The sequence below is a fragment of the Battus philenor genome, unplaced genomic scaffold, assembly GCF_028537555.1.
Source record: "Battus philenor isolate CCGP_79_NKW_IND1 unplaced genomic scaffold, ilBatPhil1.0.hap1 SCAF_30, whole genome shotgun sequence".
Classification (NCBI taxonomy): Eukaryota; Metazoa; Arthropoda; class Insecta; order Lepidoptera; family Papilionidae; genus Battus; species Battus philenor.
In genome coordinates, this window is record NW_027181694.1 from 4,579,979 (window position 1) to 4,633,150 (window position 53,172).

Genomic DNA, 53,172 nt, shown 5'->3' on the forward strand with positions numbered 1-53,172 from the left:
TTTAAACGTTACCTGTTATCAGTAAACACTTCCACGCATATATTATTTTAAGAAAAAGATTGATTAATATAAATGTATTATATGATATTTTTAAACTGCGAATCTTTTGCGCTGCCAGTTACTGTCGTCAACGGATCTCCTCGTTTCTGAATGACTGCGAGCTTGCTAATAAAGACCGAGATAGCACTAGCAGCAACCAATGGTACATACCTAGTTTCGTACATAAAAAGTACATAAAATTGTACTTAAATGAAAAAAAAGTACTAAAAGGGCTTAGTGTAAGTGCTTAGTATAGTACTTACCAGTTTCAGTGTCCACGGTGTAGGAGAGACCAGCCCAAGGATCGTCCTGGGAATAAATAATTTTTTTATCGAACCGCAATAAACAATTGAAATTCTTAAACACTTAAAAATAAAGCCTACTAGTACCTTATGCTTATACACGTTTACAAAAGCCTTCAAAATGTCAGTTTACATGTTTTGAAAAAGCAATTCACGCACTCTTCTTTTTATTTTCAGGCGGTAGACGCCCACTACAGGCCTAGGCCTCCCCTTAAAGATAGTTTCAATGACCGGTCCTGCGCTGCTCGTATGCAGCAACTTCCCCTGACCTCTACTCTGTGTTTGGCACTAATCGGTGTAACATAACTCCTGAAGATGCCCCGTGGAGGGGTGAAACACGTGTTGAGTGATTTAACGGTGGCGGTTGTGTAATTCGCATTGTTTGCCGCATACGCATTTATCAGCGGGCTGGCGGGCGATGCACTTTGTTGCACGACTACCACTGCATGTGCGGAAGTGGCTAAATATTGGTCCTTTTCTTACTTAGGATGGACTTCCGCAAGGTAACGCCTGATTCCATCAAACACTTTACTATATAGTCGGTCTAACTGGAGCGGTTACCCACGTTACGTCTACCGGCTCATCTTGCACGAGCAATGTGCCCCGCTCATCGCTTCACACGAGCAATTCTTCGAGCTACGTCGGTGATATTGGTCCTTGAACGGAACGCCTCGTTTCTGATTCTCATAATGAATCTTATTGCTTTTTAAACTTATTCACGCACTCTTCTTATATGTCATAAAATCATTTGAAAATTTGTCAACTACACTGAGAAATATATTGATAAAGATACAGGCAGGTTTTGATGTAAATTAGAATCAGACTCAGCTCAATTGACAATGAATGTCTTTACTATTGTATTACAGATTTTATTATGAAAATAACCACAATAAAACATATCTGAGTTTGTAAAGAACACTTTTCGGATTTGGGCGCGTTTGGAACTTTAACTTTAAGTTGAAGGTTGCCTTACAAGGGAGATCAATCTGATTCTAATTACTATCAAATTGGGCGCTTCTGATATTCTTTCCATGATGTACACAAGTGCATTCTAAATTTTCTTTTGTGGATAATAAAATAAATAAATATGTACTTTAGATCGTACAATATGTTTCAAGATCCAAAGGTCGCCCTGTGCGATGGACGGACAAATTCTACCTCATGGAATCACTCTTAAATTATATTGTATAAAACTACATTACACTTTAAAATTATAATTACAGTTATAATAATGTAAGTATGCCAACGTGAGTGCTGTTGCTCCCCACACTAAGCAAGGCCTGTATCACAGGGGCAGTGGCAGTGACATATACGGTTGTGATTGCATGTCAACATACGAAATAACATACACGCAAGAAAACAGAAGAAAGAGACAATAAATATTTAATTCTGGCCGGAAAATTAGGAAACAAACCCAAATATTATTTTATCAGTTTAAAAATGTTTTCAGTCTCATCGTATGACAGAAATAATAACCATTTGACAATTTTAAATATGGCTTCACGCACAGAATAGTGTTAAATATCTTGACAGGAACTTATTACATACAAAATGCCTAGTAGAGAGAGTAATAGAGGGATACCGTTAATATTATATAAGTTTGATATGATCATACAAAAAGATGATAATATGATAGGAAAGATTAGACGTAAATAGAACCTTCTAGATGATTCTAAAACAGAGGTAGCACCATGAAGCTTGCGAGCTATATTCGAATTTGTCAAATGATTTCAATATTGGAAAGAAATGTTTATAATTTTTTTTGACTTTAAATTCCGTGAAATCTAAACACCTATTCGTATTAACTGATACAAAATAGGTTAAATGCTGTCACCAAATATTCACCAAAAAAAAAATTAATTATTTTACTAAATTTCGTATGTTATGTATTTCTATTTACAAAAAATAAATTAATATGTTTTAAATACATAATTAATTGCGATTCGAGAAAAATTATAATAATGAAAATAGCTCTCAAAGAACTCTACCTACCCTTGGTCTAAAACAGGAATTGGTAAAAAAATTATTCGTATATAATAAATAACTAAATGAAACTCACTTCTTTAGGCTCCGGATCAAAAAGCGAAGCTTTCACCTTCTCTATTTTCTCCGTCTCCTCTTTCTTCTTCTGGATCTTCTCCTCTGCAAGCTTCAACTCCTTGTCGATCTCGTCTCCCAGCTCTACCTTCGTCGCTTGAGGACCCTCCTGATTTTAGAACGAGTAAAATGAATTTACATTCCTTTCACGAGAAATTTATGTTTTATTGTAATTTTTCTCTAATTCTTTTTTCAAATATAGTCAACTCATTAGAAAAACTATGGAGACGGGATTATTGTAGAAGTTTTTGTATAATGTATTATTTTTGATAATTTCTAAGTTATTTTTAATAATGTATACTCAAATTTTTTTAATAATAACTATGAGATTACTAATACCTGAAGATCTTTTGCTGATTGCAATCAAATGTTTTAAATGTATTTTTTTTAAATTTTAAGATCCGAACATACTCACCGGCTGAACAGGATCCTCCAAGGAGAAACCCATATCCACATCTTGCTTCCACAGCACCTCGATGAGATCCATGTCCTGGTGAAAGAAAATAAAAATGTTAATATATATTTTGTAAATGTCGGGATACGCAAGGCATGAACACAGAACTTCCGTGCTCATTCGGGACAAACTTTTCTACATGCTGCTACCCTCAAAATGGACTAACGGCGTGATTATATTACACAAGAACTGCGGAAGACATCAATTATTACATCACCAATACTTTTATCATCAATTAGCTGTCCCGACAGACTGGTAGTACCAGATATTGTCTGCCGTATTCCAGTAGAACAAGTAAACTAACGTGACGTATTTTAATACTTAAAAAAATATGAAATAAATAAATAAATTTTGTGATCGTATAAACACTACGAGATGCAGTTGTTTAAAGGCAATATAAGTTTACAGCGCGTGAACTGTCTATCGCGCGAAATATATAGCGTATTGTTAAACGCGCGAAGTTCATAGCGAACTGTCAAAAACGCGAAGTTCATAACGGACTGTCAAATGTGCAATTTTTTCTTTTTGACTTCTCGCGCCTACAACTATGTCCTCGATCCACCTCGAAGTGGGCCTACCTACGCCGCGTCCACCGGCTCGTGGTCACCACCAAAACCTTTCGGCCCGTATGGTCAAAGAACCGATAGCCATGCGCTCTCGATGCGCCACGCCTACTGCCACTTTAGATGTGCAATACTTCGCGCTACATCGGTAACCTTAGTTCTTCTGCGAATCTCATTTCTGAAATTTATCGTCTTCTTCGCAATTTCAAATCTTTATTATTAATAACTATATGCTACGTATTGGGAAAACATATGATGATGAAAATAAACTCCATCATCTTAAAAAACATACACGCTTCATACAAAAATATCATGATTAATTCTTTAACCCTAGCTACAACACATCAATACTCGATCGAACATAATATCGATGCAGCTTTTTGCATTCGACACATTAACAAAAAAAAAAAAACAATGAAAAGATAAGCCGCAAATGGCGCGCTTTTGCGTCGACAAGATGGCGTCTATCCCAACATGGCGTCGTATCGGCATATCAATCGGTAAAACATCGAGATCGATCAACCCGATTGCATTCTCAAAGAATTCGATATAGCAACATTGGCTATAATTTCTAAATGTTTTTTATACTTAACTCTTTACATATACAGGTTGATAGGTTATAGGTGTACAAGGTTTAAATCGAAGAAAGTATAGTTCATTTTCTCTCTATTAATATATGGTACAATCACGTCCAAAAATTTAGTTTCGAAAATAATAACCATGAAAACTAGCAACTGAAAGCGTTTTAAATATTCAAATTACTATATATTAAAATTACCTAGTGTTTACTATCTGACCCGCCAGACTGTACTACTAGCAGATATAGGCTTGTCGCATTCTAAAAGAAAAAAAAAATTCTTTTGTAACATATATCAGAGCGTCACCTGTATCTACTTCACATATACAGGATGATTGAAAGCAGGTGTAGAATTTTTAAAGCTTTTTGTTGAAAAATATGATATACTTTTACCTCTTTAAAGTTTTTACACCTGTAGCCAATCAAGCAGTGTGTATTTTGAATAGATAGAAAAAAAAATATGCTTGAAATTTTCTGAAAAACTATGCCTACGTCTCAAATAGCTACAAGAAGTCACCTCTAACATTACCGCATAAGTGAAAAAACGTTTAAAAGTGTGACATATGTTAACTTAGTCTGGCCATAAATATTTTTAAAATAAAAAAAAACATTTCTATTTAAAATCTCTAATTAATATAATTAAATAAAGAAAATAAGGTTTATTGCTGGTTTAAAATGATTACAAGTAAATTACTCATCAAATTACCAAAATTATTATAATTATAACAAGCAAGATGTTATAAAAAGTAAAAATACCAACAACGGTATCTTATTTACTTACGAACTATTTTTATTATATATTTTATAAGTCCTGTGGTTATTGCCTCAAATCTCAATTGAAAGGATTTGGACTAAGAAGAATATTTATAATTATACATAAAAAATAAAATATACAGACAGAATGATAAACACAATACACGAATATTGTTGTGTCGTTTTTGCGCCTATCGGTGTTAAATGTTTTTGAGATATAGAAATAGTTTGAAATGAAAAGAAACGTATTGCAATACTCTGCAATTTGTAAAGTAAAAAAGACGCTGCTTTTAGTAATTTTCTCATAATTTATCAATTTTTTCACAAGAAACTTCGTCGTTTATTTACAGAAATATGACAGAAATATTTAAAATCATAAAGTCATTCTTTAGTTTTATGCTACCAAACTCGTTGGGAGATATAATAGATATATGTATTGTATATGTGCGTATAACATACAAATTTTAGCCTTTAAATATGATACAAAACTGTGACTAATCTGTTACATGTAATAACGCATACAAAGTTAACGATTCTGAGACTTTTGTAAAAATTAATTATTCCTTGCATTGCATTTGTAGCATGTTCCCTGTTGATGGCCTTTCGTCCCCCTCCCCTGCTTTGTATGGGGCGGGGATCTTACATTATCAGGATAAATTTTTTTTATAGTTTCGATGTCATTAACATACATTACATAAACTTGCCGAGAATCGAACCTCCTAAAAGTCTACTTCTGCGATCGAAATTCAAAGTCGGTTAGGCGTATCGTTATCACAATAATTTGAGCAATAAGACCACTATAGCTGCACACATCTCAACAAAGCCGTCTTCCAACGACATTACTTGAGGTAATCTCAGCCGGTCCCTGGTCTTAACTCCAAAACCTTAAGGCTTCTGCGGCTATTTGTTCTGCACTTGTAGGCTGCCAACTACGACTTCAACTTGCCAATCGAATGCCCATGTCATTTACATTCATTCGTATATGGATATCAATATTCCCGAAATCGAGCATAACCTTCTTCGTTGCCTTTCGTTTTAATGAGACCTAAATTGATAGAGCACAACTTGGTCGTAGACAGTAACTTAAGGCAGTAAGTGATATTGAACCTTCGCGCCCATGTTACGTAGTTTTCCGAACGTTATCTAGTATAAATAAAAAAAATTGATATTTTAATTTACAAATAAAAAATAAGGGTTGATCGTAAAGGGTGAAAATTTATGGTTGTATGTATTCTTGTATGCTGTATCATAAAAAATAAAAACAAAAAATTTCGTTAAAAAAATAAAAATTTTTTTTTAAGTGTGAACAACCTTTATCACTTAGGGGTATAGGAAATAGATAGTAGCCGATTCTCAGACCTACTGAATACGCATATTAAATTTGGTAAAAATCAGTCAAGCCGTTTCAGATGAGTTCAAGTTCGAACACCGTGACACGAGAATTTTAAATATTAGTTATAGTTGTGTTTCACGATTGACCTCTCTCTTTCTTGAAGATTGCCCTAATTTCTCTTTGCCCAGGTATAAAAGTCAACAATTCAGGAATTGAGACTACGAATTATATATACATATATCTAAATTATTCGAACCACAATAAATAATTAGTTTTAAAATCGATCCGCTATTCGGTCCAATTAAATCACGAATCCTAATCCAATCGAAAGCTTTTTTTTTTCTTCGATATTAATTTGGATCGCCCAACTGCGTACAAATGAACGTTTTGTAATGATTGGCGCCAAAATGTTACACCGTAATTATATTAAAACTCAACTCTATACCAACGTCATAAAGCTATAATTACTATAACACAAAAGGGATATACGACCTTTGGTTATTGCTAAAGGTTACTCGTAACTTTTCTATTTTGATAATAAAATGCAATTTAATTTATACTTTATGTGTGTGGAATAAGACATAATTTGGATCGTATTCAGAAATCTTGCTTAGTCGGTGGGAGTACAGATTAGCTATTAATTTTGAATAATGTCAATTAAACATGGCGGTGTGTATAGTGAAATATATATTTCTGTCTGTGTGAAGATTTTTCATAAATATATACGTCAGCATGTGTATAATATTCTTTGAAACTATGATGTATTGGAAGTGTTTTGTATAGTGACGTCATCAAAGCGCAGACACTTTTAAAAAATATTACTGAAGATATATAAAGAGTAATTAAAACCCCTTTGCCTAATTCAGTAGAGACTATTTCGTACAATTTGTAAATTTGTTTGTATTTTTAAATTTTTTCAATGCCGGAGCGGTAACAAATCAATCCGTTTTTCTCTAAAATATGTCGACAGAAACTACATTACTTTCCGTTCTCCCTAATATATATACCAAATATGTTAAGTGTTGTTTGGATGTATTATACTTGTTTTGGTGCTAAACTATTTGTCCTCCATTGGCACAACGGAAAGAATAAATGATGAAGATTTTTTTAATACATTTTTCTGTTGTTATTTCCTTTGTTACTTCAGTACCGTAGGAAGTAATTGTTATTTTAACATTTTTCTTGTTCTTACACAAAACCCATTTAAATAAAGTGTATGCTTGCTACCTATACTAAGATATAGGTGGCACTAGGCACACTGGTTTCCCTTACTTATAGGTATAAAAACTGTGCACAAGTGAATGTATGATATACCCTATCTAAAAAATCAATAGTTTCGGGTTAATCACCCTGTATTTGTGAATGGAAAAGAATTTAAAGTATAAATATTCTGATCGGCTTCGGATTCATGAATACAGAAATAAAAAAAAAGATTCCGCGTATACAAGTTTATTCAATTCAATTGTTTAAAATCCGATATATATACATATATAAAGAGAGAAAGAGATAGAGAGAGTGAGAGATTAATGAGATTTCCATTTTCGTTTCAACGAATTTCCACCCGCAAGGATTTTAAGAGGCATTGATTACAATGCATATTTTTAAACTATAGCTATAAATTTCATATACAAAAGTCAAACGCAATACGAGAAGCTATGACAGTCAAACCGTGTTTCCTTAAGGTGTCGGCAATTAATTTCCTATGTATGAGTGTATTTCTGATTGTAAACCAACAAGAAACAATGAAATAGGATCGGAAATCAATAAATAAACTACCACCAAGAGTATATCGGGTAAAGGAAAACTTAATATAAAAAATAATACTGTAGGTTGGTTCATTAGCAAACTACTGATGTCATTAGCAAGGGTATAAAGTATTGAATAAATAAATACATCAACGTGCCACACAATTCCAAGTTAGCTAAAGAGTAGCCGAGTAGCGACATCTTTCGTCAATTGAACGGCGCGTGTACTACACCATCTAGTGTAATTTAAAGGAACTAAATTCAATTTGAATGAGTTACGATAGATGGCGCTGTAGCAAATCATGCGTAAGCATGGCTCCCTACATCTAGATGGCGTCCACGCTCAGAAACTAAGTTGCTTACAATACTGAACTTTATTAAATAACACAAAATAAATTACTGAAACATATAATAGTACTTAAATGTCATTATTATGAACAAACAAAAACAAAAGTAAAGATAATAAGCGAAGATATAACAGATTTGAATTATATTTTAGAATACAGTTCATAGATGGCGCTGTGAAGGAACCAAATCGATTTTCTAGAACAAAGATTACGCGGAATATCTATCTTCGACCAAGGTCAGCCGCGGTCAAGGCCGCGCAAGGTCGACGCCGTGCACCCGAAAATTATTTTAAACTGTTTTATATCGATCACACACGCTAACATCGCGGGAGGCCGCATATTAACTATGCGTCGATTTTAAAAGTAACACTACTTTTTTTTTTCGACACGGTTTTCTCGTTAGCAAGATACTTTCAGAAACATTTTCTTTAAACCGCTAGTACGGAGCATTATTGAATTTAATTGCGCCATCTGAAAACCATTAAGTTCATTCACAGGGTATGAATGCCTCCATTATTCCTCTACCGGGTATCTAGAATTTTTAAGCCCTCGAGTGAAAAGCATAAATCCATACGAGGACAGGCTCACTGCTTTCTAAATAAACAGACCGTCGCAGCATAGGGGAATGTTTCTATTATTCTTTTCAAAAAAAAAAAAAAAAACTCTTGATAGCATCATTTTAACCACAGGACATGCAATGGACATTGACCTTGGCGTCTCCCGATGACCTTGACAAGATAGTCCGTTCACCTTATCAGCGAACGTCCTTTGCTGCGGTTGAAGGTTCGTAATCCCCACTCCAGAACCAAAACACTCCAGCGGCTATTCGTTTTTCACTATGCGGCCCCTGCCGACTGCCAATTCACCGGTCTTTAGACCCCCTCACTCCTGATTCGACCTCTTACAGAAATCCCCAGGACAGCTCTTTCCTAAGGGCGATTAAAATGTAAATTACTTTTATACTACCAATTGCCCTTATGTCGGACAAAACTCCCGTAGCAAGGCTTACTTTTTTTTTTGTTTCGGTGGGGGAAATCTTCCGATATTCAAGATGCCCTGCCTCTGGGGGGAGGACAGGGGTATGTGGGATTCCTACCCACGAACCCCCCCCCCCCCGGAGGTCTCTGCTCTGACTTACATCAACTTACATGTTGATGTAAGTCCAATGTAATATCCACGTCAAGCGGTCTGTACGACCTGTTGAGGTCGTACAGACCGCTTGACGTGGATATTTTTCACAACCTGACCATGTCATTCAGATAAACACTGCTTCTTATTACATGCGGGCAGTTTAACTATATTTTTTTATATATATATTTGTGTTTTTGTCTTTAATATTTTAATGTTCCATATTTAAATAGATAATTTTTAACTGGCGTTCACTGCTGCCCAAGTGGAATTTGCTAAAGCCTTCGGGTTTGGGCATTGAGAGCGCTTTGCCGTCGAGGGCTACCAGGGGAGACCTGTTTCTGACCTAGATACTAGTTTTAAGGTATCTAAAAAACTAACCCAAGTTTATGGATTACGTACTGTAGTGCCAATATGTACGTTTGTATTTGGCATATCCCGGTCGTGCCCTAACAAATGTATTTATAACATCCCACGTGTTATTTGTTTATCGCCACACGTGCCGTCGATCGACATATATTGGTGAACATACGCGGTGTGCCGGTGGCGGGAAGCGATTTTAGCGATCCACGTCATTACTGTGATAAACTATCTCATAATTATGTACAAATTTAACAACTTTTATTGTTTTTAGCTTTAATTTACACCTAATTTTATAAAAAAAGTGACTGATACATGATAAACTGAAGAAATAAAAATAAATTTGCAACGCCGAATTTATCGACCTTGAAAGATTTAACAAATCCTTCATGGGTCTACATGTAAACATATATAATAGTGTTTTACAAGACATCTCACGTCTCATTTCTTAGTTTTAAATCTTAAATTAATAGTATATTATCAAATTAATATTATTATTACAACAAGAGTTTCTGTTGATCGTAATGCGTGTTGTTGAATTAAACATTTTATTTAAAGAGATATACTAATAAGTTTCTGATCGGCTCCTAAATGTTAAAATAATTGATAATTTAAAAATGCTTGTAAATAAATGCCTATGAGAAATGAATAAGGTCCATAAATAGTTTTTTTTTTTAATTTAAGTGTAAAATTATGTTAAAGTAAAGAAATCATATTTTACCATTAATTTTTCCAAATTTTGTCCACTTTATTAACACGCTTGCTGCAAAACCAGCAAAGCTGTAACTTCTGTTGTTCTTGAGGTATAAGAGATAGTTGTATATATAAACTTTACAAATATGATGGTATAAAGACAGTAACAAAAATGTCATATATACTTAAAATTCCCGATTTTATTTGATTTATTATTGGAAAAAATGCACCAGGTCTTAACAGCCTGGTTCGCATTAGTGTAGTTTCTTCTACCGGGTCGAGCCAACCTGGATAGGAAATTGCGCAAAAATCAGTCTTGAAGCGACCGTGTTAATATTTAAAATGTAAGATGTATGATATGTAATCGTAGGAAAGCCATTAGTTTACTTGCCCATTCTTACAGAAAAATACGAGAATCTCACTTTTAATACGTCGCACTAACCCGTCAAGATTATCGATTTAACAAGTCAATGCACTACACATTTTGCACTGAAACGTCTGTCTGCCCCGAAAAAGTTCATTCACCTTTCTTTGTGTGTCCGGTGGTGCAGTCGTTGCACCATGCCAGGTGCCGAGAGCACAAACGATGACAAAGATAACAGATATCATCATCGTTTCAGCTATAGACACCCACTGCTAGGGATTGCACTATAGATTTCCAGGCTTTCCAGATCTTCTGTTCACCTAGTATCTCCTGCGCTACGATTGTCGATCCCTCGTCTCCTCACACCTTAGACCATGGATGCGCAGACCGCGGCCCGCCGGTCGAATACTGGTGGCCCGCCGACAACAAAAATAATACTCTCGTACATTCGAAAAATATTGAATTCTATTCCAGAATATAACCAAAAAAATTAATTACCTATACTTCTGGCGACCGGCCCGCCATCAGTTCATGATTTGCCCGAGTGGCCCCTAGTCTTAATAAGTCTGTGCAACCATGCCTTAGAGCCTGAACAGCCATCTGTTCTAAACGGTTTATAGCCTGTCCACTTGAACCAATCCACTGAATTGTCACTTACGATATCTAAGGATATCCTCATTCCTAATTCGATCTGGAAGAGTGAAGCCCAGGGTGAATGTCTATCAAACCATTACTTCAAATTTAACATTATATATTTATCTATTTAAGACTTTACAGAATAGTTTCGCGGAACAGAAGGCTCTGTGAACAATTCTAAATTTAAATTAAATACAATTTCAGATTCCACGATGACGCTGGTAAGGTGAGATGGAAACCTTACGTCTTCGTATCCGTGTATAAGGGAGTATATACAGGGATATACATTAGAAAATACACACAAATTCATATCAATAAGTATTCATTGAATCTCTAATTGGACAGAACGTAAGTAAAATACACTCTTTTTTTGGTCTAAAATTATACTGTTGCCCTTATTGGTACTAATCGATTGCGTGAATTTCAGGAAGCATATCGCTGAAGGCAGCTTACATAAATGTCTATTTATCCGAACAGGTAGTAGACTGAACTTGACATCAACAAAAGATGTATTCCATGGCATATTAAATAAAATATTTAAACTTTAATTTGAATAATTGTCTAACCTTACTCTTTCTATTACAATAATGTTTGTAATATTTAAAAATAAAGTTATTAATATAAAAATTCGTTCCTGTTACACCGAATCTATCGTGGTTTAAGCCCATAGACCTCCACTGCAAGGTACAAGCTTCTCCAAAGATATATTGGGGGATATGCCATGATCGCCGCAATTGGCGATTTCAGTGTGCTATTATGGTACGCAGGGGACGCTGCTGACCATCCTCTGGAGACTTGTTCGTGAGCAGTAGCAATCATATATAAATAATTAACAAAATGTGAATTACATAAGATTGTATTTCGAGAATCGAACCCGCGACCTATACACACAAGTCCCAGTCCTCCACCGCAGAGCTATAGTTCACACTACACAGAACCTATATAACTAAATGTAATTATATCCCACACGCCCGTAACTCGGAATATGGATTATTCATAAGGGCAAACGTCGCCGCCATTTTGAAGCAGGTTGAAAGTCAAAGCGACTAATTATCAATTGTAATTCGCTGGAATTGAAACGATTTTTCAAACCGGAAAACAAAAACCGTAACGGAAACTTTAAACTATTTTTTTTTAATTCTTTGTGACGTTTTTTAAATACTAAAAATGAAAATGAAATTATAGAAAACATCTCAAATTTAAGTCCATTAAACAAAAATTTGAAAACAATCTTATTAACGTGTGAAGGATTTTTATGTGATAATAAAACTTGGAAACTAACTGCTACACTACTCTTTCAAGGATATTTCCGAAAGGATTATAGCAATTATGTTATAAGGATGCCATTATAGAGAAGTTTAATTTGATTCCAGTTTCAGAAAAGGCTCTTCGGGCATTCATTTCATGCCGTAATCACTGTAATCATACACGGATAATAATATATATTAAAAGAAAAATCCAAAAGCGAATACAAAGTGTGAAACTTGATTCAGCGGGACCTCGTCCAATGGAGGATAGATCAGAATCATCATCATCATCCAATAGGATTGGAGGCAGCCTGCATTCAGGGTCCTAACGAAGTCTCCCCACCGGGTAGACGTGCTACACTGGACCGGTATATAATGTCTCCTTCCTTCAGAACCTGAAGGCTTCAACAGCCATCCGTTCTACCCATACATAGTGATATTATAGAAACACATTTAATATGTTATATTTAAATATAATAAATATAATAGTAATTATTATTATATTTAACAGAAATAAATCAACGAAGAAATCTAGTGAGATTTCCTTGTTAATTTATTTCTATTAAAGTTTATTACTGTTACAATCTAATATCTAAATTAATTAGTAAAAATAGTTTAAGCACTGAATAAATTGTGATAAAAAATGATAAGACCTATCACATTTCAGAAGGGATGTGAATGATGAAAGGTGATGAAACGAAGGAAACTAAAAATAGATGGGTATGTAAGATCATGTGAAGTATAATAGAAGACCGGATTAATGAAAGAGACTGAAAGGGGAGTAAAGAAATAAATAGAAGGATGTGAAATAATTAATTAAAAATTGTTCCCTGTCCCTAAACGAGATAAAAGATACGAGAAGCTCTCAATAACGAAAGCAATGTAAAAAAATATACATTATTACAGTTAGAGAAATACTAATAGATTTATTTCGTGTATAAATCATTAAAAACCTCCCTGTTGTTATGTTAACAATTATTCTCAGTACGAAAAATGGCGAAAGACGTTTTCAAAAATCTTATAAACGCAGATCAATTGATCAGAGCTGCTTATAACTCTACGATTGGTCTTTTAAATGAAATTTAACAATTTTTATGTTTACAATGAATCAACAAACCAATTTCCACACATTATGATCCAATTCTTGAATGCTCTAATAATATTTACTTAATAATGTACTTTTAATTTTAAATTTAGAAAGAATGTCTAAAATACATAGTGGAACTTTGTTATATACGCGTACACGCAGGCCCATGAAGGATTTGTTAACCTTTTGAAGACGAAATTAAGGCGTAACGATTTTTATTTCTTGTTTTTTTTTTCTTTTTGTTTATTTCTTGTATTTATCATCAGTCTCTCATTATTATTTTTATATGAATTTATTTTGAACTCCGTAGCTGGAAGACTATCTAGTATTTTCTTTGTACATAAATTCAAAATTAATTTTGAGAATTTTACAATGACCACTACAAAATTAAAAATGCTTTGGTACATTACCATGAAAATTTTAGTTTTAAAAATAAACAATCACTTTATAAAAAACAATCTGCACATAATAATTTCAAATTTAGATTCCTGGTTAGAAAAAAATCATTAGTAAAAATTCCTAAATAATAACAATAATTTTAATTTATTAGAAAATATAAGCGTAATAGTAAAGAAAAATTGCAATATTTACTCTACAGCCATAGTATAGAAACAGAAGAACAAGTAGCGGGTAGTAAATGTGAACATACAAACATACATACATATATGTAAACAGGAAACGCGAAAGTTTGAAACATTTTCAAGCTATCCAAAATCATTTTTAAACACATACTCAAAGATTTGTTTTAGGTTTTACTCATTTATCAGCAAAAGCTTTAAAAGTTTTACACTTATTTCCAATTATCTGTAAAAATTATCACTCTAGAATATGTTACATTTATTTACTTTTTTTTCTATTATAATGCGACAGGGCAATAACTTCTGGCAATAGTCTGTATAAACATAGTAAACAATAAATGCATATAAGTATGTATAGTAATTTTAAACACGTTTTTTTTTCTTGTATCATTACTTCTGTAAAGCCCTTGCACCTATAACCAATTACTCTGTGTATACATATATGTATGTTTTTTTGCTATAAATGGAGACCAGAACTTAACATTTACAAAAAGGTGGGAAGATTTAGAAAAGAGTCAGTACAAACATCTTACCTCCTGCGTCAGCTCATCCCCGCTGTGATGCCCCTCGTCCGGCTCCAACTTCACATCCAGCCCATCCTTAGACGACGAATCCATCTCGCTCACACCGCTCGAGCTAGCCGATGTAAAACTAGTGCTTGCTCTCTCCCTCTTCACGTTAAACACCGGCTCATCGTCCAGCATCGGAGCCAATTCGTAAACCTCTGCATCCAGGGGCGTGTTCTCCAGCAGATACTGCTCCAAATCCTCTTGCTGCTTTATATCCAGATCCAATTCACTTCTCAGCTCTTTTATATCTTCGAACATTTCGTAATCTCTTAAATCTGCTAAGTTCTGGTGGTATACGGAATGAGATTCATCTGCATCGAGCTTCTCAGACTTTGCGGTGAAGTACGGAACGAAGTCGTCGATAGCGTTATCGCTGTAGAGGTCATCGTCGCTCTCTTTCTTGACTCTTACCTCCTCCATGAGGTCGTCACTGTCATCGTCGGGTTCCTCTTTGATCTGCATCTCGGGACGTATCAGGAAGTCGTTGACGTCGAACGAGCGCGTCGCTATCTCGGCGAAGACGTCGGACTCTGTGCGGTTATGGAGGTCCGGGGAGAGTGTGACGACCGAGTCGAGCCGCGGGGCGGCCTCGGGCTCGTCGTCGTCGACCTTCACCTCGTGTGCGACGTTATCGTCCGCCGACACGGCGTCCTGCGTCTGCAGCGTCGGCGCGACTGTGTCCGTCGAGACGTCGTTCAGTAAATAAGTATGTAGAACGCTTCGCGCGCTCGTGTCCGTATAGTCAGCGTATCGGCCGAGCGAATGTAACTCCTCAAACAGCCTGCGCTCGTAGTTAATTAAGATGTTGTCGAGGGATTTCGGATGCACGAACCTGGGCCGGATCAGTGTCCGGGCTTCCGGCTCGAACGCCCAGTCGGATCCGTTGGATATGTTGAGTCCAGCGAGCAGCTGTTGACTCTCGTCCTGCAGGTACTCGTCCGGGCGAGCCTTGAGGAGGCTGAGGACGAGAGCGAGCCGCAGCAGCTCGTCGCCGTGCCACTTCTTCAGCGCGATCATTTTTAAATAATTACTTACTAATATTGAGCACTAAAATACTGTGAGATCAAAACTATATCTTACGCTAGAGTTTGCAAGTCCTGGTCGTTGTCTTATCGCCGTACACGCTCCTTTTGCGTTTGTCAGGAGACATTTTGTTTCTTTGTCACTTACTCACTCCATTTTGTCCGAATTTCATTATACACTTCCCGTATGGTGACATTGCCACTGAGTCACTCGTTTTTGGTGCTATGCCAAACTTTCCAGCAGTTCGGTTCCCAGCCTGTATTCGGAATATACCCTTGAATATAATAGCGAATAAATAAACAAATCTACACATGTCTAGAGAATACGTTTCCTAACCTAGACTACCGTCCTGTTTGCGAATTATTTACACCATAATAAGTTAACCATTTACAAAACCATATAAAATTTAATAAGGTTGTCAAGACCTATTGGATTTCCCTGGGGAAAGCCTATCACGTCAGCAGATAAATACCAGCTTGCTAAAGACCGCCACGATGACCGGTTTTACGTTGCCTGCTTCCATTGACTATCTGCGACATGCTATTATCTCCGTAAAAATCTCCAACGCACATTACGGGTCGGCACAAATCCCGCTACGAAACTACACACTAAAGATAATATTTTTATTGCGTTTTTCGAAAACACAACTTCCCTATTCCACTAGTGACCGATAGATGGCGCTACACGGGTAAACACGTGTCGTCTTTGAATAAAAACTAAGGCAAAATTATACCACTAAAGTACCATTCAGTTGAATTTTAAATTGTAAAGTTTTAATAGAACCGTAACAAAGGCACATTTGAATTATTTAACACAAGAAACTCCGTCACCGAGAAACGGAATATAATTACCATATATTTTTATATCAATAATTAAAACGAACTACTTTAATAATTTCAAACGTTTGTAAGTAAAAACTAATTTGCAATTAAAACAATTGATATAGTACAACTGTACTCTAACAAATGCATTGTTTCAATACAAAAAATAATACTACAGTACCCGGCGGTTAATATTCCACATCGACCTTTGGAAAGAGACAATCGGCTTATTTCGGCTTGGTAGAACACCATCTCTGTCCCACACTACCTATGTGACGTTTTGTCAGTCGTATTATGTGAGACAGAGATAACGCTCTACGAAGCCAAAATTACCCGATTGTCTCTTTCCAAAGATCGATGTGCAACATTTATCGCCCGCTACTGTACAAGTGATTCCACAGACAATAACGGTCATCAAAATACAAAGACTTTTGAACTTAAAATATAAACGCATAAAAGCCAATAGCGGAAAAGAAACGTTTATTTTTTTAATCGTACACCTCCAAAATTAAATTCACATTAGCCAAAGTCAAAACGTGTCCACAACTACAAATTTAAAACAATGTAACAAATATTTGTTCTATTGCAAAGCACCTTTGAAACGTAATAAGTTTTTATACAATGTTATTACTCCCAATTTTACTACTACTGCTATGTTCAGACTATTGTATCGAAAAGTACCAAGCAAGAAACTATTTTATTTCACGACAATTTTACTATTTTTTCATTTTTAAAATTCAAATTTTTAGCATAATTGCTTTCTAATATATTTAATGTGCTTTATTGATTAATATTTCCTTAACATAAGCTTTGAATTTTTCGTGGATTAATGTGAAATAACTTATACCCTATAATTAATAAATTATAAATCAAAATTTATTTACGTCAGCACGTTCAAAACAAGCCTTTACGTCGGTATATTATTTACATACACGTATTATTATTCACACACACTCTCAAACGCTCAATCGTACATTTCAGTATAATTTTATTTTTATACTTTTTTTCTTTAAAAATTTGTTTTCTAGTCATCGTTTCTGCTATAGACATAGGTCTTCCTTAAAGTTATCTATGAGAAGATACACCATAATAATTATGGTACGCAGAGGACTCTGCAACCCATCCTCTAGAAACTTCTTGGTGAACACATCCCATATAATTAATGCACAAAGTGAGAATTTTACAAGATTGTTTTCTGAGAATCGAATCAAGTGACCTATGATCGAAGTCTGAATCCTTCAACCGCTACACTAACAGTGCCCAAATCTCATCACATCATCTAATGAGATAAGTATTAATATCATTATGTAAGACGATAGACACCCATATTAATGTTTAGACTTCCACCCACCAAAACCAATTGATTTGTTACCGCTCCGGCATTGAAATTTTGTACACTAGATGGCAAAAGGTTGTTGATAACGAAGGCGCATATATTGTTGATTAGTAATAAAAACTTGTTCAAAATCTAGTCTTGTAAATTTAACTTAAGAAAGCGACATTACTTTCCGGTCCCCCTAATACAATTAAAACTAGATGTATTTGAAGGTTGTTCACTAATGTCAAATAAGAATTTACACATGGATTTGGAAAATTCAATGGATCTATTAGGAATCTCGGCTCAAACCACTGCATACTACTTTACTATCGGTTTGAAAGGCCGACGAGCTCTAAGATGACTTAGGTAGGCATTCTATGAAGTGACCTGGCACAATGGTACCTCAAAGTACCTTGGCTTGGGTTATCACCTAAAACCTGTGTAGCATTCTGACCCTGACAATCCGCGAATTGGATGGTTATTATCGGTTAGCTAATATCTCTTCAGGTAAATTTGAAAATCCTAATCTATTTGAAATCATTAATTCTAAACATTTCCTAAATTCGCGTATGTATTATTGTTTCGGATCGAATGCAACATCGAAAACTTTGTTATACGCACTTTGATAATATATGTAGATATACGTTATATTCTTTTGAGGTCGAACAGATAATTATTTTTAATTATATTTCCAGTAACAAGGTAATAAATAAACTCGTCAATGTATCAATAAAAATGTTGCAATAATTCAGATAATAATAATAATTGATATATTCAATTGATATACTCAAAGTCGGTGGAAGTCTATGAACCCGTCATCAGGCGAAGACCCTCGCAATGGGCGTCTACCGGCTGACATGATGATGAGATAATCGCGACGTAATATAAAACAATGTAACACGTTATCAATAATTATATTTTTTTATTTTCGTTTAAATAATACGAAATTCGTAACGTTCGTAATTTGAATTATTATAGCGTGCTTTATATGGACTACGGTATATATTTCTACACTAATATTCAAGTATCGATAATTTTATACGACGATTTAGTTAATTATAATAGATTTACAAAAAGTAAACATCGCTTATAAAGTTTTTTTTAGTCTACTATACCGACAGTGTGAAATGATGTTTTAAAGAATTTTTATTGATCACGGTTCACGTTTCTACGTTTAAATACACGTATAAGTAATGTACGAAGCTTTAGTTAGCAAACAATTATAATAAATATCCAAAAATTGTATTTTATATATATATAAGTTTTTTTTATTACTATTTTATACCGGCTGGGCGAAAATAATAATATATGTAGCAAGATATTTTCAATTTGAAATACACTTTGTTAATTCCGATACACTTTCTGCACAGAATAAAATTCCACAGACGTCAGACAATGGCTTTGTTTACGCAGCGCGGGAAAACGGAGCGTCCCCCGCGCACGTGCGTCCACCGTGACGGTTCGCGTGCGACTGACGCGCTGCGATGCGTCGGCCGTACGGTGCGTCACTTAGTATATTCTCCTCAACCTTGTCTCTTTTAGGACTAGCGAAAGTGGTGCAACAGTTTGATGGATTTATTTGCGCAAACAAAAATAACACATTTTGCGTGTAAATGTTCCGAAATGTAAGACAAAGAAGCTAATTTTTTCATAGCCTATTAGCACTATGACATTATTATTAACCGCAGGTTCAATCCTCGATAATTATCTACTCTATAAAACGTTAAATTCTTTAAAAAATGTAATTTTAAAAACAACGAAGAATGAAGCTAACGATCCTCTACATACAAGGTGAATGTTTATAAGTGAAAAAGCCATCAATGAATAAATGAATAGTTCATTTGTCAGCAATGAGCTTTAAAACGCCTATTTCTAAACACCCTTTATAAAATAATCACTCTGAAACTTGATATATCAATTTATTTTTTCTATTGGAACGCGACAGGTCAATAGCTTCTAGCAGTACAAAGTCTGCACGGACAGACAGTGAACAATGATTAATTTTAATATGCAGATGTCCAAATTAAAAAAAAAAACGCTTTTTGTTACTATGTTGTCATTGCGCTATTTATTATTTCTGGAACCATTCGCTTTTGCATTGGTTTTACCGTACATTAATTTGAAAATAAAACAGCAAATGAGCTATGCCTTCGCCCTTTTAAAACTTTTACACCTATGATATATGTTCCAAATTGGTACTATAGCCTATAAGTGGCAGTGTGACATGCCAAGTTGCGGGTTCGATTCTCAGAGCAGTCACTGTGTGTAATAAATTATGTAACTAACTGCGAAGATTCAAACCAAAAATCTGATATACATGCTCCCAATCGGTTTATTTATTTATTTTATTCTTTATTGTACACCATAGATAATAACTAAATAAAGAAACAGTTTACATAGAGGTACAAAAGAGGTACAAAAACCTTTTGCCATCTAGTTTACAAATTTCCAATGCCGGTGTGGTAAAAGTCAATTGGTTTTTCTGCAATATGTGTCGACAGAAACGACATTACTTTCCGGTCCCCTTAACTAATATACACACATACCAAAATTCTCAATATATATATATATATATATATATATATATATATATATATATATATATATATATATATATATATATATATATATATATATATATATATATATATATCTACGTGTAAAAGGAACTACAAAATATCCTAATTTAGAGCCCAAAAAAGTGTTATTTTTCCATTTTTTTTAAATGCTGAAGACGATTTTTGAAGGTTAAAAAACACACGACAGAGTTTTTCGTTATTTAAGTTGAAGCATTTCATAATAGCGAAGTTCAATTTGATTGTGATTTTTATAAAAATGAAATTTTCTCTCATTATATTTTCATGAAGTACACGAGTGATACATATTATAGTTAGGTCAGAGGTCACATAAAGTTGTCTGCAAGGGGTTTAATGTTCTTTAAAGACCTCGGACCAGCAAGAATAGCACAGGATGTCCAACCACAAGATGAACATACTACCTTATTAAGGTCTTCGGAAGAGGCTTCATGCGGGTAGTTTCTAAACTGTCCTATTGGAAATATATGGAGAAGGCTTACGTCTTTGGACATCGTACGGCTCGAATTAAACAGAGATACAAGTTCAGAAGTACTATCTGAGGGTAAAGACTTTGTTCAAGTATCACATGTGAGTTTGTTCAAGTATCACGTTTACAGTTGATTGTAAGGCTTTATATAACTGTCAAAGGTTTATGGATCATATAGCTAACAGATCCGAAATACGCGAATTAAAACTATAATCTAGAAATCTCGATACAAAATTAGACAACAAAACAGCGTAATGCATTTCAGAACAAAGGAATTCCGGTAAAGGTCGACTTATAGATCATTCGAACATTTCAGCGCGAGCCGAAAACAGCACGTGCTCTGACCGACCTTGGTCATAACGAACATCACTCACGTACAAATATTTCGATTTATAAGCAATAAATTTCACTGCCAAAAATCGTATATTTTATTATTATACTATACTACACCCTTAGTCTCATTGAGGGCGGAATTTGATGTTTCCAGACCTTTGAAGTCAGTCGTTGTCGGCTGCAAGGCCTAGACTTTTCTTAAATATATCTGTGCGGAGATATAACATATTAACCGCGCGTTGATTGACGATTAGTGCGGTATACTGAAAACTTGTTTGTAAACAGTGGCAATCATACATAATTAATGTTTGAATTATATAAGATAATATCCTGGGAATTGAATCCGCGACCTACGATCGCAATTCTCGGTCCTCCACCGGTAGGTTACCACTGCTCGAGTCGGTACATAGATACAAATATCATTTATATATTTTACTACCTGCCCCAACAATTACATTATTATTATTATTATTAATATAAAAAAATCACGGTATCTTTCACGATATCTTTAATATAGAAGTAGAGTTGTGTATTATTTTAAAGGTTTACTAGCAATATATATATATTAAATGGTTTTTCTCTTAGTTTCCATACGAACCGATTAAAAATTCTCTAAAAATTGAAACGCAGGGAACGTATTAAAGCAACAAGTGCAAAAAATATTTTTGAAATAAGAACACGGACCGTACCTTGAGATCTGTCCGCGTAAATTATCGAAGCATGGCCACCGACATCATAAGCTAAAAGCGCGCCAAAAATACAAATCGCATTGAACTTTCTCCGTGGCGTGTTTTTGTTTTTATTACTGTCATTGGGATGACATACAGGCCATTTGCCCACCGTGGCCCGCCGCCAAAACGAGCGGGCGGTTTTAAAAACGCTCTTAAAACCTCATAAGCGTTCTCGCTTAACATATTATGCAGAAGCATGTACTAACGGAATATGTTATTAAAATCTATGGGATGATCGGTTATAGGTGTGAAAAGGATGAATGTATAGCTGATTTTTGTCAATTAATGTATAGTGGGGTGTATCACACATTAATTCAAACCAAGAATTAATAGATTTCGACATGGTAAAATATTAAGAAAAAGCTTATTTAAAAATAGTATTACAACAGATTAAAATTAACTATTGTTTACTATCTGTTACTCAAAATGTGTGGTACTCAAAACATGCGCGTTAAAATTGTTAACAGCGACATCTAGTGGTTCTATTATTTCTAATAGCATTCGTCGGTGCTATACATCATTTTACCAATAGAATGTTCACTACTGCGTAGTTCCCCCACACATTTACAATAAGACCGGTTCGAAGTAGCCTGTATCTGATAGTACATTCTTTAAGGACATTAACAAGGTTTTATGTCCACTTTGTGTGTGACAGCCACGCCACAACTTTGAGGATCCAGCGGTCATGTAACCTGCCTACTACCACTTACCATTCCGCACATAGAGCTTAATATAAGCTACAGTAATTTGCAGATTCGTTATAACTCACATTCTCCTCGTAAACTTGAACTTAAATCCGACACACGGGTTTGCGTATAATACAAAATAATTATCGTATGAAGTATCAAAAGCAATTGTTAATCAACACGTTGATTACAAAGATATCGTACTCGATTCCTCTATGACGCATTTAGGTCTCTATATCACGCGTCAAACTAATTTGCGTAGCTGTTTATTATTTTGTACCAGTGCTAGTTATAACAGGTATATAGTCCCCCTCCAATGCAATAATTATCTGATACAACATACACTGTTCACATATATAAATCTCTTGTATACATATATAAAGGCTCATATTGCTCAAGATTTCTATTTATGTTTGTATCAGGGATGAAGAAATCTTTAGACGAATGAAAGCAACCGATATATGTTTACGACTCTGTGTTTGGCACTAATCGGTGTAACATAACTCCTGAAGATGCCCCGTGGAGGGGTGAAACACGTATTGAGTGATTTGACGGTGGAAGTTGTTTAATTCGCATTGTCGCATACGCATTTATCAACGGGCTGGCGGGCGGTGCACTTTATTACACGACTACCACTGCATGTGCGGAAGTGGCTAAATATTAGTTCTTTTCTTACTTAGGATGGACTTCCGCAAGGTAACGCCTGATTCTATTAAACAATCGGTATATTCCAGTGAATTGGCAAATTTAAGAAGCAGTAGGCAGACCATATAGCGCACAGAAAAGCAGCCGCTGGAGCGTTAAGGTTCTAGAGTGAAGACCAAGGACTGACATGCACAGCGCAGGATGCGTACCTTATTTTTTTACTTATTAATTCTTACAGTTTCCTGAACTCCAAAAACACCGGTGACACTCTTTACTAACCCATGAGACAATCTTCTCCTTCTCTATTCTCTCAGACTAATCGAGACTGGTATTCTGCTCTTACCGAGACAAATATGGGACAGCCGGTGACCAGGTGCACCATGATCTCCTTACAAGATGTACAAACTAGCTAGTTAAGGTTAACGGAAAATGCTGGATCAAGGCCGCTTTAAAATGATCTAATTGGAAATCTACAAGAAAAGCCGACGAAAACTGAAGAGGTTTCGTTATGGAATTTTCTCAAATCAGGATGCGTTTGAAACCCTATTAGTAGTGTTCATAGAGAATTTCAATTGGGTATTATTTTTAATGAAATTAAAATTTATGTTTTTTTGTATCAAATTTCTTCACTTTTACGCTGTAGGATCCTAACTACAAAATCTTTTGAGCCAAAATTATTGAGAAAGAGTCTGGAAAAATGTGTCGATGTGTATATAACAAGAAATAGGCACTGCTCACAATGCAGTTTATATCCCGTATTTTCTCAAAGAAGCTCAACTCATTGTTATAGCCGATAAACCTATTAACAATCTCTCATTAGACTATGATCTCTGTACATAACCTTCCTGATTATTTAAAATAAAAACACATACGTATTGCACAGGTCTACATCAACGTATCATTTCAGACATAGCACTTTCACTATTAGGCATAAGTCCAAAAAAAAAGTCCAAATAAAATTCCAAAAACGACCAGTTTCAAGAACCTTAACAAAGTTACCTCAAAGGCCAATATCCTACGCTGCACTTGTTCTTCCGTAGTCTCCAATCCACATTTACATAGGCGAAGGAAATTAAAAAGAATTATTCCAAAAATGAAGTAAAACATTTTGTATTGTACACCGGCAAACTTGCAAATATATATTGGTGATTTTATATATCTATATTGATCTAAATTGATTAAAATAGTCTGATATACCAGACAACGTAGCTCGAAAATTGCTCATGTAATTGATAGCTGGTGGGATCGAAAGGTTCTTGAGCGACCACAAGCGGTGCGGCGTGAGTAGGTTCTACAATAGGTGACATAGTATATATATATATATATATATATATATATATATATATTATTGAGCAAATTAGATTTAACACACAAGATGCCTTTGCTCAGATTTTTCTGAGTTAATTTGGAAAAACTATTTTCAAGAGTTTGATAAAACGAGTCATATTTAATTAATATCATCTTCATCATCTAACGGATCTATCTAGTAGTAGCAGAATCAAGCTGATCTATCACACAATAGTCCAGTGCCCGCGATAAACTATACACGTGCAGCGAAATAATATTAAATTATCCTTTGTACGTATCACTTTATGTAACCCCGATGTAATTAGATAAACACAGTCTAATTGGCGGAAAACAAACATGTTTATATATATTTGCATTATTTTTATTTACAACGCTTCTAATATTAAGGAAGTCGAGTAGTGAAAACACTGAGATGCTTTTTTTCTGTTTTTATTCAGTCAATGTAATTCTACGTAAACGTAAATTCTTCTTCGTTCCATCTTCCATCGAGTTGCAGATAGAGGAATCGAGTACTGTGATCCTGGCTGATGTACCGCATACCAGGGTTATGAAACCTTGCGTTTACATTGGTATTTACCTTCACCAGGGATGGTACACGCGGCCCGTTAAATATACTTATGCGACCCGTCAATTATTTCTAAAATTGAATTTATTTTATCGATTTTCTCTAATCAAAATTTGATATATATAAAAGTCTCGTGTCACGGTGTGCGTGATTGAACTCCACACAAAAAAATTTGATATATATAAAAGTCTCGTGTCACGGTGTGCGTGATTGAACTCCACACAAAAAAATTTGATATATATAAAAGTCTCGTGTCACGGTGTGCGTGATTGAACTCCACACAAAAAAATTTGATATATATAAAAGTCTCGTGTCACGGTGTGCGTGATTGAACTCCACACAAAAAAATTTGATATATATAAAAGTCTCGTGTCACGGTGTGCGTGATTGAACTCCACACAAAAAAATTTGGAATATTTAAGCATAATTATTTTCATCATTATTTTAGCGTGGTTCAGACCTGATCGTACCACATGGATGCGTCTTCCCTGGCTTATGCATGTAGTGGAAAGACGAGTGGAGACAGTCTCTAACAATTCTATTGTATCGATGCTTTAGCATTACAATCAGAGCACGGAATCTGAATAATTTTTCGTATAATATCACTGTAATCAAAATATAAAATCTTATCTATAATTAAGTTAAATTGTTCTTGCCTTGTTTTAGAACGATTAAATGCAGATTTTTTTTATTTTACATATTTATTACCGTTTACATATAAACTATCATAATCATGGCCTGGGTTGTGTATGTCTACAATAGGCAAATCTATTTCATTTAGTACTATATTATAATTCACTAATGTAAACTCTTATTATGTTTTTTTAAGTGTGTCACGAAGGCGTAGTGGAGTAACGGCCGAAGAAAAACAGACACAGATAACATATTCATTGTTTATTTCTATGTCCCCAAAATGGGGCAGAGGGCGTCCACAGTACATGGCCATCCCGAGAGGCCTTGAGCCTCGAGCTTTACTTCGCTCCACGTCATTCCAACTGCCTTCACTTCTGCAGTGATCGTCCGCCGCTAGGCTTGCTTTGGGCAGCCACGTCTTTGCTTTCCTTGAGGATTCTATTCTAAGGCTTGACTCGGTATGTGATCACATATTAGATACGACGTAAGGAAGATTGATATTATTGTCAATTTATAGGTAGAGTATACCCAGCGTCTGATCACTCCATGGAACACCCGTCCAATAGATCTAAGAACTTAGCTGCCGCCTAACTAGGTACAACGTCTAATATCTGAGTCGAGATTTCTGAGAGGCTTAACTGTAAAGAATTCTCTGCTCCGCGCCTTCAGTGCTATACTAACTTAAACATAAGAACCTGTGAATCGTCGTTTCAGCCCATTGACACCCAAAGCATAGGGCACTATATCTATGGGAGTTAGACCATAATCGCCAGGCTTGGGGGGCGAGTTAGCGATCGCAGTGTAGTAATATAGTAAGCAGAGATGCTGCCCATCCTCTGGACACTTGCTTGTGAACAGCGGCAATCACAAAGTGTGAATTATATAAGATTGTATCCTGGGAATCAAACCCGCATCATACGATCTCGAGTCAATTTTCAACCGCTGAGCTACCACCGCTCAATCTGTAATGAAGGTAACCAACATGGTCTAGAAAATTGTTAAGTTGGCAAAATGATGAGTGGAGTCTTGAGGTACTGGACGTTCACCGTAAAGGTCCCTCAAGGGACAGACGACCTTGTTAATGTCACCAGAAGACGTTTAATGTAGGTCGCTACTATGTAGGTTGTTTTGAAATTATCGCGAGGCCTATGTCCAGCAGTGGACTAAAAATATGATAGTGAAATATTAATCATGCCCAAAAAAGTTATAAACAGGTTAAATGTTAATAAGTTATTTCAGTAGTTTCTAAGTTGAACTTAATTAAGTAAAATTATGCGCACACTTTCGCCATAACAATCATATCGTTTACGCTTTCACCGAGTTTTTCGCTAACTTTCTATTAAACGCGAACTAGTGTTGCCATTTCATTTACGTTTCAACTTTTATTGCGTTTTTATTTACCCTCAATTAAATTTTCCACGTTCAAAGAAAAATATCAAACAGAACCCAATTTCATTGAAACTACACTCTAGAAAGGTTTAAGTGCCCCCACTCCATAAATTCCCATCAGGACCAGGTGAAAGCGTTCTGCATCCAGTGTCTTTGGACAAGCTAAAAGTCATTACTCCACCTTGTGAGCGCATGTCTTACACTTAGGTACTAAAAGTAAAAATGAATCTATTTTTTATTTGATTGTCAACTTATTATTATTTTTTAATCTGTTTTATTTTCGACTCTGCTTCGCAAGGTGCTATAGTTGTAGAAAAGAAGTAGGAAGAAACTCCACAACAACGAACCTTTTAATAGTTTAACAGTATGTTATATTTATATAGAGTTGACAGCACTCTAATCACGATAAAAAAACTCGAAGCATATAAAGTAGATACCTACAAAACTACGACGTTCGATATTTGAATTTAAATTTTAAAAGATGTTTTTCTAGGCTCACGGGGAACTAAATTTTTATTTATTGATGTCAAAAGATATTTTACGTAACATTTCATAGAATATTCTCGAAACGACAACTAAGATTATAGACACATTGATAAAATTCAATAAATATTATCATAAACGATTGATATGTTAAGATAAATAAATACATTTTAATTATTTCGGACTGGTGACAGCGAAAAACTTAAAAACTTTGTGAAGTGATCTCTCTAAAGCTCTATTGGAATGCAACTGGCCAGTAATTTCAACCAAAGCCTCCAGAGACACACAGTAAACAATGATAGATTTAAATATCCAAATTTTGAAAACGCTATTTATTTTTTATTTTTCATCAAACTATACTCTCTTTGCATGACATGGGCCTTCCCCAAAGATATCTATAGCCTATATATATACTATTGTCTACACGCTTGGCAGGCTGGTTGGCAATGGCAGTGTGGTATTATGGTACGCAGAAGACTCTGCTGCCCAATCTCTAGAAATTTATTTGTGAGCAGTGGCAATTATATATAATTAATGCACATAATGTACACACTACATTGTATCCAAGGAATTGATCTCGCGACCTTCGATCACAAGTCTCAGACCTCTACCACTGGTCTACCACTGCGCATTATCATTATTCATTATTTTCTTTGAGTTAATTAATTTTCGGATAGGATTAGATTTAGGTACATTGTTAATATACTAGTTATATATTGACCTTTTAAAAACTTTAACATTTATAAATAATCACCCTATATATATGTTATAGATAAGTATAATTACTTCGTTATTATACATAAGCCCGGTTTTTTACAATATTCTACACATTTTATTATAACCGATCACCCTGTATAAATGTATTGTAGTATAATAAAAATAGTTTATAGGAACGCTTATTTTTTTAATTATATATAGTCAGAGGCAAATGATATTAATTAACGTAAAATAAAAACAAACTATTTGATCACAGGTTAAAAATTAATTAATTTAGCATGAAGTAATGTCATTATTTTTTTATTTACAGTACAGAAATTGGCCGTATGTATTTACTAAAAATAAAAAAAATAACACTAGCAACATGGCAGTAGTATCATACGCCCCTAGACGTAACCTTGAACTCCAAATTAAAAACATCACACTGACGTAAATTTAGGCGCGAACTCGTCGGCGTCCATCTTGTTTCGTATTTACATCACGAAATGGACGCGATATTCGATGTTTCGTCAGTTCAACGACCGATGTCTGAATATATTTAATAGCTTAAGGCTTTTTAAATGTTTATTTAGTATTTTTTTTAGCGGTTATGAATAATTTAGAAACCACGAGAACAGGCGTAATGTTTGTGTAGTTATAAACAGGAAGCCAACAAGGTAGTGAATTATAATTTTTATTATATTGTATATAAGACCTCAATATAGGTAAATTATATATTGCGCGAGCTAGTATTTTTAAGGAGTGTCTATAAGCAGCATGTCATTGATTTTCGGGCATCGTTCCTTCGAAGTTTTTTAAACCTACAATTTTTAGTCTTTAAATTGACGAGAAAAAAAATTCTGCTTTTCTTTTCGTGTTCAGTATTTGCATTTTAATACTAAACTACCACCATCATCATATCACCTCTAGGGAATCCAGAACTGGACACAAACCATTCCCATATATTTCCAATAAGACCGATAGAAAGCGTCTTGCATCCATCCAGCATTTACCGTATCATCTATCATCATCAACATCTATCCTGCCAGAAGTAATAGATGTGTTGCATTATGATTAAAATAGTAGTGTAACATATTTCAACGTGATCGCTTTATACAGGTTGATTGGATATAGATGAATTTATTTATTTTCTACTGACAAATTAGCTATTTTTTATTAGCTAACTTATATAAGTTAGGACAATATTTCATCTATTTAAGAAGTTACCAACTGGTTCTTCTCAATAGAATCAATATTCCAAACCTGGCTGTCATCTATGTATATCCTGTTATCTAAGCGTACATTATATCAGTGTCTTATCTTTCAAAAAATATTCATTTCATTCATTCAATAAATTCATCTAATTTCAAAACAGCAACCATAATCATGACTCATAAGTTTAAAATACAACTTAGATCCCGTACCATTTAAGTCTCGGCGTACTGTACTATCGCGATACCCAAAAAGGGCGGTTTCCCTTGACCCATCAGGTTACTATGAAAATGTCTCACTCTCGCGCATGTGTTATAACATGCGTTTGTACAAGAGAACCGATGACTAGGTCACACACCTGGTCGTCCTTACGGTCTATTAAAGGTAGTTGCCAAGGTTCAATAAATCTTTGAATGCTGGTTTTCAAATAAATGATTTTATAGGCCTATAATAAGTTATCGTAACACACCGACATTTTTGTATATTATATATTTGTATGTAACACATTTTTGAAATACCTTCAATATAAATGCAGAAAGTTCGATTCAAATTATATCTCAAGGTGCATCAGACACCACATTTTACCAATTTAAGAAAGAAGGACAATTGCAGACATTGTTTTTCTAGTGAATATTGCACAGAGTTTAGTAGATACTCCACACTTGCTAACTCATGTTCACTTAGTTGTTCCAAATAGGACAATTAGACAGCCTATGTATCTTAACATTCCCAAATGTACATCAAATTACAGACAAAATTCCTTCTTCATAAGATCAGCGAGAGAGATGAACAAACTAGCTCGGTACCCTGAACTAGATTTGTTTGTCTCTAACACGCATAATTTTAAACAAACTTTATCGAAGGCTTGGTTTGACAGTTCTGGAGCGTTATGCCTTCCTTGCCTGACTTCATATTAACTTTAGTGTATTCGCTCAATTTAAAGGCAATAATGTATTTTTTATTGTTTTTTACTTTCTGCGTTTTTTATGTTTGTGTATCAATATGCGAAAACATGTAATTGGTGTATAGTTTTTATTTAGGTTTTTATTTGTAGTTATAAGACACTGTTTGTTTTCCGAATAAAATAAAATATAAATGGAGATACTCGAAACTTAAACCTATAACAATGCTATTCATCATTTTCATCAATTATTTAGCTATTGCTGCATACATTTATTTATTCATATCATTACCCGTGTAGGAATAATTGCATGACGTGCACTTCATGAAAAGAATGTCAGAAGAGTCTTATTTAATAGAAACTAAAATCAGATTAGATTTCCCCATAACAACCTATCATCCTTCAATATTGTAAAACTTTCGTAGACGTACGAAAAACTCGGACTATTTTGTTTATATGCTAATTTTTACATTATTCCTTATACAGTATTAAAGCAATACATTAGCAAGTTTTGCAATCACTTCACAATCCTTCACACAAGTGTTTTGTTTAATGAACTTCATAAATTTATGATAAAATAATTTAGAGACATTTTAGGAAATGTATGATACCACACACAATTGCGCACAATTAAAGCCAACAATATATAACTAACAGGCTTCTCCCATGGATTTCCTGTAGAAAGCAGCCTGCATAAAGCATCTTCTGACAACCTTAACACATTGACTGCCAACGAGATAACTTGTAAGACCTTTTTAAAGAACTAAACACATTTTTTATGCTTTTTTATGTTAACTATACATTATAATTAAAAATTTTAATAATAAAATGTTATTAAATCAAATTGTCATTTTAGGTCGGATTTCTGAAAATAGCCGTGGCAGTCAAAGTGTTGAAAATGTTATCTGTCCACATTATAGATGGATCATGGTGCATGATTACTCCAGAAACTTATGGCTTCAGCAGTCACCTTTTCTGTTCGACTTGCGTAGTTTTCTTCGTAATGGAAATGTCATGAGTTGAAGGTGATAGGTTGACGAAGGCGCTTAGTAAACCACGATTCGGTAGACGGATGGATAGGTTAGGTTAGGTTAGGTTAGATTAGGTTAGTTATGGATGGATAGGTGGGTAGAGGCCATACTACATGGATCGATGACAAAGTAAGACTTGTCATCGTGGCGATTTTTGAGGGAGTCATACCCTTGCAGCTGTTTGTAAGAATCAAAACATATTAATAAACGAAAATTCTCGCCCTACATTTTGTTATATCGAACAGCTCAAGTCCGATGCGAATTTCATACTCTTCCTCTACGACCGCATCGAGGTCTCTTAACAAGGCGAATGCTCCACTTCGCGGTCATAAATAAAATGGCGGCATCTTTGTTTAATCCCTTTGTACGTTTATTAATAAAGTTGGAAGCGTGCCGAGCAACTTTCGCCTATGACACACTCTAATTGCGCCTGTAATATCATTTTTATAAGTACCTGTTACCTTGTTTTTGTTAAGGATATATTTATTTATTTTAATTTCAACGGAAAATTTATTATTTAATCTATGGAAAAATCACAGCAATTTATACGTAACCAGTCTTTTACACACGAGGACGTTTCCGATCAAACCAACCAGCAAATAGACGTTTCGGAACACTACATCAGGGCTTCTTAAACTTTTGTCATATACGACCCCATTTATGATTGCGAGTTTCTTGACGACCCCGTATAAAAGAAGAATAAATTAATATTTTTTTGATGATTTATTTATTAGGTAACAATATACATATACATATGAAAATACATAGTTTAAAAATTCATTTTGAAACATACAAAAATCTAAAATTAAAAATTGCACAAAAAATTATAAAATTGTACTTATATTAGTTTAAAACCTTCAACAAATGCGCGTGTCTAGACACTGCAAGTCCACTGTATTCCGCCAACTCTAGAGATGTTATAAAATGGTATCTATAAATATTTGACATAAAAATCTCTCGACCCCAGAATTTTGCTACGCGACCCCATTTAGGGTCGCGACCCATAGTTTAAGAAGCCCTGCTCTACATGAATTAACGTCGTCCAACGCAAAATAAATTACACAGACATAACTTTAATATTTAAAACTATTGTTTTTATTCAGAGCCTATTTCATTACAATGTTCCATAGTGGGATTAAAAACTTCACCTTTTCTAGACACTACCGCGGCTATCAAGTTCGAACTGAAACTGAAAACACAAACCGGTTCGATGTTGCGTATTAATTTCAGATAATAAGACCTTATCTGCATTTAAAGGCATAACATTTTACACTACTCAAAATTATACAATCAAGTTACCGCAGCCAACGAAGTGTTTAGCGACAGTCGCCTCTGGAATGCAAAGGGTTAACTTTAAACTAGTAATAGGCAATGACAAGTTTTTTTTAAATGACATGATAAGCTCAGATCATCTAAGAACTTGAAATAGACAATGCCTGTTCATTCTGCTATATTTTTGGAGAAATCTTTCACTATTGTCGCTGTCAGGTTATGAAATGCCATTATGCCCAAAGATTCTGAAGACCACTGAATGACAGGCGAAGTATAGTCGTATAGTAGTATAGTAGGTCTTATGCTGAAACCGCTGTACCGAATATACCTAACATACTCTCTTTACTACAAAAATCATTACTAATAAGAATGTATTATTTCAGTTATATATAAAATCTATTGATTATTTCAAGGATTTTTTTTGCTATTGTACTTCAATATGACCAGTGGTAGCTCAGCGGTAGAGTATTAAGACTTGCGATTTTAGATCGCGTTCGATTCCAGAGATACAACCTTAAATAATTCATACTTTGCATTAATTATAAAGATTTGCCACTGCTCACAAAGAAGGTTCCAGAGGATTAGCAGCAGCGTGCTATAGCGTACCATAATACCACACTAATCGCCAACGCATCTGCCAAGCATGGCGATTATGTATATACCCCATAAGTATCTTTGGGGAAGGCATATGCCTTGCAATGAGCCCTTATGACTCTGCTGATTATTTACCACTGCTTTCTCATATAGCGCAATCATAAGGCTCCGTATATAGCGTAAAAATCAGGTAGGAGTCAATAGCCTCCCTGATATGCGACGAAAAAACCAAAGAACAGTTCCTCAAACTTTATAAAAAAAATAATAAGAAATGCAATAGAGAAAAATAAAGACTAAAAAATTGTAAACAAATAAGACTGACAAAGATAAAATAAAAGCAAAATAAATTAATGTGATATAGAATAATAATAGAATATAAGTAAAAAATGTGATATAGAATATAAGAAAATCTAAAAGTAATAAGGATCGAATGAAAGGCAATACAGAGCGAAAGGGAAAGACAGTGGAATTGTGAAAAGAAAGAAATGAATGAAAGATAATATGAAGTATGAAAGAAGAGAAAGAAAATATAAAAATGTATGTGAAAAAATAAAATAAATGTAAACAAAAAGTCCCTGTCCCACACCAGATAAGGGGTACGAGAGGTTCCCAATAACGGGGGCCATCAAAAAATAAGGCTCCGTATAACGCGTTATGTACAAATGATTCACTTTTAACTTTCCTCATAGAGATTTCGTAGTCATCACTAACTTGATATATTAACACTATTAGGTACTCAACCTTTAATAAACGAGCGCCTTTTTTTATACCGATGACCAATTGATCGACGGATTTTTAAGAAATTAAGTGTTTTATTTTCAGATCGAGAAAAAGTGCAAAAACCCTTATGCAAATGTTTTAAAAGAATTAGAATATTTGCAATATCGCGAGTATGTTGGTATTCATTCGCAAAGTGCTAAAATGCCTTATAAGGCAATTTTATTTAATGTAATCCGAATAAATCGTAGATATTTCTATTTTGAGGGTAGTTGGAAATTTAACTTTTTAAAATACAAGCACGTAGGCCACGAGTGTAAAAGTTATTCCAAGAATAAGCGCAATCTGCTGCATTAGATGCGGTTTTAGAACGATCACAAGGAAAACTACATGTCATGGAGGTTACACTGCAACAAATAGCATCGTTCATATCAAACGTAACAGAGAGCATTTTGTTTTCCTATTTATACAGCGTGTTTGTTTATAGGCGTAAAAGGTTTAAAAGGGTGAATATATACGCACAATAAATATTGTAATGATAGAACAGTAAGAAAAAACGTGTTCTAAATTCGAATTACTACATTATTTCATACATCATTAGCATTAAATAGTATTCTAACAGTTGCGTCGCATTACATTTTTAATAATTTACTAGCTGATCCCGCAAACGTTGTTTTGCAAAAAAAATTAAAATTTTTAATTAACAAATAAAAGAATAAGGGTTGATCGTAGAAAGGTGAAAATTTAGGGTTGTATGTATTTTTGTATGCTTTATCATAATAACATAAAAACCAAAAAAATTGTTTAAAAAATAAATTTAGGGGTAGACGACCCTTATCACTTAGGGGCATGGAAAATAGATAGTAGCCGATTCTCAGACCTACTGAATACGCATATAAAATTTGGTAAAAATCGGTAAAGCCGTTTCGGAGAAGTACGGTAACTAACATTGTGACATGAAAATTTTATATTGGAAATAATAAACAGACACATGATAAATTCCAGAAACAAAATAAACTACTAACGCTTATATTCAATCTTTAAAATAGTTTACAAATCCTTCATGGGTCTGAATGTAAGCATATGTAATAAAAGTACCACAAGATATCTTAGACCTCTCGTTTTTTATGTTATAAATTAAAAGTATATCATTAAATAAATCTTATTATCATTCAAGTTTTTATTTAATTGAAATGTAGAACTTGATTTGTTTAATCATTTGCATGGTAGATATTGTTCATTTAAAAGAACAGCTGTTTCAACTAGCAGCATCTGTTAATTATTCGTATTTATGTTATATCTTTTAACACATAAATATTTTTATATATATATATATATATACGTATGTATATTTGTACATATGTACGTGTGTATAGTAATGTACGTATTTGCATGTATGTACACCCAGAACTACCCTCTTCTTCATGACTCTCATCTTCATCCGAAGGTAGTCTGGTAGAGATCGCCTCGAGCGATAAGACCGCCTCTTGTACCTCAATATGAACTATTTCTTTTTTGATGTTTATTGTCTATGGTGTACAAAAACGTGTAAATAAATAGACTAATTATAATTTTAAAACAAACGACGATTCAAAAGAACATGTACATGCCTATTTGAAAAAAGATATTTTGAATTTCGAATCCATTTACTATATCCTGGCAGACTTTTAAAACTACTACGTAACAAGGTCACCTGTCCAACATGTGAGTGGACACAACCACAACACTTAGACCTTAAGGTCCTCGAGAAATGCCTGATGCAGACCGCTTACAACCTCTCCTATTTTAAGTTTATGGTTGAGGTCAAAAGTTAAATAAATGAATCACTAAAAAATACATCGGGTAGACAGAATAATTATTGTTTAATTTCCGATGGCTTATTTCTCTTGTAGCCATTCGCATCTGAGTTATTTAAGGCCTCCAACGCACCCATGTTGCACACCGCGAGATCTAATTATAGGTCGTCCTTACTGCACCGGCCTCGGCGCGATATCTTTACTGCACTTCCTTTTTCAGGAGAATATATTAATAGCTGCAAAAGGATCGTTTACATTTACCGTATGCCAGCTACTTCGACTTCGTACTACTAAAACATATTGACGGAATATCCCGTCACTGGAGAACGACACGACCAATTCCGTTATTTTTTTTCATATTTTCGTTAAATATAGAAGGATTATACGGAGAGAATTAGTAAAAATAGTACTCTTTTTTCTATACAAACACATAAAAATATTATTTATACTTCTACTATTTCCATACTATTGTCTTTAAGATATTGCATCGTGTAATAATAACGCCCATTGTACTTTTTTGTTTACTATTATAAAACTTAAAATGTATCCTAGCGTGTACAATAAATATTATTAAATGAACAAATAAATTAAAACACCTTCTCCTTTGCTGTTAAATATTTGACGCCAATCAAAATCAAAAAGACGTGTTAGGATATAGTGAAACAATAATAATAATAATAACAATAACTGAGTCAATTCGAACTAGATGATGTTTTCCGATGTATGTATAAATATAAGTATCGTACAGTTGTGTGTGTATATATATATATATATATATATATGTTACGTTTTTGATTTTTAAATAAGGAACTAACTTCTGAATCTCAGCGTAAGTCAACCTACGGCTCACAAAAATACATGCATCTCTTTGATAATTGTTTTTGTCAAATTATTATTCGGGACAGCATATTTATGTTAATAATTTTATTTATACTTTTAAATTAGAGAAATTTAAAAGAGATATCAGTATTAGCAGATACCGGCACGGCCTTAAGGTTCTGGAATAGAGGCCACGCACCGGAAGCGCAGCGTGGAACGTGAACAAATACACAAGGTGAACAAATAAACTTGTAATATCGGAAGAAGCTAATTCCAGACCACTTCCAACTAGTCCTTCTGGAAATCGATGAGGGAAGCATATAGATATATGCTTCTCTCATCAGTTTAATACGTTTACTTTTATCTAACAGTATATTAGGACCTTGAATAAGTTCTCGCTGTTTTTTTTTTCAAAAAAAAATTATTTAAAATACAATGACATTACTCAAAGTATTGTCCATCATTAGAGACGACTTCCTCCCATCTCTCTGGTAGCAATTGAATCCCCCGTCGGAAAAATGACTCATCTTTCGAGGCAATCCATGAATCAAGCCATTTTTCGGCTTCTTCAAAAAAATGGAAGCGCTGCTCGCTTAAACCGTGCGCCATCGACCGAAACAAGTGGTAATCGGAGGGGGCTATGTCCGGTGAATACGGCGGGTAGGTACTTTTATCAAACAAGATTAGTTCTTCGAGTTATAATCAGACAAAGAAACAAGCGAGTTGTCAGCCGAAAATTTCTTTGTCTCTTCGTCATCAGGTATCGCCCACACGTATATAATACACATCGCGTGGGTTAAACGGGCAGTTAACAGAGGACAGGATTTATGATCAACTTTAAGTTTGTCCTTTGATTATGATTGAACGGACAATTCGAATTTCATTACAGAGTAGGTGGGATAACAAGGAGTCCGAAATAAACCAAATATAGTCTCGGAGACCATTGGACTCTTGCACATACATATACAGAATATTAAATAATATTTGATACCCATATTGTGGTGGTTGTGGAAAAATATGTACCTAGTCCGCCATATTGGAACGGCGTCCATCTTGAATTTTAAATTTTGACATAATCATCGTGTTTTACTAGTGTAGCCCTTTCATTTGATACCCATATTGAGGGGGTTAAGGAAAGATACGTAATCCGCCATTTTGTATCGGCGGTCATCTTAGATTTATAATGTTATTGATTTAATTATATTGTATTGTCATCTAAATTAAATGTGTGTACCAATTTTCAGATCAATCTGACAACGGGAAGGTGCTTAAATTTCAATTTCTAATTTTGATCCAAATAAATTCTGTACGGGTCGAACTAAATAAAACCGTTTAATAAAGCTCAGTTTGCTGTAAATTAGGCACACGGACCTCCACAGTAGACTTCCAATAGATCCAGATGGAAGCAACCTGTATTCAGCATCTTCTAATGACATTAACCAGGTCATCTGTCCTTGTGAGTTTTACGCTTCGCTTACTATGAAAGTCAATAACTTCTGACAGTACATACTTAGTCTAGACATATAGTAACCAATGATTAATTTTAATACGCAAGAAACATTGATTTCTGGATAAACTGTGCCCTACATTATTTATTGATTTATTCAAAATACTTTTTACACATTATATAACGACGAACTTTATGCCGAAGGCATTCTCTACCAGTTAACCGTTATGTGGTGCACAGAGAAATTAATAAAGCTATGTGAAGACGAGTTAATATCATAAAACAAAAAATTAAAGCAAAGAAAGGTATATATATATATATATATATATATATATATATATATATATATATATATATATATATAATATCTATATAAATAATCACATACAAAAAACCTTATTTAAATATACTAATGGCTACTACTTAATATAATTATATATAAATATACCATAATGTATTTATTTAAATATCCAAGTATATTATTTATACGAACATGATAAATTATTAAATTGAATTATCGTGCCTTTTAAAAATCGGAATTACTTTGTAAAAATAACCCTGAAAGTTTTACAAATTGTTTTTGGTTTTTATGGCAAATTATTAATATTTAAAAAAAAAACTTCGAGGGCGCTGCATGCACGCACTAAAAAATTCCCGCCAAACATTTCGATTAACCCTCGTTAAAATTTAAATGCGACTATCCGAACGGCCATTGCGAATTAGCCAAATTTTAATATGGCGATACGAATTGCCTCAGGTGAGTGGCCGACAGTTGTTCACGGGTGACTCATCTATTGTTTTGCATTAGTTGCTTACCATACGTATTGCGCAAGTGGATAATTAACAAAGTTTAATCATGGGTTCATCATCATCTCAGCTTTAAGACATCCACTGCTTGACCTCGCCAATGGATTTGCAATAGGACTGGTAGAGAATGGCATCCAGCGTCTTCAGACCTCAAAAAGGTCGCCTGTCTACCTCATGGGCGAAGAACCTATTCCGCGCATGCCGATACTTGGCCTCTCTTCACTTCAGGACGTTGAAACCTCAGCAGCCAAGCAATCAGAGCGCCATGTGCCCTTCGTTACGGCACCATTTTGATATGTACGTAATAAATAACTATTATAATGTATATGCATGTGTACTATATTCCACAGCAATCATTTTTACTATAAATGTTTTAAGCTATCGACTGTCACTTAAACTTGTCAATTCGCTGAACCATGACGGTCTCGGAACTCTTCACTTCAAATTTGATCTCTAACCCTACATAGACAACAATATAAAAAAATTACCAGAAAATTATATACAAACACTAGCTGATCCCGCAAACGTTGTTTTGCAAAAGAAAATTTAATTAACAAATAAAAAATAAGGGTTTATCGTAGAGGGGTAAAAATTTAGGGTTGTATGTATTTTTGTTTGCTGTATCGTAAAGAAATAAAAACAAAAAAAATCGTCAAAAAATTAAAAAAAAATTTTAAGGGTGAACAACCCTTACCACTTAGGGGTATGGAAAATAGATAGCAGCCGATTCTCAGACCTACTGAATACGCATATAAAATTTGGTAAAAATCGGTCGAGCCGTTTCGGAGGAGTTCAAGTTCGAACACCGTGACACGAGAATTTTATATATTAGATTATAGATAGAACTATATTAACTTTATGCGCGAATGTTTGTGATATAATTATGATAAAAAACTTACATGTCATTATTATAATACGTTATTGACACTTTTGATAAAACAATTAATTGCAATAAATATCGAACTGCTCTATGTTTCCCTATCACGTCGCTGTACCGGATATAACGAATTCTAAATTCATTTAATAAAACTCAACGAATAAAAAAAACAAGCCATATGTCAAATTAAATTCCCGCCAAAAAGTTTTTTTTTAATTCAACAAGGCAACGATAAATGTTATCAGCACTCACCAAGACAAATGGCCAGTCATTTTTAAAACTAGAAAGTGATATGCGTGGTAGTATATGCCAGTACATAACAGTATTATGTTACATACTTTTTATAATAATCTCCGTAAAATCCGTTTAGTTTTTATGTTAATTTCTTTAGTCTTACATTGTATCTTACTTCACTTTACTTCCTACTCTGATACCTAAACCATAGACACATATCAGACACACAGGCTTCATCTATATATTTACATAAAGGCCGGTTGGAAGTGGCAACGTCTTTCGACGACCTTATCGAGGTCATCTGTCCTTGTGGACAGACCATCCTACATATTTTGTGGCCCCCGCTATCGGGGACCTCTCGTTCCACCCCCTATCTTTTCAGTTCTCTATTTATTTTTGTACAGTTTCATTCTTTTCTATCGCTCTTTAACACTAGCTCTATGACTATCCTACATTGGCTGACATGCCTTGCGGGTCAGTGGTGGTCAGCCATTAGTTTTGGGCAGATGTCCTGCTCGCTGCCACCTCGACTTGCTTCTCCGCTGGGCTATGTCGATTTCATTCGTTCGTTCATAGATTTCTTCATTTTTCATTCGATCTCGTATAAAAATCCTGAACATAGCCCTCACTCCATGGCTCATTGAGTCCACTTCAGAACTTTAAGACCTCAACGGCCATTTCTGTGCTCTGATTGGACTGCCCACTAATATTTTTTTGACCAATACAAATAACCATTATATTTAGGTAAAGAAACAAGTAATTCGTACAGTATGATGCGTATTACATAAATAATAATTAGTCATCGTGATCAGAACTGTGACATTTGAGAATTGAATTTAACAGATGACGGCGCGATTGCGAAAATGATGATTCATTTCAATGTCGATGTTTATGTTACGATGTAATATAATCGACACAGTCATTTATATATATTATCGATTTAAAACGATACTAAAATTTCCCTCGGCTATGCGTGCTAATTTTTAAATTTCTCTATAAGATCGAATTGGAACGAAAGTAACTGAAACTGGCCAGCGGATGGTTCAAGTTGAAGTTGCAAAAAAAGCTGCCATTTGTAGCTATGGCCTAAGTGGTGACTTTGAACCAACAAGTACGGTGTCGAAATCGACAGAAGGCGCTAGAGCGAGCCGCTTCCATGCAGTCTTATTGGAAATCTATACCCAGCAGTGGACGTAAAAATGTTATGTAGCGTTCCAAATAACTAAAGAGCAACTGTTTTGTTTCTCGCCGGCTTTTAACGGAATTGCTGGTGAATGGCTGCTGGTGGTAGCTTCCTGTAGGGACAACAATATCGACATTTTATATTGATTGACGATTCAAATGCTTGTATTAATCTATTCGAATAAAGAATATTTTTAATTTTTTTTGTTTCACATATCTTTCAGTACTGTATGCCAGTCCAAAGTGGTATTTCAACCTAATTCACTCTAAAATACGGGTGTGTCAGATATTATTTTTTTATGATCGATGTTCCACAAACATTAACTCCTTTGTTTTTACATTCACGTCCATTATTTCCAATTTTTTTTTGCTCACGTTTTTGCATATTACAGTGTCTTAGTAAAAAAAGCAATTCTCTTAATCTATCAATAAAAAATATTATAGATATTAGTTTCCACATAATTAGAATATTATCAGTGACAACTCGTGTATATCATGCTTATACCTATAAGAGGGCAATTTGAGTTTCTTCCGCCACTTCCCCCAGCACTAACGTTTTTCGAAGTAATATTTTTATCTTGTCATTAGCATCTAACTCCTTTGACTCAGAATGCTACGAGTTTAGTACCTTTATAGTTCTAGACTAAACCTTCCAGTGAATATAACTTGTTTGCCCAAAATAACTATACGTTATAATAATTATACAGATATTTCATATTAGATATCGTTTTGATTTTATTTACGGTAGACGCGGCGTGAGTAAACTCCCAACAGATGGACTGTGAAAGTCACTGGAGGCGAGCAACAAGACCGCTAATTGTCGCCATCTTTGGTGAGGAGTAAGGCCTATGCTTAACAATGGGCGTTTTTCGGCAGAAATAATGATGATGATAGTGATGACAGTATAAAAAAACAACTTGTGAAACGACATTTTTACAAAACAAAACTTAAAAGAAAACTAAGTTCTGGAAACTTCTTCTAATTAAATTATTCAACACCGTACTTGAAGGTGTTTTCCTTCTATTCAAAGTTTTTGTAAACAAATCATAATTATGAGAGAAATATTGCGAGTTCAACCAGTTACATTGTTTATTTTTCTCTGTGAATTTTCATTATGTAAAAATATTTTGTTATATAATCATAAATTTTGATATTTCTTTTATGTATGATCGCTTAATGTTATGGCGGATTAAATGCCTCATAGACATTCTCTACCAGACAAACTAAAGTGCACATATAAGTAGACAGATGTGTAAATGTGATAAAAAATAATACAATACACATAAAATACTATAAATACATGATAAATCAGCCAATACACGCCTAATTATTATTAGGATCTATATTTCACAGACATTGGCATCCGTGTCTTCGTTTTACATTTACATTTAATATTTCCTAAACCTTTTTTCCTCACGTTTTTGCATCTCAGTGTTTACTAAGTATCTGTGTGTGCAAATCTAGTTTTTTTTTTAAATCCGCTTCGTGCGACCACTTCCTCGTCCCTACTCCACATTGGCATCATCAGGTTGTGCGCCAGTATCTGTGCGGCGGTTGCCTTATTCGCCACATCGATGAACCTTACGATCCTATCTTGAGTCTCGTCCGTGCAATACACGCACGAGTTCGTATGACGTGATATTGCTACCACCGCATGATGGATACTGGTATACAGCCCTAGGGTGTCTGCTATTCGATAAACAACTATGACCACCTCGCTCTTTAGCCCCTGAGCCTCGTGGATGGTGAGCATTCTTCAACCTGTCTCAATACCATAGCCTTTGCTAAAGAGAACTTGTTTATCGGTATAAATCCTATTTGTGTTATATTTTTAATTTACTTGGAAATAATTGGCTCTACTGTAGTATTGAAGTTATTGTAGAAATAAAAAAGATCTTTCAGTTTCCTGTAGGCTCATATCAGATGAGGGACGCTTTTGGAACTCCTATAGCTTTAAGTTGACGGATGTCATGGCCTACTTGGCTACTCTTGACGTACGTAAGCGAACACTGTAAATGGTCCTATATAGATATTAATATATATAAATAAACGCGTAATGTTATAACTGGCATAATGGTATATCCAAAATAGCATAATGCAAGTAACTGAGGCACTAGACACAACAAGTCACCGTGTCAATAACACGTCAGTCGATGGACGCCCACTGGAAGGCATAGACCTCTCCCAGAGGTCACCACGATGACCTGTCTCGCGCTTCCCGCGTCCAATTATACTATCCCGTGTAATGTCTGAATTACAATGCAACAAATTTAAAGATTAGTGTAGTAAATATAAACTCGTTAGAAATCTTATTACATCTTAAATGGTTTTAAATGATAATAAAGCTTGAGGTGAACATGTGACCTTCTTAAGGTCGTGACCATGTAAAGCAATGGGCGTATTACGGCGGAAATGATGAATAAAACTTTATAATATTGCTCTACTAGTGTGCTAAGGACATTTGTGTGAAAGAAGAAACAAAAAATATTAACCATGAAAATAAAATCATAACATAAAAGACATTTGCGTATAATTCTCCAAAGATACGTCAAAGTTCAACGACCTTTACCGCCAAAACGTCCCCAGTCCAAACATCCGCACACTAACACGTCTTTATCACCAACGATTACAAGTTCAAGACAATTCTGCGCAACAATATTTGCAAATTATCACTAAAAAACTCAAGATATGATTATTTTTAGTTGTTACATCAAACATACGTGCGCCGTGCATTTCGGAACATCGACCCCATTCGTCCGTACGCCTTTCGCAAGGTCGTTCTATTTGGAATTAAAAAAAAAAAACGATTGGCGCGAAACGAATCTGTCAAAGACGTAATTATTTTCGTCGTGTTTTTATTTAGTGTGCAAACTTCGTTTAAAATAATTGAGACATTTATGTTTATATTCCATAGTAATAATTAATATTACAGCAAATTCAAGTCAAAATTTCAAGTCTTCAAGTCTTATGGTTTCTGAAATATGGTGATGAATCAGTGCATAAAATCTCTTATGGCCTGTATAAAGTATTTCATGTAAAACTCTATAAGAATGAAACAGGCCTATAACTCATGGTAGTACAAAATGGACAGAGACATTGTATACAATAATAAATTTAATAATATTTATCATTACATTATTTATTATTTATCAAACCATTGATTTTCAGATAGGGCATACCATCCATCATTTGACAACAAATAACCTATACATTTATTCAGCTATTCATTTTCCTTATTTTACTGTAATATACATAAATATATATAATGAATTTGTAAACATGGGAGATAATAAATGTTTTACAGAATGACTAACATGGTCATGTGATAGGTGTGATAAGATGACTACAGTTCATATCAAACACTTATAGCTATAAATATTAATATATATTAGATCACCAAATACTTTTAGAGAAAAATTCTGCCATAAAATATCTAGGACATAAGCCAGATAGATTTTAATAGGTATCTAGTGTCTTCTGACAACTAACTGGCACCTTGCAGGTGGATGTCCAATGCTGCATTTGTAAGTCCATGGCCTCCACTTCAATATCTTAAAGTCTCGGTAGCCATCTGTTCTGTATGTTATGTGACCTGCTTGCCTACTGCAACTTCAATTTGCAAATGTTCCTCAATGAATCTCCTATTTAAATTTATCTCTCCTTTATAATTTACTATCAAACAATTCATGTCTAACAGTGGACATCATAGAATTCAAATAATGATAATGATATTAAACTTAAGAAAATGTATACTATTTATGTAAGAGATCTGGAGTAAACGACTTCATCTGTGGCAGAATTCTTCAAAGCTCCTAATGTCAATGGGCAAGGAACATTTATAGATGATAAAAACCAGCAGGAAAACCATCACAAATGCATTCATTTTACTACAAAACAATAACTGCTTATACATTATGTTATAATGATACTATAATTAATAAAGGTGAGGTTCTGACCTAACAACCAAGTTGGTTAGGACTGTGTACTGCATTTAATATGAAAAAAATTCTAAATAATACTACACTATAATAACCCTTATGGTCATAGCATTAAGAATTACTTAAATAACTTCACTATATCATTTCCTAGTTAAATCAATTACACTATCTATTAAATCAACCTTGGCATTCTAATATGATTGTTACATAAAGTTCATACATAAAAACAACATTCATATTAATTGTCCAACATTTAACTTTACATATTTTATATTTTAGCACTAGTACTAATTATTTGTTATATTTCAAGTTATTCATGTGACCCTACCTACCATGACATAAAGACCTTTATTCCAATGTGTTTATAATAATAATAACATAGTGTATGAACTCTAATGTCCACTGATGGACAAACTCATCCCCCAAATTCCCACTAGAACCAGTAGGAAACAGGGAGCATTCAGTATCTTTAGATCCCTAAAACATTAGTACATTCCCGAACCTTATGGCCCCAGGAACCATCTGGTCACTTCACAATGTGGCTGTCTAGCTATTATAATATTGTATATACAAATATTTATTTATATTTAGTCTACACCTTTAAACAATGAGTTAAAAATTGCCAACTATGCTAACTCTATTTGATAAAAATGAACAAAGTAGTGTTGAATGCCAATTTTGTAAATACCCACAGATGTTCTCTGAACTTCCTTTCTACATTTAAACAATTTGTATATGACGTAAACACTATTAGCATCAGTACATGAAATAAATAAGGAACTCAATTGATCAGATAAAACAGCTGAATGCAATGCCTTCATATCAAAGTAGAACAACTTATGACTCTATTGTATTTTACAACATGTTCTAAAATATATTTGCTAACACATCATATGTTTGATAATTTTAATCTTTTGTAAATATTGAGATTCTTTTTGTTTCGTTCTCAATTTTAAAACTGGAATATATATATATATATACACACCACCGTTCAAAAGTTTGGAAGCAGCAAGGTAAAATCAAATAAAACAAAATTTAACGACCTTCAATTACTTATATTTATAAAATTAAAAATTTAACAAAAAGTAACTTAGACCAAAGAGAAAATTAACAAATAATGGGAAACATAATCAAATTTTAGCTTCATCAAAGTGACCACCTTTTGCTTTAATGATTTCTGGACAAATTTTAGGCATTCTATTAATTAACTTATTAAAATAATCTTCATCTGACTTGTTCCATTCACTCTCTAATAACTGTCATAAATGTTCTGAAATAGTAGGAGAGCATTTTTTTTTCTCCTAATGAGTTCATCCCAGACAAGTTCTATTGGAGACAGATCAGGTGTAACCAGGTGTGAATTGGTAAAACATGTTTAATGAGACCTGACAATCTATTTGGTAATATGTAAACAATAGTGAAAAGATGCAATGATAACATTTATTACAAACTTTTACGGGCTATAGCAGGTGTTGTTTTGGCCAATAACAGATGTGCTTCCAAACTTTTGGATGGTATTGTATATATATAGCTTCATGGGGTTTGATATAACAAAGCAGAGCACTGAAATATCTATTCCCTAAATATATTAATACAATTTTTCACATTGAGATTACCTAAAGAGTAATATGCCATAAATCTAGATTGAATTAGGAATGAGTACAATTAAATTAGCTGACGTAGTTAACATAGTAAACTTAGCGTACAGAGCTGATGATCACTGGGGCCTAAAAGTCCTAAAGTGAAGACTAACTATATGCAAGCTGCTTTTAATCTATCCTATTGGATGTCTGTAGTATTGGCCTATGTCTTTCTATAAATAAAATTATGATTAATCCTATTCATAATACTTTAGTTTGTTTTGTTATTTTTAAGTGTTCACTTCTAGAAAGTCCCACCTAGTTTTTTTTTTTTTTTTCTAGTTTGGAGTACAGTAAAAGCTCATTATTTGAACTACCTTCATTTGCATTTTTACTATCTGCAGATTAAATAAATTCCACCCAATTCCAATATTCTTGGCTTAAATATTTTTAATTGCTGTTCTAATAAGTACATACAGATTAATGAATAGATTCCAATAGGTATCTAACCCAATATCTTTTGTTTATGCCATCAAACGGACTAATAAAATGTTGTTGAAATGTTAAATTTCCACCTAATTGAAGGCTTCAACTAGCACTGGAAATGTGACATTTAATATGAAAAATCTTAGCGGTGTAAGAATAGCAAATGAGCTTTCCAATTTCTTTATGAACAACATTAATCCGTTTATAGAACAAAGTCTTATTACTGCTGCATATCAGACTGAACTGAAGGAGCTTTAAAAAACTGCCAAGCAAGAGTAAGTACAAAACTTTCCAAACCATTGTTTAATCCTGAAGATAATTAATGAAAATGTTTATAAACTTCTATTAAATTTTATGTGTTTTTTTTTATTTTGTCACCTGGAAAGATATCCCTTATAATCCATCCATATTTGTAGTGATACATACCTGAGAATAAAGAGCTATTACTGTACTTAATCATCTTGTTTAGTGAACCCAATAAATAAATTGATAGGTGAGTTTCTTTTTATATGCATTACTCAAATTAAATATTGAGTATAATATAATAATATTTTGTTTTTTCTTTTCAGAACTACTTATTGATACTGTGTTTTTACATTGTAAACCAAGCTTATCTATATGGTAATGGAGTGTAGTATACAAGAAATACACCTAATATGTCAGATGGCTCTCTACTAAGTATAATAAAGGCTCTCTCTTCGGTAAAGCCAGCTAGTAGGTAGGCTTTTGTTAAATAGTTTAGAATAAGGACAGAAAACAAAGTATAACTATAAAACATAAAACACTTTATTTTCTTACCTTATTATATATTTATTTATTTATCTAAAGTTGTAATCAGTGAAGACTCATCCTCTACAATATTAAAAAATATATTTACTTGTCAGCTGTTAGACTCAGACAATACTTTATAATAATAAAGGTAAGTAAGTTATTAACTGCAATAGTAAGTTATTATTTAGTTTAGAATAGTTAAGTATTTGTTATTTATTATTAATTGAAAAATATAAAAAATATCTAGTAATGTGCAATAATTCTAGGTAAACAAGCATAGGAATATCTAATCACTACTGATAATAAGTTCTTCATAAATTTCTTTGTTGATATATTTAGATTAATATGTTTACATTGTACACTAGCTGCACCTGAGACTTTGTCAATGTAAAATTTAACTTATTAGATTTAAATAAATCTAATAAGTTAAATTTTAATAAAAGAATGACTAAGTAGTCATTCTTTTATTTAAGTATTTTTTCTAAAATACCAGTAATAGGCCTGTCAAAATTGATCCAACTCTTTTAGAGATTAGCCAGTATTAACAGACAGGCAGATAAAAAAAATAGTATTTTTTGTATATGTACTGCTTACATATGTATGAACATAGTAAAAAGGAGCTATTTTAATGTTACAAAGAGACACACTTATTATATATTTTTATTATTATATATTATTAAGTTATAGCAGTGGATTATTATATTTTATTTTATCATGAGCAAATAATCTGGATCTTCCACACACAAGTCATAATATATTAAATATAATTTAAGGTACTAAATTGTTAATGCAACATGAAACAGCTATTATTGTGAATATGAAGTAATTAAAAGTTTATGTAATACAATGTATAGCTCTACTATTTATTAATTGCCAACTAATAAGCTATATCTTTATCTGTGTGCAATTACACTGTATCCAAAGATCAATAATTTCAGATATAATAAATAACATAATAAATAAATAATATGAAAAACCAATATTAAAATTGACTATTGTTTACTGTCTATTCCAGCAGACTTTGTACAACCTGAAGTTATTGGCCTGTTTATATTTCAATAAAAAATAGCCTAATGTAAGATATGTAATGTGAAATAAATAAAGGTCATAGCAAAATGACAAATGCACAAATTTTTAAGTCATCATATATTTTAAAATTTTTCATGTTTCTACCTAATTTTTCCCAACACTCTTCTACAAAATATTAAGAAACCCATACAAAAAAGTAATTAAAATCATTCTCTTGTGATGAGGTGACCAAGAGAAGTTATAATCAATTTTTAAATGTCCATATACATATTGTGTTAATGTATATAAATAAAAAATGAATGTCTAGCAAGTGCAAAACTCTATTAAATCTCAACCAATTCAACTATTAATTTCCTATTTTTCTATGATTTTGATGGATTAAAACACACCTGCCACATACTTTTAAACATAGACATCAACCAAAAACAAAAAAATAATGGTAGGATGTATTCCATCAAAACATACAGAAAAATGTACTATTATATATATAAACATAATCTTTGTTTCTAAAGAATAAACAAAGTAATCACTCAGAAATACACTATTTTTTTTCTAATGGAATGTGTCAAGGCATAACTTACAAAGATACAAACTCAATTTGCAACCAAAAAGTAATAATATAAAATAGTAATATTTGCAAATTATTATTAAAAACTGTATAATAATAATATACAAATATATAATAATAATTATCTGACATTTCCAGGTTATCAATGATGGTGATAGTGATAGATGCTTTTACAAATGTACACCATATCCACACTATGAATTAATCATCAGTGTTGCCAAATTGAAAGACAAGAGCTAAACAAATAGGAAAAATTCACCATAGTTATCACATTTTTGTATATGATTTTTTGTATAAGTTAAATAAGGTAAGAAAATATATAACTTTATAAATCTATAAAGTGTAAACAATGAATATAAGTGTCTAATTATTTTGTGTATACTATGTGTTTACACTAGACCTATTTGCTGTTTATCATCTGTATCTGTATATAAATGTATTATTTAATTAAGCTGGTGTTCTGAACAGAATAACATTCTTGTGTAACAAAGTAATAACTATCAGGTAAGGTAGTTTATTTTATACATCATCATCATTACCATTGCAGCAATAGGATTTTAAACGCCACCCCCATTGAATTCTAATAAGAAGACTTGTTAGCAGCCTGCATCTTATATATAGAGACAAAAAATAACAAAGTTGTGTACAACTTATAAAATTAGTTGGGGAGTCCTATGCTGTACGGTAAACCGGTAGTGGCAGGGGGTCTCAGGCTTCAGCTTCCACCCTCAGAATATGTCACCTCCAGGCCGTCATATATGGGTCATATTGGAACATAACATATAAAATCATAAATTGTATTTCATACAAATATTGTTATAATTTAAGCAAATGCTTTTGTGATCATTTTCTTACTGATTATTTTTATAATCTTTGGCTTTAGTACATCATTTGTTTGTACTTTAAACCTAAATTATAACTGGTAAGCCACTGGCTTCTGGAATACAGTGAATACTGATTCAGAAGCCACAGCTTCACAAATTTTAGTACTGATATTTATAGAAAATAAAGATGAGTATTATTATTATATTAACTTTATCATATTTGAGAAGCTGAAAACATTGGGTTTAGACATATATGGTGGTATATATGGTGTGATACCATGCTTTCAAGTAGCTGGTAGAATATAGGTTACAGTCAGCTATATTACTGTCTTTAATCTCCATCTTATTCCAAATAAGACAAGTGAGTTTCAATAACTAATTAATCAAAAATAAGTTTATCAATCTCTTTCCACAATGAAATAGACAGGTTTTTAAAGTTTAACCAGGTCAACTTCTTAACTATAGCACCAACCAGATATAATAAGATCAATGCACCTCAGCAATGAGGCAAACAATGAGATTGTAAGATATTTTCATACTTTAAATCATACATTCATTCATCCATGTCAGCCTATAGTGGCAAACTGCTAGGCATAGGCCAAATAAAAATTTAAAAAATTCCATAACTATGTAATAACATATAAACTCAGGAAACAGATAAAACTTTTATTTTACATACAAATAATTTTTTGTTTACCTACAAAAGATCATAAAATGATAATAGGATAGTTCTCAAAACCATGCTTTGTTTAAATCATCTAACTATTGCATGAAAAAATTGACTCTCATATAGTTTTTATGTAGTTAATATAGATTTTAACATTTCTTTGTTTCATATTATACGTGTCCATGTTAAGATGACTATGTGTTATTAAAATTTAGTCTAGGACGTGATTTCGTTATAAATTTATTAAGTACATAAAACATTTTAGTTTATATTTTTTAAACACAAATACTCCATGAGAAAATAAGTTTAAAAAAATTACATAAAAACAGAAAGAGTTTACAAGACCAAACTGCGTGTATCTAATAGGAACCTAATACAATCGAGTGGAATAGGGCCGATAAGAAAAGATAACATAAAAACCGCATATTAAAGTAACGTAGATAAATCCGCGACTGAAAATATAACCTAATAGTACTTCATTTTAGAAGGTTTATTGGTAAAATTACAGGAAGATGGTAGAGCAACAGAAAAACATATTTAACGAGTACTTAGGTAAGTAGAGAAATACGCGAAGTAAACTATAACCTTTGTGCCAGTTGACATTACTTTTTAGGTAAAAACCGCTCATAGAGAGAATAGAAATAGTCAAGACAAAAATATTACCTTTTAGATGTATAATGAACGTAATGTTGAGGTAAAATTCGCATGAGTTACCTTAGTAACAAGTAGTAAAGCCTGTACGTTAATGCGATTGTTTAAATAATACTTCGCTATTATATTCAAGGTATTCGTTTCGCTCCAACACACCCGCCAGCGGTATATCCACGAAAAGATGTAATCGCACTGAAAAAACTAATAAATACACTTATTTCTTGACACCGTTAACGTATCGCACTATCACAAAACTAATTGCCGTTATATCCACCAAACTACCACCAACAATGTATGCACAAAGACTTGAGTTTTTATTCTAACTAGACATAGATTAAGGGCACTTTATTTCGCAATAATTTATAAAGTTATTTTATAAACAACTCGCGATAGATGATATACGTATGGATGTCGATTTGTGACTGACTTCGGATCGAAGTCAAAGTCGCGCGAACACGTCACTACCAATGACACATAGAGTAGGACAGCGATATACAAGAGAGCGAAATGGCACGCGCTAGAATTAAAATTATCCGACCAAATGAAAGAGGTCAACAACCGCGTGACGTTTTGCACTCAGGTGTACGGCTCTTTATTATATTTGCCGAATAAAGTAAAAATAATGCTCGTTCAATTGCACTTTTGCTAACAAGTAAAAGGGACAAATTATTTTAGCACATCAATTATTGTAAAAACATTTAAAATCCCTTTAATCCGTTACTTTTTAGTAGGCGACAATATTTTTAAAATGTATTTATTATTCATTGTCAGTATATTCTTAAAGCATTAATAAAATCTTTAGTTATTGTTTCCATGTTATAGCATTCGTCTTTTCCAACCGATTGGGAGGACAGGAGATTTTAGAAACATCTTTATTGGGTAATTGTTTAGTTTCTATAAAAGGTTTCGTTAAAGTGCTTTTTGTTTCATCTAAAGTCATCCTTATCGAGACAAAAATATATTTACGTTTTCGTACATCAATTTTGACGACGAAAACAGAATAATAATATTTTATGGCAGGACGTTCATTAAGAAAACGGAAAATTTTTCTTCCCCATTTATAATCAATAAAAACATGTAAGTAATACAAGGACAAATTAAAGGCACTGCGTAACATTCTTTAGTGATTTAATATACCGCCATCTAGCATTTACTTGTAGAACTAATATAAAATAGATTATAAGATTGGGCAAAAGATGTCGG

General features: G+C 33.6%; 1 protein-coding gene across 1 annotated transcript; it reads right to left on the minus strand.

The window, feature by feature from the left end:
- Positions 1–273: 273 nt before the first annotated feature.
- LOC137927270 (uncharacterized) lies at positions 274–52,372 on the minus strand. Its single transcript, XM_068771049.1, has 5 exons — positions 52,033–52,372; positions 14,837–16,151; positions 2,854–2,928; positions 2,401–2,547; positions 274–348 (listed from the first exon to the last, which is right to left on the minus strand). Exons 2-5 carry the CDS (start codon positions 15,887–15,889, stop codon positions 274–276), a joined length of 1,350 nt encoding a protein of 449 aa, XP_068627150.1. The 5' UTR covers positions 15,890–16,151; positions 52,033–52,372.
- Positions 52,373–53,172: the final 800 nt, after the last annotated feature.

What these genes read in the sequence shown, in the direction of transcription:
- LOC137927270 (XM_068771049.1), bottom strand. Translation starts at nt 15,889, where the DNA reads ATGATCGCGCTGAAGAAGTGGCACGGCGACGAGCTGCTGCGGCTCGCT. An exon ending in GGGATGAGCTGACGCAGGAG is followed by an intron (nt 2,929 to 14,836) that starts GTAAGATGTTTG and finishes TTCTTTCACCAG; the next exon opens with GACATGGATCTCATCGAGGT. An exon ending in TGGAGGATCCTGTTCAGCCG is followed by an intron (nt 2,548 to 2,853) that starts GTGAGTATGTTC and finishes TTCTAAAATCAG; the next exon opens with GAGGGTCCTCAAGCGACGAA.